The sequence below is a fragment of the Myotis yumanensis genome, unplaced genomic scaffold (assembly GCF_028538775.1).
Source record: "Myotis yumanensis isolate MYYU_CA2020_CCGP unplaced genomic scaffold, mMyoYum1.0.hap1 SCAF_1, whole genome shotgun sequence".
Taxonomy (NCBI): Eukaryota; Metazoa; Chordata; class Mammalia; order Chiroptera; family Vespertilionidae; genus Myotis; species Myotis yumanensis.
In genome coordinates this window covers 114,110,094-114,181,298 of record NW_027223752.1, presented here as the reverse complement: position 1 = coordinate 114,181,298, position 71,205 = coordinate 114,110,094, and the positions used below count along the sequence as shown (strand labels likewise).

Here is a 71,205-nt window from a genome sequence, read left to right as displayed (position 1 = left end):
CAGGCAGTAGCAATTGCCCCATCTTCGCCAGACATGTGGATGATTGCCCGAGGGCAATTCAGGATGGAATTCTATCAGTCTATAGGTGGAGGCAGTCTCTGGAGGATTTGAGTCATTGCCTGATCTAATAATCAGAAACAGCATTTGACAGTGTCCAGCACCAGAGATTGATAGGTGTAGCAGATCTACCAAATACAGAGTCATAAATCCAAATAGGCAGCCAAAATGAGGAGACAACAAAATAACCTCCAAATGAAAGAATAAGAGAATTCTCCAGAAGAAGAGATAAAGAAAATAGATATAAGAAATGTATCTGATATAGAGTTAAGAATAATGATAGTATAGATGCTCAACAGCATGAGAAAAGATATAGTAACTATGAAAACAGAAATAAAGAATGACATAGCACTAATAAAGAACATCTTGGAAGGAATACACAGCAGATTAGGGGAAGCTGAGGATTGAATCAGTGAATTAGAAGACAGGGTTGAAAAATTCATCCAGTCAGAGAACCAAACAGAAAAAACAAGAGGACAGCTTAAGGGAGCTGTGGGACAAGGTGAAATGTAATGATATTCGAATAACAGGTGTGCCAGAAGAGGCAGAAAGGGAGAAAGGGATGCAAAACATGTTTTAAGAAATAATGCAGAAAATTTCCCTAATCTGGAAAAGGAAAAAATCACACAAGTTCAGGAGGCACAGAGAACCCCAAGCAAGAAGAACCCAAACAGACCCACGTCTAGACACATCATAATTAAAATGCCAAAAATTAAAGACAAAGGGATAATATTAAAGGCAGCAAGAAAAAAGAAAACTGTTACCTACAAAGGAACTTCCATAAGGCTGATACCTAATTTCTCATCAGAAACTCTTCAGTCCAGAAGGGAATGGCATGAAGTACTCAAGGTAATGGAAAGCAAGGATCTGAGACCAAGATTATTATATCCCGCAAGGCTATCATTCAAAATAGATGGTCAAATAAGGTGCTTCCCAGACATAAAAGGCTAAAGGAGTACATCGCCACCAAACCAGGATTACAAGAAATGCTAAAGGGACTGCCGTAATGAGAAGTAGAAATAGAGAGAGGAACCTAGGCATACAGAATTCAAATGTCAATAAATAAGTACCTATCTATACTAATAAAAGGGTAATATACTAATTAGACCGGGTTGACCGACATCTTCTGGATGTCCGACTTCCTTCCAGACAAAGCCACAGTGGTGGGGGCCAAGGCAGAGGTGGTTAGGGGCGATCAGGCCATCAGGGGAGCAAGCAGTTAGGGGACAATCAGGCCAGCAGGGGAGGGCAGTTGGGGGCAATCAGGCTGACAGGGGAGGGCAGTTGGCAGTGATCAGGCCAGCAAGGGAACAGTTAGGGGGCAATCAGGCTGGCAGGCAGAGGTGGTTAGGGGCGATCAGGCAGGCAGGCAGAGGTAGTTAGGGGCGATCAGGAAGGCAGGCAGAGGTGGTCAGGGGTGATCAGGCAAGCAAGCTGGCAAGCAGTTAGGAGCCAGCGGTCTCGGATTGTGAGAGGGATGTCCAACTGTCAGACATCCCCCCAGGGGTCCCAGATTAGAGAGGGTGCAGGCCAGTCTGAGGGACACCGCCCCCCCATGCACGAATTTCATTCACCGGGCCTCTAGTAAATAATAACCTTAAATGTAAATGAATTAAATGCTCCTCTCAAAAGGTATAGGGTAGCTGAATGGATACAAAAACATAACCCAACTATATGCTATCTACAAGAGACCCACCTCAGAACAAAAGACACACACAGGATGAGAGTGAAGGGATGGGAAATTTTTTTCCATGCAAATGGAAAATTTTTTAAAAAGCTGGAGTAGCAATACTCATATCCAACAAAATAGACTTCCAAATGAAGGCCATCACAAGAGACAACAAAGATCACTACATAATGCTAAAGGGATTGATCCAACAAGAAGATATAACCCTGGTAAACATATATGCACCCAATATAGGAGCACCTAATATATTTTTTAAAAAAACAAAAAACTTTTAGAGGACTTTAAGGGAGAGATTGACAGCAACACAGTCATAATATGGGACCTTAACACCCTGATTACTTCACTAGACAGATCTCCCACACAAAAACTTCACAAGGGCCCTAACTGGTTTGGCTCAGTGGATAGAGCATCAGCCTGTGGACTGAAGGGTCCCAGGTTCAATTCCGGATAAGGGCATATACCTTGGTTGCAGGCACATCCCCAGTGGGGGGTGTGCAGGAGGCAGCTGATTGAGGTTTCTCTCTCTTTGATGTTTCTAATTCTCTATCCCTCTTCCTTCCACTCTGTAAAAAAAAAATAAAAAAAAAATAAAACTTCACAAGGAAATAGAGACTCTAAAGGACACACTGGATCAGATGGATTGAATTGACATTTATAGAACATTTCACCCCAAAGTTGCAGAATATACATTCTTCTCAAGTGCACATGGATCATTCACAAAGGTGAACCACATGTAAGGACACAAAACAAGTCTCTATGTGGTCAAGAAGATTGAAATCATATCAGGCATCTTCTCAGATCACAATGGAATGAAATTAGAAATCAACTACAGTAAAAACACCCCAAAACATTCAAACACATGGAGGCTAAATAGCATGTTATTAAACAATGAATGGGTTACCAATGAGATTCAGAAAGATATAAAAAACTTCCTGGAAACAAATGAAAATGAACACACGACAATCCAAAATATCTGGGACACAGCAAGAGTAGTCCTGAGAGGGAAGTTCATAGCACTACAGGCCTACCTCAAAACACACACACACACACAAAAATAACAATAAACTATCTAACCCTACAACTTAAAGAACTAAAAAGAGAACAAGAAAAGCCCAGACTAAGTAGAAGGAAGGAATTAATAAAGATTAGAGCAGAAATAAATGACATAGAGACTAAAAAAAATAATACAAAAAAATCAATGAAACCAAGAGCTGGCTCTTTGAAAGGATAAACAAGATTGATGAACCATCAACCAAACTCATCAAGAAACAAAGAGAGAGGACCCAAATAAATAATATCTGAAATGAAAGCAGAGAAGTAACCACTGACACCACAGAAATACAAAGGACTGTAAGAAAATACTATGAGTAACTATATGCCAACAAGCTGAACAATGTGGATGAAGTGGACAAATTCCTAGAAAAATACAATCTCCCCAAACTGAATCAGGAAGAATCAGAAAACTTGAATAGGCCAATAACAATTGATGAAATAGAAGCAATAATACTAAAAACAAAACAAACAAACAAACAAAAACTCCCAGCAAACAAAAATCCTGGTCTGGATGGCTTCACAGGGGAGTTTTACCAAACATTCAAAGAACTATCACCTATACTCCTCAAACTATACCAAAAAAATCCAAGAAGAAGGAACACTTCCAAGCTCTTCTTATGAGGCCAGCATTATCTTCATACCAAATCCAGATAAAGACACTACAAAAAAAGAGAATTACAGGCCAATATCCCTGATGAACATAGATGCTAAAATCCTCAACAAAATATTAGCAAATCAGATTCAGCAATATATTAAAAAGATCATACACCATGACCAAGTGAGATTTATTTCAGGGATGCAAGTCTGGTAAAATATTTGCAAATCAATAAATATGGAGGGAACCAAGATGGTGGCATAAGGTACAGACCTGTGCGTGCTGCCTCCCACATCAACATCGAGACTACCAACTATAAGACAAACAGCTATCATTCAGAACCATGGGAAAGCTGGCCCAGTGGAAGCTCTACAACTGGAAGGAAAGAAAGAAGAGCATTGAGACTGAGTAGGTTGTGCAGAGGCTCCAAGAACGGAGGTACGGAGTCAAGCGCCAGGCGGGCTGCAACTGGATGCGCGGTTTTTTTCAATCGGAAGGGGCTACAGACTCTCAAGTCGACTGAGCTTGTTTGGGGCGGGATTCTAAGGGCCCAGACCCCAACGGGTCGGAAAGCAAGGGTGGCTTGCTCATGTAGCTGCCAGCCGGCGCTCGGGGATACGGGGACGTGGAGTCGCAGAGTGGTGAGGAGTCACGGAGACGCCATTGCCCTTTGCCCCGCCCTAGTGATTCGCCAAGAACAGAAGTGCGGAGTTGTGCACCAGGCGGGCTGTAACTGGATGCACGGTTTTTTTCAATCAGAAGAGGATGCAGACTCTCAAATCCGATGAGCTTGTTTGGGGTGGGATCCTGAGGTCCCAGACCCCTACGGGGAGAGGCGGGACGGCCTTGCAACAGGCCAGAGAGCTGCTCACTGGCACTCGGGGACACAAGACGTGGAGTCTCGGAGAGGCGAGGAGTCTTGGAGACGCCATTGCCCCTTGCTCTGCCCTGGTGATTCCCGGGGATCCCGCCCTACTCAATTTACATCCCCACCCAAGCTGTGCCAGTGGCACAAAGAGAACCACCAGCGCTTTTGCAGCCCAGCCCAGCAGAATGCAGATTTCAACTCCTCGCATACATAAGGGACACACTCAAGAAGCAGAATCAGGTTCGGAGGAAGCCAAAGCCAGACCCAGCTGGACCGACGACGTGGAACCACTGTACCAGCAAACGCACAGGCAGGTCCACCAGATCCAGTCTCACATGAGAAGCTGGGAGACGGCAGACAGGCAGTCTGTGCACTTGGTAGAAAATGAAATCCAAGCAAGCATACCAGATATTCAGCCACCAGGAATGCCTGGAGATTTTGTCCAGCAAGGAGCCGCACAACAAAGGACAGAATGCCAAACTTCGTGTTGCTGAGACGGCCCCCGTGAGGCCAAGACGACCCCCGTGAGGCTGGGACGGCCCCTGTGAGGCTGAAACGGCCCCGGTGAGGCTGAAACGGCCCTGGTGAGGTTGAATCAGCCCCGGTGAGGTTGAGATGACCCTGGTGAGGTTGAGACAGCCCCGGTGAGGTTGCGACGGCCCCGGTGAGGTTGAAACGGCCCCAGTGATGTTGAAATGACCCTGGTGAGGTTGAAACAGCCCCGGTGAGGTTGAAACTGCCCCTGTGAGGCTGAGATGGCCCCGGTGAGGCTGAGACGACCCTGGTGATGCTGGGACAGCCCTGGTGAGGCCGAGACAGCCCTGGTGAGGTTGAATCGGCCACGGTGAGGCTGAAACTGCCCCAGTGAGGCTGAGACGGCCCCTGTGAGGCTGGGACGGCCCCTGTGAGGCTGAGACGGCCTCTGTAAGGCTGGGATGGCCCCTGTGAGGCTGAGATGGCCCCTGTGAGACTGAGACGGCCCCTGGGAAGCCAAGAAAAATACCACATGAACTCACTCATTTATGGATAAGGACCATTATAGACTGATGAACAAAAGTGGATACAGAGGCAGAGCAGCATTGAGCAGACTGTCAAACTACAGTGGGAAGCCTGGGGAGGGTTGGGGGGGGCGGGGTAGGAGATCAACCAAAGGACTTGTATTCATGCATATAAGAATGACCAATGAACACAAGACACTGGGGGGTGGGGGAGGCCAGGGGAATGTCAAGGTGGGGGGGAAGGAGACATGTGTAATACTCTTTGTAATACTTTAAGAAATAAAAAAATAAAAATAAAAAATAAATAAATAAAATGCTAGTAAACATTGTGAAAAAATAAATAAATAAATAAATAAATAAATAAATAAATGTGATACGTCACATAAACAAATTAAAAGACAGAAATCATGTGATTATATCAATAGATGCAGAAAACGCATTAGATAAAATTCAACACCCATTTTTTAAAATATATTTTCATTGCCCTAACTGGTTTGGCTCAGTGGATAGAGCGTCAGCCTGCGGACTGAAGGGTCCCAGGTTCGATTCCGGTCAAGGGCATGTACCTTGGTTGCGAGCACATCCCTAGTAGGGAGTGTGCAGGAGGCAGCTGATCGATGTTTCTCTCTCATCGATGTTTCTAACTCTCTATCCCTCTCCTTTCCTCTCTGTAAAAAATCAATAAAATATATATTTAAAAATATATATATATATATTTTCATTCATATATATTTTAAAAAAAAATATATATATATATATATATATATATATATATATATATATATATTTCATTAATTTCAGAGAGGAAAGGAGAGGGAGAGAGAGATAGAAACATCAATGATGAGAGAGAATCATTGATCAGCTGCCTCCTGCACACCCCCTGCTGGGGATCAAACCCACAACCTGGGCATATGCCCTTAACTGGAATTGAACCCAGGACCCTTTAGTCCGCAGGCTGATGTTCTATCCACTGAGACAAACTGACCAGGGCGCAACATGCATTTTTTTTTTAATAAAAACTCTCAGCTAAGTGGGAATAGAGGGATTATATCTCAACATAATAAAGGCTATATATAACAAACTTAGAGTGAACATCATACTCAATGGGCAAATACTAAAACCATTTCCCCTAAGAACAGGAACAAGACAGGGATGTCTACTTTCACCATTCTTATTCACCATAGTACTGAATGTCCTAGCCACAGTGATCAGAAAAGGAGAAGAAATAAAAGGCATCCAAATTGGAAAGAGAATATAACTCTCATTATTCACAGATGACATAATATTGTACATAGAAAATCCTAAAAACTCCACCAAAAAACTACTAGATTTAATAAATGAATTTAGCAATGTATCAGGATATAAAATTAACATCCAAAAATCCATGGCTTTTTTATAATGAGTTCTCAGAAAGAGAAACTAAACAAACAATCCCATTTACCATTGCAGCTAAAAAATTAAGATACTTAGGAATAAACTTAACCAAGGAGGCAAAAGATCTGTACTCAGAAAACTACAGGACATTGAAAAAAGAGATAGAAGAAGATATCAACAAGTGGAAGAATATATTGTGTTCATGGATTGGTAGAATCAACATCATTAAATGTCTATACTACCCAAGGCAATCTACAGATTCAATGCAATCCCTACAACAGCATATTTCACAGATCTAGAACAAATACTCCAAAAATTTATATGGAACCAAAAAAAGACCCCAAAGAGCCACAGCAATCTTGAGAAAGAAGAACAAAGTTGGAGGAATCACAATACCAGATTTTAAGTTATACTACAAAGCCACCATAATCAAAACAGCCTGGTACTGGCACAAGAACAGGTATATAGATCAATGGAACAGAACAGAGATCCCAGAAATCAACCCAAGCCATTACACTCAATTAATATTTGACAAAGGAGGCAAGAGCATACAATGGAGTCAAGAGAATCTCTTCAGTAAACAATGTTGGAAAAATTGGACAGATATATGCCAAAAAAATGAAACTAGACCATCAACTTACACCATACACAAGAATAAACTAAAAATGGATGAAAGACTTAAGTGTAAGACAGGAAACCACAAAAATCCTATAAGAAACCATAGGCAGAAAAATCTCAGACTATCTCTCGTAGCACTATGTTTACAGATACATCTCCTAGAGCAAAGGAAACTAAAAAGAAAATAAACAAGTGGGACTACATCAAAATAAAAGGCTTCTGCACCGCAAAAGAAACCAGCAACAAAATAAAAAGGGAGCCCACTGTATGGGAGAACATATTTGGCAATGATACATCTAATAAAGGGTTAATATCCAAAACATATAAGGAACTCATACAACTTAACAAAAGAAAGACAAACAATCCAATTTAAAAATGGGCAAAGGACCCAAATAGACATTTCTTCAAAGAGGACATACAGATGGCCAAGAGACATATGAAAAAATCCTCGGTCACTGATCAACAGAGATGCAAATTAAAACAATGAGGTATCACCTCACACCTGCCAGAATGGCTACCATCAACAAATGACAAGTGCTGGTGAGGAAGTGGAGAAAAGGGAACCCTAGTGCACTACTGGTGGGAATGCAGACTGGTGCAACTATTATGGAAAACAGTATGGAGTTTTCTCAAAAAATTACATATGGATCTGCCATTTGACCCAGTGATCCCACTTCTAGGAATATCTCCTAAGAAACCTGAAACACCAATCAGAAAGAATGTATGTACCACTATGCTCATAGCAGTACAATTTACAATAGGTAAGATCTGGAAACAGCCCAAGTGCCCATCAGTAGATGAGTGGATAAAAAAACTGTGGGGTGCCCTGACCAATTTGGCTCAGTGGATAGAGCGTCGGCCTGTGGACTGAAGGGTCCCAGGTTCGATTCCAGTCAAGGGCATGTACCTTGGTTGCGGGCACATCCCCAGTAGGGGGTGTGCAGGAGGCAGTTGATCGATGTTTCTCTTTCATCAATGTTTCTAACTCTCTATCCCTCTCCCTTCCTCTCTGTAAAAAATAAATAAAAATATATATTTTTTAAAAAGCTGTGGGACATTTATACCATGGAATACTATGCAGCAGTTAAAAAGAAGAAGAATATCTTGCCCTTTAAGACAGCATGGAGGAACCTGGAGAGTATCATGCTAAGTGAAATAAGCCAGTCAGAAAAAGACTAGTATCACTTGATCTCACTCATATGTTTAATCTAAGTAACAAAATAAACTGATAAATGGAGTGGATCCAAGACATGGAAGCATGGAACAGAGTGCAGAATCTCGGAGGGAAGGTGGGGATGGATGGGTGGGTGGGAAGTAATCAACCAAAACCTTGTATGCATATATGCATAACCCATGGACACAGACTGTGGGGTGGTGAGGGCCAAGGGAGGGACGGGGGGGAGGGGGCTGGAGGAAGTCAATGGGTGGGGGGAAGGGGACATATGTAATACTTTCAACAATAAAGAATTATTAAAATAGCCGGTTTGGCTCAGTGGATAGAGCATCCGCTTGTGGACTGAAGGGTTCTGGGTTCAATTCCGATCAAGGGCATATGCCTGGGTTGCGGGCTCAATCCCCAATAGGGGGCATGCAGGAGGCAGCCAATCAATGATTCCCTCTCATCATTGATGTTCCTATCTCTCTCTCCCTCTCCCTTCCTCTCTGAAATTAATACAAAATATATTTTTTAAATAAAATGGTTCATGATAGGGGGGGGAATTAATTTCATTTGTTTCTTCTTACCTTTGTATGTCTACTAGAAAATTAAAACAACATACATGTTGCTTGGTATTTTATTTCTATTGGCTAGAACTACTACATGTCAGGTGACCTTGTATCTTTGGCTTTGCTTCTACCAGGCAACGTCAACACAGCTTTAATAACTGAATACTCTGTGCCAGGTCCTGTGCAGCTTGGGCAGTCGGGGGTAGAGAAGGAGGAGGCACTGTGCCAGCCCTTGGGAAAATGCCAAGCCCTTCTTGGCTGCCTGGCTGAGTCCTCCTGCAGCCCTGTTTCCCTTCCTCCACAGGATACTTAGGCCAGTAGAAGGCTGGCAAAGTGTTCTGGAGCCTGCCAAGCCTCTGGGAACTCAGGGAAGGAGCTCTATGCAGGCCAAGTAATCAGAAGACAGTGTGAACTATGGCTGGCCCTTGAGAGCTGTTTCCATGGCCAGGCCTACAGAAGGGCCTTTCAGTTTCCCAGTCCTAGGCCTCACTGCCCAGCACCTTCTGGCCAGCTCTGAGTAGCAGCAGGGCCATCTACCAGCCCCACCAGCAGCACCTGGCTGTGATGGAACAGGCTCTCCAGCTCGCTCATCCTCTCTGCCACCTCCCATTCCCCAGGATCTGCTTGATTAAAAGATGTTGCTGATAGGCACGCTCTCCCTCCAGGGAGCATGCCCAGCCTTTCCCTTCCCCTTCTTTCCCCCACAGGCCTGCATCTCCTAAACCCCAAGGGACTTCATGAGACTTGCAACCAGGGAGCAATGGGCAGCAGCAGCTCAGCCCGGGCTAACCCCCTGAACCTGTCTCCAAGGCCCCCTTTTCTCTGACTCAGTGAGCCAAAGCAGCCCAGCCTAGGCTCATTACTTTCCTAGAGCATTTTTAGAGAATCAAAGCAGCCCCATCTGGGCTCTCTCCTGTTGCTTCTTCTATCCTAAGCCCTTCCTTGTTTCACTGTCCCCAGCTTTAATGAACATACTCAATAAATAAAAATAAATAAATAAATTCTATAATAATAAAAGCATAATATGCTAATTAGACTGGACATCATTCCGGATGAAGCCGGGGCTGCAGCTGTGGTATGGAGGAAGCCTCCATGGCTGCGAGGGAGGGATCCAGGCCGCCACTGGGGCTGTGAAGGCCTATTCTTTCACAAATTTCGTGCATCAGGCCTCTAGTAAATAAATAATGTTCCTGATAATCATTCAAGGATACAGGCTGAAGTCTGTAGATATCCCAGACTCAAAATTAGACTAAAAACAAAATTTTAAAAAGTTCTGCAGCTGGTATTCCTGTTTAACAGCCCACACCTGGCAATTTGGAAGGACTGTCCTGGTTGATATGACACAGGTTTAACCCTCACAACTGATATTTATGTGACATAGTTAAACCACCTTATCTAATGTTCCTTTTTTTCTCTTATAAAACTTGTTCATAATAATATCTAACACTCTTATCATGCTTACTCTATGCCAGACACTGTACTAGTAGTAGCTTACATCTATTAATTCATTTCATTTAAATTCAATTAGATTTCAGGCACAACAACAACCCTATGAGGTAAGTACTATAAATATCTATCTATCATTCAGCCCTAGCCGGTTTGGCTCAGTGGATAGAGTGTCAGCCTGCCGATTAAAGGGTCCTAGGTTCCATTCCTGTCACAGGTACATGCCCGGGTTGCAGGCTCAGTCCCCAGTAGGGGGTGTGCAGGAGGCAGCTGATCAATGATTCTCTCTCATCATTGATGTTTCTATCTCTCTCACCTTCTCCCTTCCTCTCTGAAATCAATATATATATATATACTAGAGGCCCGGTGCACAAAAATTTGTGCACTCGGGGGGGAGGAGGGGTCCCTCAGCCCCGTCTGTGCCCTCTCGCATTCTGGGACCCCTCAGGAGATAACAACCTGCTGGCTTAGGCCTGCTCCCGGGTGGCAGAGGGCAGGCCCAATCCCTAGGTACAGCCCCTGGTCGGGCTCAGAGCAGGGCCAATTGGGGAGTTGGGGCACCGCACCCTGTCATGCACAGAGCAGGGCGGATTGGGAGGTTGCGATGCCACCCCTAGTCATGCTCAGGGTAGGGCCGATTGGGGGGTTGGGGCACCACCCCCTGTCACATTCAAGGCAGGGTCGATGGGGAGGTTGTGGCGCCACCCCCTATCACGCACAGAGCAGGGCCAATCAGGGGGTTGGGGCGCTGCCCTCTGTCACTCACAGAGTAGGGCCGATAGGGGAGTTGGGGCACCGCCCCCTGTCATGCACAGAGCAGGGCGGATCAGGGGGTTGGGGCGCCGCACCCTGTCACACTCAGGGCAGGGCTGATGGGGAGGTTATGGCTCTACCCCGTCACACACAGAGCAGGGCCCGTGGGGAGGGGGGGTGCGGTTGGGGCGCCGCACCCTGTCACACACAGAGCCACAGGGCGATCAGGGTGTTTGGTCACTGCCCCCTGTCACGCTGATCCCAGTGCCGGGAGGCCTCGCAGCTCCACTGATCCCGGTGCTGGGAGGCATATTACCCTTTTACTATATAGGATAGAGGCCTGGTGCACTGGTGGGGGCCAGCTGGTTTGCCCTGAAGGCTGTCCTGGATCAGGGTGGGAGTCCCCACTGGGGTGCCTGGCCAGTCTGGGTGAGGGACTGAGGGCTGTTTTCAGGCTGGCGGGTGACTGAAGCTCCCAACTGCTCCTTTTTTTCTTTTTTTTTTTTTATTCTGGGCCAGCTTTAGTTCTGAGGCTTGGCTCCAGCTCTTAGGCCTCGGCTACTGAAAGCAGGTATCTGGTTTTTTTGGGTTCTATAATTGAAACAATGTTGCAGTCCTGCTGGTTGAAGCCGGGCTAGCTGAAAGCAGGTTTCTGGGGTTTTGTTTAGCTTCTATATTTGTAACAATGTTTCAAACTGCAAGCTCAGAGGCTGGCAGCGGCAGGCGGGGAATGTTGGAGTCCTCCGTCACTGAAGCAAGCAAGCCTCATGTTCGCTTCAAGCTGCCTGGCTGCTGGCCGCCATCTTGGCTGGCAGTTAATTTGCATATCGCCCTGATTAGCCAATGGGAAGGGTAGCGGAGGTATGGCTAATTACCATGTTTCTCTATTATTAGATAGGATGTGTGTGTGTGTGTGTGTGCGTGTGTATTAATCTTTTTTTAAAAGATATCTATTGTTCATGGGTGAGAACATGAAGGCATAGAGAGGCTAAGTAAGTTTATTTAAGGTCACACAGCTAGAAAGAAGCAAAACTGGGATTAAAACCAGGTAGTCTGGCTTTAGTGTTTATGCTCCAAATCACTTCATTACACAGTTTCACCCAGAATTCTGAAGGACACTATTATGTTTTGTTCTCCTTGACTGGTTCATTTGGTAACCAGTTTATGATAAACCTGTGACTGGTGCTCACAATCTAAAATGTGTCTGAGCCCTAGCCAATTTGGCTCAGTGGATAGAGCGTCAGGAAGGGTCCTGGATTCAATTCCAGTCAAGGGCACATGCCTGGGTTGTGGGCTTAATCCCTAGTAGGGGGCATGCAGATGGCAGCCAATCAATGACTCTCTCTCATCATTAATTTCCTATCTCTCCCTCTCCCTTCCTCTCTGAAATCTAAATAAATAAGTAAGTAAGTAAGTAAGTAAATAAATAAATAAATAAATAAATAAAATGTGTCTGAGATTGGCTTTAACAGATTAAAAATGATGAGGTGCGAATGTGACCAAACTCATGGGGGGAAAAAAAATCCCAGAAGAATAAATCTTTCTATCCTCCTTTGTCCATTTTTCTGTGTGGGTGGGCAAGGGAGCACTGTCTAAGAGTAGGTGCAGCTTGTTAGAAGATAAACTGTAACTGAAGGTTGCCATGGCGTGGGTTGATAGGTACCTGGGAAGGTTCAGAAATCTGGTTTGCAGGAATGGGGTGAAGGGCTAAATTGCTACAAATGAGAATGGGAAAATAAGCATTTCAGGGTCGGGGGTGGAACCCAAGAAGATGTCAGCAAGCTGTGGCCTGAGTGGGGTATGGCAGGACAGGAAAGAGCTGGTGGGTTTTAAAACAAGATGGCCAGCATTTAACTGTGTGTGTTGCTTCTGCTGAGCTGGGATGAGCTTCATCCTGACCTTAGGCCAAAGCCTAACACCAACACTGCTTTGTGCCAGTGAGCTGAGGGGCTAAAGAGCTGGGGATTAGGGAGGTGGTAGGGTGAGGGAGGTGGTGGGGTGGGAGGGTAGTGTTCCAGCTTGGGAAGGAGTGGGCCTGAAGGCCATTGGCACATGGTGAACTACTGGGTGGGAAGTCTGCCTGGAGAAACTCAGCCATCCTCAGTGTTATTGGGGGCAGGTTAGGCAATGCACAAGGTGTCTAACCAAAATGGCATCTAGTTCCTGAAACCCAGCACATGCTCTGCTCAAAAGCCAGGCTCCCTGTGGTGCCTCTTCCCAGTCTCTGTAGGCTGGTAGCAGTCCTGCATGGAGCCTCTGCTGAAAGCTGGAGACTTGAGGCCCCTGGGGCATCAGCCACTTGGGTCCCACCCACAGTGTGGGCCTGGGCTGCTGCTCTAGATCCTTCTGAGTCAGAGAAAGCCCCACTGGACCTCTCCAGGACTCATCCTGACTCTTTTGCAGATGTGTCCAGTATGTGGGTCTTCAAAGACACAGAGATGAGGCCTGTAATGGAGCTCCCAAGTGACACAATATGAGCAGTAGAGCCTCTGAGTTTGCTAATTATAATTTACTAGAGGCCCGGTGCATGAGATTCATGCACGGGTAAGGTCCCTAGGCCTGGCCGGCAATCAGGGCTGATCTGTGGGCAACCAGTGGGGCAATCAGGGGGGAGGGGCTCTCTGGCACCCGCCTTGGCTGGCCTGGGGCCAGCAGGCTGGGGGCAGCTCCTGCATTGACCATCTGCCGCCTGGTGGTCAGTGCACATCATAGCAACTGGTTGTTCCACCGTTCGGTCAATTTGCATATTAGGCTTTTCTTATATAGGATTTTAAGAGAAGTTAGATCTCTGGCCTGTGTGACTGAGTTGGGTAGGGACATGCAGAAGGAAGCCTATCAATGTTTCCTTCTCACATCAATGTTTCTCTCCCTCTCCCTTCCTCTCTCTCTAAAAATCAATTTAAAGTAGCCCAGCCAGCATGGCTCAGTGGTTGAGAATTGACCTATGAATAAGAAGGTCACCGTTCGTTTCAATTCCCAGTCAGGACACATGCCCAAGTTGTGGGCTTCATCCCCAGTATAGGGCATGCAGGAGGCAGCTGATCAATGAATGATCACCTCTCATCATTGATGTTTCTATATCTCCCTCTCCCTTCCTCTCTGAAATTAATAAAAATAAATATTTTCTTAAAGAAAAAATTTAAAGTAAAAGAGCAGCCTCAAGGGTTTGTACAGTTATTTACTCATTCATTCCTGTTGTTTATATTAACCTGTACACCTGATATATTGGTTTTCTAATTTAGTCTCACAACTACTTTCAACCTAAGAATGTCCAAACCTGTAGAGAATTTTTATGAGAGTTTATTTAAGTCAAGCTGATGACATGCTGGGAAGCAAAAATCTAAGATGCTCAGGTGGCCCAACCAGCATGGCTCAGTGGTTGAACCGGGTCACGGTTTGATTACTGGTCAAAACACATGCCCAGGGTTGCAGGCTGGATCCCCAGTGTGGTACGTGCAGAAGACAGCTGATCAATGATTCTCTCTCATCATTGATGTTTCTATCTCTCTCCCTCTCCCTTTTTCTCTAAAATCAATAAAAATATATTTTAAAAATAATAAAATAAAATGCTCAAGTGAATTACAGCTTTTCAGTTCTTTTTATACATTTAGAATTAAGGAAGAGATGTTAAAAAAATTACATAAATGTGGGAATAAGCAAGGCCAAGGTGGAAGGAATCTACGATTGGGTTACAGGGTAGTTAACAAGAACATGTACTTTCTTGAGGGTAGTCACACCTCCATGGGATCTGAAAAGGATTACTCCTGGCATTTCAAAGGCAAGTTAACCTAGACCAGTGGTCAGCAAACTCATTAGTCAGCAGAGCCAAATATCAACAGTACAACAATTGAAATTTCTTTTGAGAGCCAAATTTTTTTAACTTAAACTATATAGGTAGGTACATTGTTATTAACTTAATTAGGGTACTCCTAAGCTGGCCTTTGCTAAAAACGTGGTATTTTGTGGAAGAGCTACACTCAAGGGGCCAAAGAGCCGCATGTGGCTCGGGAGCCCCAGTTTGCCGACCACTGACCTAGACACACAGGAACAATGGACAGGGCTTGCTTAAGGCAAAGATAAACCTTTTGTTTTACTTTATTTTTATTTATTTATTTATTTATTTATTTATTTTAGAGAGGAAGGGAGAGGGACAGAGAGATAGAAACATCTATGAAAGAGGAACATCAGAAGAGAAAACAAGATGGCGGCAAAGGTAAACACCAGAAATTGCTGCCTCGCACAACCACTTCAAAAATACAACTAAAAGACAAAATGGACATCATCCAGAACTACAGGAAGGCTGGCTAAGAGGAAATTCTACAACTAGAAGGAAAGAGAAAAGCACACTGAGACTCAGAGGAGGTGCAGAAGTAAAGTGCAGAGGTAGAGGTACAGAGGTGCACGCTGAAAGGGCTGGCAGCTGAGGACTCGGCGCACGTGGAGAGGGCTGGAAACTGAGGACACGGTTGTCTTTTTCAATCGGGAGGGAGTCTCAAGCTCCCGACTGCTCTGAACTCCAGTTCTGGGTGAGTCTCTGGGGACTCAGACTCATACGGGGAGAAACTGGACTGTCTGGCATCGGGCAGAACTTGAGGGTGGCTTTCTCTCAGAGGTACTTGCAGCGATTACCGGGACACTGAGATGTGGGGCCTCTTAGGGTAGGACTGGGGAGCAACCATAGCTGCTTGCTCCACCCTGTTGATCCCCTGAGACCCCGCCCCAACCAAGCTGTGCACAGAGGCTTTTGCATATGAAAGGCCTGGCCCTTGGCAATCTGAAAATTACCTAACCAACTGCAGCTGAATCAGAAAGATCCAGAACTTCCAAAAGAAGGTCCAAGGCCCCACAGCAGCTTGCATTGCTTCACAGCTGGGCCTCATCTGGGCACCTCCAAACCCCAAACAAAGAAGAGGAATCTCTCCATAGCTCCTGCTGGGTAGCCTCAGGCAGAGGCTAAATTAGCACCTCCTTAGAGATCCAAGAGCCAGTGTACCCAGTGGTCAGAGTGGGACCATCCAATTACAACTCCTCATATCCATAAGGGACACACTCAGGGGGAAGACTCAGTGAGCACCAAAGCCCCACTGAAGCAAGTCTTGCCCCAGAAGGGTGTCTCCAGCACAGAAGTTCTCTCACTGCAGACACAGCTGATTCTCACAGCCAATTGGCCTGGAGGTCAATTCCTCCCAGTGATACCTACAACAATCAAGGCTTAACTACAACAAGACTGTGCACAAAGCCCACAAAGGGGTGCACCAAGAGTGTCCACCTCAGGTATTTGGGGAGACTGAGCCACTGGGCCCTATAGGACACCTAGCAAAGAAAGCCACTCTATCAACACAGGGAAGAATAAGAAATGCGGAGACAAAGAAACAGGTCACAAATGACAGAAATGGAGGAAAGCAAACTACTGGATATAGAGTTCAAAACCACACTTCTAAGGTTTTTCAAGAATTTTCTAGAAACCGCCGATAAACTTAATGAGATCCTCAAGAAATCTAGTGAGACCCTCGATGTTGTGATAAAGGACCAACTAGAAATTAAGCATACACTGACTGAAATAAAGAATATTATACAGACTCCCAACAGCAGACCAGAGGATTGCAAGAATCAAGTCAAAGATTTGAAATATGAAGAAGCAAAAAACACCCAACCGGAAAAGCAAAATGAAAAAAGAATCCAAAAATACGAAGATATTGTAAGGAGCCTCTGGGACAGCTTCAAGCTTACCAACATCCGAATTATAGGGGTGCCAGAAGAAGAGAGAGAGCAAGATATTGAAAACCTATTTGAAGAAATAATGACAGAAAACTTCCCCTACCTGGTGAAAGAAATAGACTTACAAGTCCTGGAAGCACAGAGAACCCCAAACAAAAGGAATCCAAAGAGGACCACACCAAGACACATCATAATTAAAATGCCAAGAGCAAAAGACAAAGAATCTTAAAAGCAGCAAGAGAAAAACAATCAGTTACCTGCCAGAAGCCGGTCCATCCTTGCTGCTTGACACAGTCGCTGCAGGAAAGAAACATCTGCACAGCATGTTTCAAGGGACCTGGCATATATAGCATATTGTTCTTAATATGTTTGCTCTCCTTAGCACCATGTGTTTTAACCAAGGTCACCTCTCTGAGAAAGGTTGTTTCCCCAGGTGGGGATCTTTCCCTGAGGTTAGGGAGGGGATACAGCCCCTTAATTAAGTGCCAGGCGGGTAGTTAAGCTACATAATCTTTACTCTCTGGAATGGAGATAAGAAACGCCCTAACCTTTGTAATAGAAATTGACAGGATTAAAATCCGCTGGTATAAATATAGATGTAACAAGACAATAATCATCAGATCCTCTCAGATCTTAACCAGAACCTAGCCAGAGAACATGGCAAAAGATCCTGGACAGAACCTGGCTACAGAACTTCACTGGAGAACCTAGACAGAACATGGCAAAAGAATCTGGATAGAACCTGGCTAAAGAACCTGGTGACTGAACCTGGCTGGAGAACCTGGAGAACCTGGCTGGAGAACCTAGCGAGAGAACATGGCACCAGAACTTGGTTGGAGATCCTGACCAGAACTTGGTTGGAGTTCCTAACCAGAACTTCGCTGGAGATCCTGACCAGAACTTCGCTGGAGATCCTGGAGGGAGAACCTCACTATGCTGATGAACTGAAACCAGTTTCCATGTCATTCATTCTTCGCCGACTCCGTCCACACCTTTGGGGATCCCTGGACCCGCTGGGATTGGACCCCAACAGTTACCTACAAGGGAGTACCCATAGGACTGTCAGCTGATTTCTCAACAGAAACTATGCAGGCCAGAAGGGAGTGGCAAGAAATATTCAAAGTGATGAATAGCAAGAACCTACAACCAAGAATACTTTACCCAGGAGGGGAGACCAAGATGGCGGCGTAGGTAAACACCGGAGACCACTGCCGCAAACAACCATTTCAAAAATACAACTAAAAGACTGAACGGACATCACCCAGAACCACAGGAAGGCTGGCTGAAGAGAGACTCTACAACTAGAAGGAAAGAGAACAGCAAATCGAGGCTCAGAGGCAGCGCAGTGTGGAAAATACAAAGGTACCGAGGTGCGCGCGCAAAGCGGGCTGGTGGCTGAGGGCGCGGTTGTCGTTTTCGGTCGGGAGTGAGTCTCAGACTCTGGGCTCCAGATCCGGGCGAGTCTCTAGGGACCCAGACTCAAACGGGAGAAGCGGGATTATCCGGCATCAGTTGGAACCTGAGGGCAGCTTTCTCTCCGAGGTTTGCAGCGGCTGCCGGGGTTCTGAGAAGCAGAGCCTCTGGGAACGGGACTGAGCGTGGCCATAACTGCTCCCTCCGCCCGCCCTGTTGATCCCGCCCCGCCCAAACTCTGCGCACAGCCATTTGCCGATCACCTCAGGCAAAGGCTGGATTAGCGCCTCCCCAGAAGGCAGACGTTTTCCACACAGCTGATTTCCACAGCCAGTCGACCTGGGGGTCAAATCCCTCTAGTGTTAACTACAACAATTAAGGCTTGGCTAGAACAAGACTGCGCACAGAGACCACAAGGGGGTGCACCAAGAAAGCATAAAAGATGCGGAGACAAAAAAACATGACAGAAATGGAGGATATGGAGCTAAGAATCGCAATTTTGAGGGCTTGCCATAAATTTGTGCAGAGCCTCATGAAAACTAATGAGACCCTCGATGCTACGATAAAGAAATTAGAAAGTAAGCATACACGGACTGAAATAAAGAATATTATACCCAATAGCAGACCAGAGGAGTACAATAATCAAACCAAAGATTCGACAAAAAACACCCAACTGGAAAAGCAAAATGAAAAAAGAATCCGAAAGTGTGAAGATAGTGTAAGGAGCCTCAGGGACAGTTTTAAGCGGTCTAATATCAGAGTCATTGGAGTCCCAGAAGATGAGAGACAGCAAGATATTGAAAACCTATTTCAAGAAATAATGGCAGAAAACTTCCCCCACCTGGTGAAAGAAATGGACTTACAGGTCCAAGAAGCGCAGAGAACCCCAAACAAAAGGAATCCAAAGAGGACCACACCAAGACACATCATCATTAAAATGCCAAGAGCAAAAGACAAAGAGAAAATCTTAAAAGCAGCAAGAGAAAGAGGCTCAATTACCTACAAGGGAATACCCATACGACTGTCAGCTGATTTCTCAACAGAAACTTTGCAGGCCAGAAGGGAATGGCAAGAAATATTCAAAGTGCTGAATACCAAGAACCTACAACCAAGATTACTTTATCCAGCAAAGCTATCATTCAGAATTGAAGGTCAGATAAAGAGCTTCACAGATAAGGAAAAGCTAAAGGAGTTCATCACCACCAAACCAGTATTATATGAAATGCTGAAAGGTATCCTTTAAGAAGAGGAAGAAGAAGAAAAAGGTAAAGATACAAATTATGAACAACAAACATGCATCTATCAACAAATGAATCTAAGAATCAAGTGAATAAATAACCTGATGTACAGAATGAACTGGTGATTATAATAGAATCAGGGACATAGAAAGGGAATAGACTGACTATTCTTGGGGGAAAAAGGGGTGTGGGAGATGCGGGAAGTGACTGGACAAAAATCATGCACCTATGGATGAACACAGTGGGTGGGGAGTGAGGGTGGAGGGTGGGGTGGGAGCTGGAAGGAGGGGAGTTATGGGGCGAAAAAAGAGGAACAAATGTAATAATCTGAACAATAAAGATTTAATTTAAAAAAAAAAAAAAAAAAAAAAAGAATACTTTACCCAGGAAAGCTATCATTCAGAAGTGAAGGTCAGATAAAGAGCTTCACAGATAAGAAAAAGCTAAAGGATTCATCACCACCAAACCAGTATTATATGAAATGCTGAAAGGTATCCTTTACGAAGAGGAAGAAGAAGAAAAAGGTAAAGATACAAATTATGAACAACAAATACACATATCAACAAGTGAATCTAAAAATCAAGTGAATAAATAATCTGATGAACAGAATAAACTGGTGAATATAATAGAATCAGAGGCATAGAAAGGAAGTGGACTGACTACTCTTGCTGGGGAAAGGGGTGTGTGGGGTGTGGGAAGAGACTGGACAAAAATTGTACACCTATGGATTAGAACTGTGGGTGACGGGGGTAAGGGCAGAAGGTGGGGTGGAAACCGGGTGGAGGGGAGCTATGGGGGGAAAAAGAGGAACAACTGTAATAATCTGAACAATAAAGATTTAATTTTAAAAAAAGAAAGAAAGAAAGAGGAACATCATCGATCGGCTGCCTCCTGCACGCATTCCTACTGGGTATTGAGCCCACAATCCGGCCATGTGCCGTGACGGAATCCAACTGGTGATTTCTTGGTTCCTGGGTCAATGCTCAACTGTTGAGCCACAGTGGCCTGACAAAGATTAACCATTTATAGGCCTGGGTTGTGACAATCCACCATGACCTGCTCAGTTAGGAATTTATGATCAGATCACCTGTGAGGTTTCTTTACGTAGAACTCCTTTTTCATTCATACTGGAAAGTGCAAACAGTCCACTCTTTGCTGAGAAATACGGAGGTGTTGTTCATGAATGGGAGACACCAGCTATGGTCTAGTGGGCCCCAGGGAGCTGGGCAGGTCTTTTATGTCCAAGCCCAGATACACTTCTTGAGTTCGCCAGCATTCCCTACCACCTCCCACAGCCCCATATATGACTGAGACTGGGCACAGTCTCCCCAGTTGCCCTAAAATGCTTTTTTAAACCCTTTGTCCTCACGGGCTTCATGCTGCTACTTGGAACAAACAGGGTCTATGGCCATAGGTGGGGCTCAGGCTGTGGTCAGCACTCAGCACCCTCAGTGTGGGTCACAGGAAGCCCCTTTGGACTTCTGGAGAGTTCCACTCAGGAGATCATCGTGGGCAAGGAAGACCATGCCAGGGGAGTGGGGGGCCCTCTGATTGCCCACTGGAGACAAGGAGCCATGGGGTTTCGGCATCTCTTCCCCTTAATTAAACAAACCCATATCAAGGCCTTTGTCCCTAATATTAGGATTGTCCTGGGGCATTTCCTGGTTGTGTCTTATAATTAGTACTAGAGGCCCGGTGCACAAAAATTTGTGCACTCGGGGGGGGGGGGGGGCCGAGAGGGGGTCCTTCAGCCTGGCCTGTGTCCTCTCGCAGTCTGGGACCCCTCAGGAGATAATGACCTGCTGGCTTAGGCCTGCTCCCGGGTGGCAGAGGGCAGGCCCAATCCCTAGGTGCAGCGCCTGGTCGGGCTCAGAGCAGGGCCGATTGGGGAGTTGGGGCGCCGCCCCCTGTCATGCACAGAGCAGGGCGGATTGGGAGGTTGCGATGCCACCCCTAGTCACGTTCAGGGTAGGGCCGATTGGGGGGTTGGGGCACCGCCCCCTGTTACACTCAAGGCAGGGTTGATGGGGAGGTTGTGGCGCCACACCCTGCCACGCACAGAGCAGGGCCGATCAGGGGGTTGGGGCGCTGCCTCCTGTCACTCACAGAGCAGGGACCATCAGGGGGGGTTGGGGCTCCGTACCCTGTCACACACAGAGCAGGGCCCATCAGGGGTTTGGGGAGCTCCCCCCTGTCATGCACAGAGCAGGGCCGATCAGGGGGTTGAGGAGCTCCCCCCTGTCATGCACAGAGCAGGGCCAATAGGGGAGTTGGGGCACCACCCCCTGTCACACACAGAGCAGGGTCCGTGGGGGGGGGGGGGGGGGGGGGAGTTGGGGCGCCACACCCTGTCACACACAGAGCAGGGCCGATCAGGAGGTTGGGGCGCCGCCACTGTCACACTCAGGGCAGGGCCGATGGGGAGGTATGGCTCTACCCTGTCTCACATAGAGCAGGGCCCGTGGGGGGGGGGAGGGGGGTTGGGGTGCTGCCCCCTGTCACACACACAGCCGCAGGGCAATCAGGGGGTTGGGGCACCGCCCTCTATCACCCACAGAGCAGGGCAACCAGGGCGTTTGGGCGCTGCCCCCTGTCATGCTGATCCCGGTGCCGGGAGGCCTCGCGGCTCCGCTGATCCCGCCCGGCAGGGTCACAGATCTGGGTCCCAGACCACAGACAGCCTTGCCTGCTGCCGCCTGCCTTCAGTATGCAAATTAGCCGCCATCTTGTTGCTTCAGGGTGGGGGTCCCCACTGGGGTGCCTGGCCAGTCTGGGTGAGGGGCTGAGGGCCGTTTTCAGGCTGGCGGGCGACTAAAGCTCCAAACCTCTCCTTTTTTTCTTTTTTTTTATTCTGGCATTTATTTACCTTCTATGGCTGTCACTGGAGCTGAGAGCCGGCTTTCTCTCTGAGGCTCGGCTGAAAGCAGGTTTCTGGCCTTTGTTTTCTGTATTCGAAACAATGTTGCGACTCCAGCTCTGAGATCCCGGCTGACTGACAGGAGGTTTCTGGAGTTTTGTTTATCTTCTGTAAATGTTACTATGTTTCCAACTGAAGCTCAGGGGCCTCTGTCACTGAAGGAAGCAAGCCTCCTGTTAGCTTCCAGCTGCCTGGCTGCCGGCCGCCATCTTGGCTGACAGTTAATTTGCATATACTCACTGATTAGCCAATGAAAAGGGTAGCGGTTGTACGCTAATTACCATGTTTCTCTTTTATTAGTGTAGATAGGAATGGGGAAAGAAAGGGCCTGGGAGGTGGGCTGGGCTAGGAGCAGCTAAGGGAGGGCTGGAAGACAGAAGAGGCTTAAAAGCAGATTTTGTTGGAAGGATTTGCTTGCCTCTGCCCTCCAGCATTGAGCCTTTGGAAGGAGGAGAGACTGACCGAGGTAGTTGTGGCTTTCTGGCATTCCCACCTTGACTCACAAAACTTCTCTTCCAAAGTAGAAAAAGCAGACTTCAGACCCACACTTTCTCAGGGTCCCAAGAGCTTCTGAGGAAAGAGGAGGAACACAGGCTCCGTGAGTGCTCACTGCCTGTCAGGCCCATTTAAGTGCTTGAGAACAATGGGCACTTGATGTTCACCATGAACTTGGACCAGGATCATCACCTCACAGTCAAGGACCCCGGAGCTCAGAGGGGTGAAGGGCCTTGCCTAAGCTCCCGCAGCCATGAGTGGAAAATTGGGGTTTGAACCTGGATTAAGTGGCTGGTGCCTTTTTCACCAGAAATTCCCTAAAAAGGCAGTGTTTAGCTGGCTGGCATAGCTCAGTGGTTGAGAGTGAACCAGGAGGTCACAGTTCAATTCCTGGTCAAAGCACATGGCTGGGTTGTGAAAGGGCGAGGGCTAGGCCCTCCACCTTGCCCCAGGATAAAGGCTACACCCTCCATCTTGCCCCAGGGTAAGGCTATGTCCTCCATCTTACCTTGGCCACGTGCTTGGCAAGAAGGTTCTTCCCGGAAGTCTAAGACTCTGCTAGCCACACCCAGGAACAAGACATCGACTTGCGCCTGGCCAATCGGCAGAGCACAGTCCTTTCTCCTCCCCTTACTCCAACCCCCCCTTTAAAACCCGTCTCTAGGTGGGGTTCTGTCTCTCAGCCACTTGGTTTGCCGTTGTGTCGGTGAGTCTGGTGGATGGGGAGCTCAAGCTAGCTTGAAATACAGATTCTTATGCTTTTGCATCGGATTGGCTGGCTCCCTGATGTGGTTTCTTGGGGATCTTGAAATCTGGGCATAACAGGTTGCAGGCCCCATCCCGGATGTGGGACATGCAGGAGTAGCCAATCAATGATTCTCTCTCATCATTAATGTTTCTATCTCTCCCTCTCCCTTCCTCTATAAAATCACTAAAAAATATTTTTCTAAAAAAAAAAAAGAAAGAAAAGAGAAGGCAGTGTTTATCTCAAGAAAGGAGGCACTGACAGGGGGGTTTGGTGTCAGGACAGTGAGGCAGCAGCAGTGGGGCTATTCTGCACTGAACTGGAGACTCACCCAGCAAGCCTCTCCCAGCTGCAGGCTATTTGCTTCTCCTGAAGCAGAGGCATGAGTCTCATTGAAACCAAAATGTGGGGTGTTGAATCCAAGTTTGTTGTCTCATGAAATCAAAGAAGTCGCAGACAAAAACAGTTAGTGGAACACAAGTTTATTGGGAGAAGCCAGTCTGGAAAAGGTGCAGCTGGGGTTCCAGGAGCAGGCCAGTGTCCAGAGCTTCCTTTCCATGTCACAGTGGGGTGTTCAAGTCTATTAATCCATGTGGAGAATCCCATATGACCATAAGCCACGTGGGCACAGGGGCTGTGCTCCCCCACAACAGGAACATCAGAGTGTCCATTGTGCCCTGCACTGGGGGAGAGAGAAGAGGAAGCACGAGTGCTTTTTTTTGTATACCTACTTGTTAGTTCCTGATTGGTCCTTTCAAAGAATTTTGTCTTAGCAACATCCTTGGGATTGGTTTGTATGCCGTACTACCTTGTGATTGGGTATCTGCCAGCTGCCTGTCTTGGCAATATCCATACATTTTGAAGTCCACGCCTCTTGAAACACCCTCGTTCCCCACCCAGTTGGGGTGTCTTAGTGACTCTGCCTAGTGGAGAGGGGCAAGACTTCCTGTCTGTCTGTGTCCCCTGCGCCTTCGCACTGGTTTACCCAGGCCTGACGTGCTCTCTTCCCCAAGCCTGAGCAGGCTTTGGTGGGACCTCCACTCCCATCAAGACCTCTCTCCCTGGGTCAATGCAGCTCTGAGTTGAGGGTGGGGGAGTTGACAAAAGGTGGCTTCCCTTGGTGCTCACTTCCAGCTACATGACCTGGGTGCCACTGGCGCCTGTCTCCCACCCTGCAGCACTATTGCTCACGCCACAACCCACATCCTGTAATCCTCTCTGGAACCTGGGGCTGTTACTATAATTATCCTGATGTTAAAGGTGGGGAAACTGCCTGGCTGGAGTGGCTCAGTTGGTTGAACATCATCCTGTACACCAAAAGGTTGCCAGTTTGATTACCAGGGTTAACATAAGAAACATTCAAACCGGTAAAGAATTTTTGTGAGTTTATTTGAGCCAAACTGTCAACAATTGCCAGGAAGCAGAATCTCAACGTATTGAGATTTGTTTTGTTTTGTTTTAATCTTTATTATTGAAACTATTACATATGTCCCCTTTCCCCACCATTGATCTCTTCTAGTCTGCCCCCACCTGCCCCTCCCTTCCCCCCAGACATTCACCACCTTATTGTCTGTGTCCATGGGTTATGCATATATGCATACAAGTCCTTTGGTTGATCTCTTCCCACCCACCCCACCATCCTATCTTCCTTCTGATAAAATGCTCCAGAGAATGACAATTTTTCACCTTGTTTTATAAATTTCAATCAAAGGAGGAGACATAAGTGGGTTATACAAAATCCATTGGTGATAGATTAGGGAGATGGGAGAAAACAAAGTGGGGGGAGGGGGAGAACTAGGATTAGATAAAAAGTAAAATGATAGACACATGCTTCTTTTACATAGGTGAGTACAGGATAGTCAACAATTAACATGATAATAATAACAATGAGGGAATTTGTGCCAGGAGGAGTCCGGAAAAAGGGAAGTTACCCTGACATTCCAAAGGTATGTTATCATAGATGCAAAAAGACAATAGGCTCAGATAACATCAAAATTGATCTTTGTCAGGGAAGATACTGGCCTAGGACATGACTACCCACCGTAGACTGCTTTATATATATTTTTTTTAATAGACTGCTTTTTAATTAAAAAGGTTTAGCCCTAGCCAGTTTGGCTCAGTGGATAGAGCATTGGCCTGGGGTTCAATTCTGGTCAAGGGGACATACACTGAGCGGCCAGATTATTATGACCACCCTATCAGTACTTTGTTGGGCCACCTTTTGCCTTCAATACTGCAGTGATTCTTCTTGGCATTGACTCCACGAGATGTTGAAAGGTGATGCGAGGAATCTGACACCATGCCTGATGAATAGCACTGTCCAGTTCTGTGAGATGTGATGGTTGTGGAACCAGCTGCCTGATGGCTCTTTTAACTTCGTCCCACAAATGCTCAATTGGATTGAGATCTGGTGATTGTGGGAGCCACCTAAGCAAGGTAAAGTCTTCCTCATGTTCTTGAAAGCACTCCTGCACAATATGAGCACCGTGGCATGGCGCATTGTCTTGTTGGAAGAAGTCATCTCCATTGGGATATGCCATCAACATGATAGGATGAACTTGATCAGCAACGATACTTAGGTATGCTGTGCTATTGTGATGTTTATGATAATCTGGCCCTCTAGCAACTTCAGCGCCAAATTATAGCTAATTTGACTACAAACGTCAGGTGGTCATAATAATCTGGCCACTCAGTGTACCTTGGTTGTAGGCTCCTCCCTGGCCCAGGCCTGGTCAGGGAAGCATGCAGGAGGCAACCAATCGATGTGTTTCTCTCACACCAATATTTCTCTCTGTTTTTCCCTCTCTCTTCTACTCTTCCTAAAAAAAAATCAATAGAAAAATATCCTCGGGTGAGGTTTAACAAAAATTTATACTAATAAAAGAGTAATATGCTAATCAGACTTGGAGACCTTCCGGACATCCTTCCGGACAAAGCCAGGGGCTTGGCTGGCCTGCAAACCACACCCAAACGGCCCTCAGCCCCTCACCCAAGCTGGCCATGCCCCCCAGTGGGGACCCTCACCCCAGTGGGGGCATGGCCGGCCTGCGAACCGCTCCAGCCCCTCACCCAGGCCAGCACCATCCCCAGTGGGGACCCCCATCCCGATGGGGGTGTGGCCAGCCTGCAAACCACCTCAGGCCCCTAGCCCACGCCGGCCCTGTACCCCAGCAGGGACCCCCACCTTGAAGGGGGCGTGGCAGCCTGCAAATGGCCATCAGCCCCTTGCCCAGGCCCACCCTGCCCCCAGCAGGGACCCCGACCCCAATGGGGGTGTGGCCGGCCTACAAACCACTCCAGCCCCTCGCCCAGGCCGGCACTGTCAGCAGTGGGGACCCTCATCCCGATGGGGGCATGGCCAGCCTGCAAACCACCTCAGGTCCCTTGCCCAGGCCAGCCCCGCCCCTCAATAGCACCCACAGCCCCTTCAGGGCAGACCAGCCAGCCCCCACCTGTGCACCAGGCCTCTATCTATACTAATAAAAGGGTAATATGCTAATTAGACCTGGAGACCTTCTGGACGTCCTTCCAGACAAAGCCATGGTGGCAGGGCCAAGGCAGAGGTGGTTAGGCCAGGAGGGGAGGGCAGTTGGGGGTGATCAAGCTGGCGGGGGGGGGGGGGGCAGTTGGGGGCGAGCAGGCCAGCAGGGGGGCCAATTGAGGGTGGGCAGCCTGGCAGGGGGGGCAGTCGGGGGTGTGCAGGCTGGCAGGAGGGGCAGTTGGGTTGGGGGTGATCAGGCTGGCAGGGAGTGCAGTTGGGAGTGAGCAGGCTGGTCGGGGGGGTAGTTGGGGGCAAGCAGGCCGGCAAGCAGAGTGGTTAAGGGCAATCAGGCAGGCAGGCAGGTGAGTGGTTAGGAGCCAATGGTCCCAGATTGCCAGAGGGATGTCCCACAGGGATCGTGCCTAAACCGGCAGTCAGACATCCCCCCAGGGGGGGGATGCAGGCCAAGCTGAGGGACACCTCCCCCCGTGCACAAATTTCGTGCACCAGGCCACTAATCCTATATAATAAAAACCTAATATGCAAATCAACCAAACAGGAGAATGACCGGTGGAATGACCGGTTGCTATGACATGCACTGACCACCAGGGGGCAGATGCTCAACGCAGGAGCTGCCTGCAGGCCCCAGGCCAGCCAAGGCAGGTGCCAGTAGGGCTTCCCCTCCCTCAATCGCCCTGCCTGTTGCCTCCCGCAGAGGGAGGCTACCAGCAGAGCAGGGCACGGGGCCCACTAGCAGGCAGCACCAGGCCGGCAAAGGCGGGTGCCAGTGGAGGCCCCTGATCATCCTGCCAGTCACCCCACAGATCAGCCCTGATTGCCAGCCAGGCCTAGGGACCCTACCCATACACAAATTTTGTGCACCAGGTCTCTAGTAAGTAAATAAAATAAAAAATTGTAATTTCAGACTATCCTTGGTTACTTTAGGTCTCTGAGTTTGAAAGGCCTTCCCTGAGTTAGTCAGGTTAGCATGTGGCCCCTTTTTATCCATACTGTCCTCCTATCCTTCCCCCTTCCCTGCCCATGTCCCTGATATCCCAGCCAGCCAGAGGGCCTCAAATAAACAGAGCTGCTAAGGAGATGTGTGTGGGTGCTGATACAGGGTCCTAGGGATTGCTGGGAGAAGCCCTGTCCTGAGTGGGGCTCCTTTGCCTCCCAGTCCTTGAGGGGTTCTTCACTTGACACCACTGCCCTATGCTGAGAGATCCATATCAGTGAATGCTAGGGGGCATCTGTGGGTACAGGGGCCTTGCAGCCTGACCTTGGCCTTCCTGCACTTGCCCCAGCCCTAGGCCATGAGGTCATGGAGACCTCCTGAAATCTCTTCCCAGGGGAGCTGAAAGGCAGATAGGTTTGATGAGGTACTAATTATTGAGCTAACTGGAGCCAAATAAGCTACAGGGAGCCTGGTTTACAGGAGGTAGGGAATGCATGAGGGGAGGGGGCTGCTGGCAGAGGGTAAGAAGGGAGGTCCAGCACAGGCAGTGTTTGTTCATGAATGGTTGATTTACTAGGGCTGACTATCTGCCTTAAAATGCAAAGGAGAGGTGAGCAGTGTGTGACATGCGAAGTCTTGTTTGGGCCCTGAGATGCTCGCCAGCCTCCTGCCCCCAGTAGGCTTGGAGCCAGAGTGCCTCCTCGCTCAGTGGCTGGGTCCTGCTGCTGTAAGGAGGCAGGCCAGCCAACTCCCTCCCCCAGGTCCTTGCCACCCCCACAACAAAGATGGCCTCAGGAGTGTAAGTTGCTAATGAAATATGTCTCATTTTTTATGACATTTAAGTTAGGAAGTGTTCCACACAAGAAGAAATCAAGAAAAGAAAAGACTGTCGTTTTTTGTCTCAGTGCACCATTGTAGAAGAAAGCAAAGAGATTTTGGCTGGAGATGTTGGTATAACCATAAGCAATCCTTGTAAGCTTTTGTGGGAATGCTTCCTAAGAAAGACTGTCACTATCTTTGTATGATGCAAGCTTTGAAACTAAGGAATCCAGAAAAGAGAAGTTGATGTTTTCTTTGTGGGCACCAGAGCTAGCACCTCTGAAAAGTAAAATGAACTGTGTGTGGACGAAAAAGGGGTCACAGGCTAACCTGACAAGCTCAGGGAAGGCCTGCATGGCAGTCTTACAAACTCAAAAAGACCCAAAGTAACCACAAAGGATGGTCTGAAATTAAAACTTTTTTAACTGAAAGCAGTTTATGGCAGGTAGTCATATCCTAGGCTAGATTCTGCCCTGACAAAAGTCAATCTTGCCCTGACTGGTTTGGCTCAGTGGATAGAGCATCGGCCTGTGGACTCAAGGGTCCCGGGTTCGATTCCGGGCAAGGGCATGTGCCTTGGTTGCGGGCACATCCCCAGTGTGCAGGAGGCAGCTGATAGATGTTTCTCTCTCATCAATGTTTCTAACTTCTCTATCCCTCTCCCTTCCTCTCTGTAAAAAATCAATAAAATATATATTTTTTAAAAGTCAATCTTAAAAAAAAAAAAAAGTCAATCTTTACCTTCATTAAGCCTGTCTGTTGTCTTTTGCATCTATGATAACATATCATTGGAATGTCGGGGTAACTTGTAACTTCCATTTTTCTGGACCCCTCAGGGCACAACCAATGTGCCAGGGTGCCAGGACAGGAGACCACAAATTCCTTCATTGTTATTGTTATAACTAGTGGCCCGATGCACGAAATTCATGCACATTAAAAGGGGATTAATTAGAGGAAATATTTTAATATTGCTATTTGTCCTTTCTCTATAATAGAAGTGTCAGAGATGAAAAAAATTAGTAAAATGTATATGAAAATCTCCCTCCTGTCAGAGTCTGGGCTGCACCATGGGACCCAGAGTCAAGTCCCTGCCCGCCCACGTGGGCCTCAAAATCGCGTGAGACCCAGACCTGGCCAGCACCCCCCCCATTGGGCTAGATCCAGACCTGGCAGGTCCCACCTTTGTCAAGGCCCACTGGGCGGGGGACACAGCCTCAGGTTCCTTGGCCCGGTGCCGGGGTGGGGGTGGGGGGGTGCCTTGAGGTCCCCCGTCAAGCCCCACTCGGTGGGGGATGTGGCCTGAGATGCCCTGTCAAGCCTTGCCATGTGGGGGGCGTGGCCTGAGGTCCCCTATCAAGCCCCACCAGGTGGGGGGCATAGCCTCAGGTCCCCTGGCCCAGCACCGGGAGAGGGGGGCAGCCTCAGGTCCCCCATCAAGCCCCACTGGGAGGGGGGTGCAGCCTCAGGTCCCCCGCCAAGCCCTGCTGGGTGGGGGGCACAGCCTGAGGTTCCCCAGCCCGGGGCAAGAGGAGAAGCCTGAGGTCCCCCAGCCCAGCACTGGGGCAGGGGGGTGCACCTTGAGGTCCCCGTCAAGCCCCGCCATGTGGGGGGCATGGCCTGAGGTCCCCCGTCAAGCCCCACCAGGCAGGGGGCGCGGCCTGAGGTCCCTCGGCCTGGCGCCAGGGTGGGGGAAGCAGTCTGAGGTCCCCCGGCCCAGCACCAGGGTGGGAGGCACACCTTGAGGTTTCCCATCAAGCCCCACTGGGCGGGGGGCAAGGCCTCAGGTCCCCTGGCCTGGTGCCGGGGCAGGGGGTGCACCCGCTGGGTGGGGGGCATGGCCTGAGGTCCCCCGGCCTGATCCTCGGCCAGGGGTGTGGCCTGAGGTCCCCCAGCATGGCATCGGGGCATGGCCTGAGGTCCCCTGTGAAGCCCTTCCAGGTGGGGGGCATGGCCTGAGGTCCCCGGCCTGATGCCAGGGTGTGGGGTGTGGCCTGAGGTCCCCTGTCAAGCCCTGCTGGGTGGGGGCTGCAGCCTGAGGTCCCCCAACCTGGCGCCAGGGTGGGGGGCATGGCTTGAGATGCCCTGTCAAGCCCCAAGGGGGGGGGGGGCGCAACCTCAGGACCCTGCTGATTGCTCGTTAAGGCTTGTTACGGGAACTTGGCCTCTGCTGCAGGTGCAGCCATCTTGTGTTATGAAAACCTCGCCTCCACTGTGGGCACCACCATCTTTGTGGCAGAGTGACGGTCAATTTGCATATTACCTCTTTCTTATATAGGATGTTAATTGTTGACTGTTAACTATCTTGAACCCACCTGTGTAAAAGAAGTATGTGTCTATCATTTTACTTTTTATCCAATCCCAGAGGTTTCCCTGATTTGCTTTCTCCCAACTCCTTAATCTATCACCAATGGATTTCATGTAACCCACTTACATCTCCTCCTTTGATTGTAATGTATAAAACAAGGTGAAAAACTGCCATTCTCATAGCATTATCTCAATACATTGAGATTCTGCTTCCCAGCAATTGTTGACAGTTTGACTCAAATAAGCTCACAAGAATTCTTTACATATTTGAGGTCCAAGGATGTAATCAAAAAGAAATTTCAGCCCTGGCCAGTATGACCCAGTTGGTTGGGTGTGTCACGTGCACTGAAAGGTTGCCAGTTGGATTCTGGGGCTTGATCCCTGGTAGGAGGTGTGTGGGAGGCAGCCAATGGATGTTTGGATCTCACATTAATGTTTCTCTTTCTCCCTCTCCTCCTCTCTCTAAAAATCTTTTTTAAAAAAGGAAAGAAAAGAAATTCCAAGCATAAAACATGCACATCATGCAAATGGGCCAGAACACCTCAATCAGGCTTGTATTGCAGAAAAGTTAGGTGGATCCTTGACTGTAGCTTTATAAGGATGCCCTGAGTAGATCTGAAAGGAATTTTAGAGACAGGACAGGCAGTTTTAGGGAAAAGGGAGTTCATGGGAGATGAATGCACATATGTGATGGGCTCCAATGCTTACCTTACTTTCACAGAGGATAGAGAAAAGTCACAAAATACTGGGAAGGGGGAAACATACGTTCACATACGATAGAGGAATGTCACAAGATAAGGGGAGAGAAAGAAGGGGATACCACGTGGGCTTTGGACTTTGAAACTGATACTCTGTAGCAGAGTGACCAATGAGGAAAGCACAGGGGCCCTAAATTAAGGAAGGTGTTGGGGTCCAGCCCCAGTGGGTCCAGGGGTTCCCAAAGGTGTGGACGGAGTCGACAAAGAAGGAATGACACGGAGACAGCGTTCAGTTGATCAGCATAGCCAGGTTCTCTCTTCATTGTCCTGTTACATCTGTATTTATACCATTTGATCCTATAAGCATGCCTCTATAATCACATCATGGTATGTTTTGGGTAACCTTCTACAGTTCCTTGTTTTATTTCCATAGTTTCTTATCTGACCTTTGCGAAAAATCTTGTCTCTATCTAGTTCTGTTGATTTTAATCTTGTCTAGGTTAATCTCTGTGTTCCATTATAAGGGCTATTCCAAGGTCACTGCTCTACTGATAAGCTACAAGGAAGTGACTGAGGGAGATTATCCTACCCAGTAAAGGTTATGTCCTCCCAGCCTCTGCTGCTTGCCTTCCCTGGGACTGCCTTGTGTCGGTGGGTCTCCAGGGGTATAGGCTTTGGTGCTTTCCCTGGTGGGCAGACCCCTGGGGATGTGGGCCCAGCAAGTCCCAAATTTATTGCCAACAGTCTTAGTCCAAGTTCTTCATAAGTAGTACATGGTATTTCTGTAACACTAGGGGGGTTTACTGATTTATTCCCTTCCTTAGTCCTGTTAATTCCTAACTCCAGGGAAAAATCCCCACCTGGGGAAACAACCTTTCTCGGGGAGGTGGCCCTCATAGCGCTAAGAAGGGGAGCAAACATATTAAGAACAGTATGCCAGGTCCCTTGAAACATATGCTGTGCAGATGTTTCTTCCCTGTAGCAACTGTGTCAAGCAACAAGGATGGACCGGCCTCCAGCAGGAAGGGTCCAATTAGAAAGGATCATGTTCAGACAAAGATCTACAGCCTTTATAAACCTGGAGACAAAGAGACTCAGATTGATTTTTCCCATCAGAGAGAGAGAGCGCGCTCAAAGACTTTTCCCATTTAGGGACCCCTCCCCTGGGGGTTCCCTTTGGGACCCCTGCCCAGGAAGGAGTTTGTATATGCTTCCACATTTTTATTTAAAATCTTTTAGTCTGAGAGTTTATTCTTCAAACTTTGTCTGGCAAGGACCCACAAGGACCTCCATGCTGCACCTCAACTCCACGTAACAGATCATTGTTCAGTACCACAAATCAAAAGCTTCCATGTTTAATGTTATCCTCTTGCTATATAAGTAAAGCAAATATGTTTAGAGTCTCACTGAAGGGGAGCTATCTTGTCATCTATTAGAGTAAACTAAATATTTTATACACATGTGCAAATAGCCCTAAATAAATAGAAAATCTAAAGTTTTATTGGTGTGAAATTAAATTCTTATTGACCAAATGCCTGTTTTGATAAGTTGGTTTATAAAGGTTTTTGCTAAGCTCATGATTTTTTAAAATATATTTTTAATTGATTTCAGAGAGGGAGAGAGAGATAGAAACATCAATGATAGAAACATCAATGACGACAGAGAATCATTGTTTTGCTGCCTCCTACACACACACACACCCCCCCCCCCCCCCCCCCGGGGATTGAGCCCATAACTCGATGTGTCCTTGACTGGAATCAAACCCAGGACCATTTAGTCTGCAGACCAATGCTCTATCCACTGAGCCAGACTAGCCAGGGCAAAGCTCATGATTTTTAATAATGCAGTTCACAAAACAAGGTCTTATGAAGAGAATTATTGTATCTTTGTTAACCTCAGCAATTACTCTGTTTCTTTAGCTTAGAGAATTGGTCATAATCTGGTTATAAAATTCTTTATTCTCTTGAGCTAAACTAAACAATGAAAAATAATTCTCAAAACATGTAATAACATTAATAAACTAACTACAGTAAGATTAAGTCAGGCAGTCTTTTAATTCTACCAGAAGTGTAATAAAGACTGTCTCAGCCGAAACCGGTTTGGCTCAGTGGATAGAGCGTCGGCCTGCGGACTGAAAGGTCCCAGGTTCGATTCCGGTCAAGGGCATGTACCTGGGTTGCGGGCACATCCCCAGTAGGAGATGTGCAAGAGGCAGCTGATCGATGTTTCTCTCTCATCGATGTTTCTAACTCTCTATCCCTCTCCCTTCCTCTCTGTAAGAAAATCAATAAAATATAAAAAAAAAAAAAAAAAAAAAAGACTGTCTCAGAATTGTGTACGTTTATAATCAGCTCTGATCTTGCAAAGCACTATTTCAAGCATGTAGTTGGGAGTACAGGAAGCAACTCCTTGAACCTGTGGTGAGCTCTCCACTAACTAGATGGGAGGCTGTTCAGAGAGTGACCTTGCATCTTGAGAATTCATATGTGTCCTCAGGAAAATGTGCAATATCTTGTAACAACCAATTATTAATGCAAATTAGGGCTCCATTGTAATACACTTTGTTAATGAAAATGATAAAAAGTATATTAATAAGCTGGGACATCTGTGATATATTGAATTGTTCCTCATTCAGAACTTTGTTACTTCTGGTACAATCAGGTGTTGAAGAACGTTAGGTGTATGTTTATTCTGGGGCTTGGGAGAAATTCTTAATTTCCTAGAGCTGTTTGCCAACTATATGTGAAATGGGGAGCATATATGACAAATGATGACATCCACAGAAAACTACTACCTGATGACACTTGGAAATGATTGTCTTTAACCTCAGAGGCATAATACTATGAACAATATAGAGATTGTCGAACTTAGAAGTAGCTGTATTGGTTTTATGTAAATAAGGAAGCATTCTTAACTTAAAAAAAAAAAAAGGCATCCTGGTCTCCTCCACACCTTGATCTTTGTCCTGGCCCTAAAGGACTTGTGTTCTGAGGCCACACTTGTTGGAAGTGCTCATTGAGTGCTAGGGAGGCAGAGTGCTCTGCTCTGAAAGAGTATCAAGGAGGAAGGAGGCCCACTGACCTGTCCTGGGGCCTCCAGGCCTGCTGCAGCCCAGACAAACATGGGTTGGGTGCCACTGGAGGCAGCCTGTGATAACAGAGGTGATATCACTAAGCTGGGTGATCTTGGAGGGGCCTGGGGCTCACCCCATTCCAGCCATAGTCAGGACCTTGTCCTAGACCCTGTGCCTCTGGGAACAGGCCTGTGTGACCTCCCAAAGGAGCTGGAGATAGGCTTGTGCTCTGTGATGATAGAGGGAGATGAGACTAACCCCCAGACAGAGGGCAGGAGAGTTAGTGAGTTCCACTTTGCTGCAACCAGAAATAGGTAGCACCCTCTTCCCTTATCCTATTCCCCTCTTCACAGCCCACTCTGTAGCTAAGGAGGGACTTCAGCCACCTAAGTCCAGACCCCAGACCTCAGCAATGTAGAGGGTGGCCGTCATTTACATTGGCCCACTCCAACTCTAGCCCTATTGGTTGCCTGTGGCTTCTGAATGTACTCTGCACTCTCTCTGTCTCCAGGACTTTACTTAGGCTCTTTCCCCCACCAAGCATCTGCTCCTTTCTCTTTTTTGTATTTTTTCCCCCTGCCCCTTTCTGACTAGCTAGGTCTCCTCTACCCTGCAGACTCTGGTTCTATCTGCATCCCGGACTGCTCTGTGACCTCTGCCTGACGACTTCCTATAGCACCCACAGCCCCTATTTCTGCTCCTTCACAAGGCTCATGGGGCCCAGGACCCAGACCCAGGTCATCAGGAAAGAAACCTGGGAGGCTAAACACTTCCCTCAACTGAATGCTTGTCCCCACTCTCCTCCCTCCTAAGACACTCTCAGAACTACATGAGCTTATGGCATGAAAAACCTTTGGTAGTAACACTGGCTTAAAAACATGATAATAATTGCTCCAGTTTAATGAATCCCTACTTCTTTTTTAAATATGTTTTTATTTATTTCAGAGAGGGAGAGATATAAACATCAATGATGAGAGAGAATAATTGATCAGCTGCCTCCTGCATGTTCCCTACTGGGGATCCAGCCCACAACACAGGCAAGTGCCCTGACCAGGAATCAAATTATGACCTCTTGGTTCCTGGGTCAATGCTCAACCACTGAGCCACACTAGCCAGGCATGAATCCCTACTTCTGAGCCAAGCATTGTGCTAGGTACTTTTTGTGCATACTTAAAAATATATTTTTTTTTATTGATTTTTATTTTTTTAAAATATATTTTATTGATTTTTTTACAGAGAGGAAGGGAAAGAGATAGAGAGTTAGAAACATCGATGAGAGAGAAACATCGATCAGCCGCCTCCTGCACATCTCCCACTGGGGATGTGTCCGCAACCCAGGTACATGCCCTTGACCTTGGAATCAAACCTGGGACCTTTCAGTCCGCAGGCCGATGCTCTATCCACTGAGCCAAACCGGTTTTCGGCATTATTGATTTTTAGAGAGAGAGAAAAGGAGAGGGAGAGAGAGATAGAAAGATCAGTGATGAGAGAGAATCACTGATCAGCTGCCTCCTGCATGCCCCTTACTGGGGATCGAGCCTGCAACCTGGGCATGTGCCCTTGACCAGGAATCAAACCATGACCTCTTGGTTCCTGGGTCGACACTCAACCACTAAGCACACTATCCAGGCTCATGCATACCTTTTCACAGCAACCCTCCAGGGCTGGAGTTTTTATTATCTCCACTTTTCAATGAGGAAATGGAGGCTCAGAGAAGCCAAGGAACTAATCCAAAGTTACACAGCAATTAAGTGACAATCTAGGGACTCCCAAGTCACTACCCTCACAATGGGAGGGGAGTTATTATTTTTTTTGCCGACCTGTTTCCTTCCCCCTTTTCCCTCCCTCCTTGCCTCTGTTATCCTCTGCTTGGTGAGCTTGCATCATTACTACGGCCCAAAGGTCCAATTAGGGGCTCTCCCCAAGAGAACTGACTGAAGCAATCCCCGGCCCAAGAGGGACTCCTGAGTTGAAGTTTTAATTAGCCAAACTCTGACCGGCCAGGCGACACCAGCCCAGGCTAGCTTTGTGGCAGGAGGCAGGACTGGCCTCCAACACAGGCACAGCTGAAGCCATGCCAGCACGGGAGAGAGGTGTGCCTGGGCCGTCCCACCACAGCTCCCTGGGTCCGCCTTAGCATTACCTTATTTAACCCATTAAATGGATTAATAAAATAACTAGATTAAGTGACTTAATGCAGTAAATGGATTGAATAAATTAAACACATTAATATTCATAAAGTATTGAAAACAGTGCCTGGTACATGGTAAAGACTATGAGTGTTAAATTTTTTTTAAAAACTTCAAGTCAGCAGGGATGGGGAACAAGGTGCAGGGTGGGGGCACAAGGCTTTCTTGGATATGAAGATGGCAGGTTCCTGGGTCACCTGGCAATGCTGGGTGGCTCATGTGTGGGGTGTCAGCACTGTAATAAAGTATGCAGTCAGGACCCTTGCAATGTGAGAAGCTTGGGGTTGAGTAAACAGCAGGACATGGAGGAAGTGAATGACAGGTATGGAGAGGAGACCTGTGCCAGGTGCTGCACCAAGCACTTTCCTTTCCTTCCTTCCTCCCTTTCTTCCTCTCTCTCTCTCTCTCATTTTGTAATTTCTACATTTTTATTTTTCTTGTAATTTGCTTTTCTATTTACCAAGCCTTCTGTATATTGTGCACTCCTTTATAGGACAGGGATCGCATCCCATTCCACAGGTGAAGCAGCCCAGGCTCAGACGGCCAGCGAGCACGTCCAGGCCACACAGCCATTAAGGGGCAGAGCAGGATTTAGACCCAAAGCCTAAGCCCTGCCCACTGGGAATCTGACTCCTCATGGTCTGCATCTCAGGCCATAGGGTGGTGGTCAGTAAGGCATCAGAGCCACAGCCCCAACCCCTAAAGAGGAAAAAGTGTCCCTCTCTGCTTCCACTCAGCCTCCCAGAAACCTGAGGGCTCTGAGTGTGGGTGTTTGTGTGGAGGATCCTGGAGACCCCTTTCCTAGGGCAGGGCTGTAAGTCTAAGCTGAGATAATGACAAGGAATATCTAAAGCCGCAGAGCTGAGGCAGCCCCCCCCCCCCCCATTCCTCCTGGGAGCATGACGCCTTGCTACCATGGCCCTGGCCTCAGCTGGCCTGGCTGCATGCCTCCCCCCTCATCAGCAGCTGCTGTGTCAGCCCCAAGCCGGAGCTGAGCCCTCTAATACTATTGCCTGGTAATCAGCCCTAAGTGTGGAGACCCAAGTGGGCTGCTAACAGGGGCCAGCACCAACCACCTGGCCCAGACACCACTGCCCAACAGGCCTTAGGAAGCTCCTATGGACAGTCCACCTCATCTACCCATGATAGGAGGAGAGGGTGCTCTAGTATTGGGGGAAGAGGCTTGGACAGGAAGAGCTGGATTAGCAGCCCCCCTCCCCCAAGACCTTTAAACTGGGGATCTAGGGGAAGGTAATTCCTAATAGAGACCAAAAGCCAACTGAAGCAAGGTGGGCACTGAGCAGGAGTCAGGGTTGTGGGTACAGGCTGCCCAGGCCTAAACCACCATCCTGAGAACAGCTGTGCTGCTGGCCCAGGGCACAGAGGCTGGCGGAGGAGATCCCCAGAGAGAGGCCCTGGATGGGAAAAGGAAAGGAGGTGATTAGGGAGGCTGGCAGAAGTTCAGGCCCGGAGTAGGGGCGAGCAGCCTGCTGGGGACCCCCAAGGATGGGTTTGCAGGCAGTATGAGGCATGCAGGTAGAGCTCAGCCAGGTGTTTTTCCATCCTAGGTCTGGGGGTTGGGGTGGGGAGGGAGAGGCAGTTTCAGAACAAGAAGAAAGCTGGCCCTGGCCAGGTAGCTCAATCTGTTAGAGCAGTGGTCAGCAAACCGAGGCTCGCGAGCCACATGCGGCTCTTTGGCCCCTTGAGTGTGGCTTTTCCACAAAATACCACGTGCGGGTGCGCACATACAGTGCGATTGAAACTTCATGACCCATGGCAGAAGTCAGTTTTCGCAGAAGAAGTGGGGTGTTAGTTTGAGTTTGGGTGCTGTAGGTCCTGAGCGGCTGAGAGGGCACATGTGGGAGGCAACCAATCCAATCGATGTGTCAGTTGGTAGGCGATGGGAGACGGACACACGGCGCAGGCGAGCCCAGGGATACGCAGCGCGGGGGAGGTACATTGTTTTGAGGTTCGTTCACTGAGGTTGACCCCTTCCAACTCACCCATCCACACGCGTCTATCTGAAACAAGTATACAAGACGAGTGTGAATGGGAGAGTTGGAAGGGGTCGACCTCAGCGAACGTACCTCAATCAGATTGAGGACGTTTTTAGCAAAGGCCAGTTTAGGAGTACCCTAATTAAGTTAATAACAATGTACCTACCTATATAGTTTAAGTTTAAAAAATTTGGCTCTCAAAAGAAATTTCCATCGTTGTACTGTTGATATTTGGCTCTGTTGACTAATGAGTTTGCCAACCACTGGGTTATAGTGTTGTACTGATACGTCAAGGTTGTGGGTTTAAAAAAAAAAAAAAAGGTTGTGGGTTTGCCGAAACCGGTTTGGCTCAGTGGATAGAGCGTCGGCCTGCGGACTGAAAGGTCCCAGGTTCGATTCCGGTCAAGGGCATGTACCTGGGTTGCGGGCACATCTCCAGTGGGAGATGTGCAGGAGGCAGCTGGTCGATGTTTCTCTCTCATCGATGTTTCTAACTCTCTATCTCTCTCCCTTCCTCTCTGTAAAAAATCAATAAAATATATTTAAAAAAAAAAAAAAAAAAAGGTTGTGGGTTTGATCCCCAGTCAGGGCACACACAAGAAGCAACCAATGATTGTATAAATAAGTAAAACAACAAATTGATCTTTTTCTCTGTAAAAAAAAAATTTTTAAAGGAAGCTGGACCCTAGTCAGTTTGGCTCGATGGATAGAGTATCGGCCTGCAGACTGAAGGGTCCCAGGTTCAATTCTGGTCAAGGGCACATACCTCGGTTTCAGGCTCCTCACCTGGTTGGGGCTGGCGGGGGTGGGGGCGTGGAGTGGCACATGCGGGAGGCAACCAATCCAATCGATGTGTCTCTCTCACAGCGATATTTCTCTGTCTCTCCCTCTCCCTTCCACTTTCTCTAAAAATCAATGGAAAAAATATCCTCAGCTGAGGATTAAAAAAAAAAAAAAAAAAGGAAGCCGGTATACAGGCTGGACAGGCCTTGAGGAGACCTGGATTATAGGTCAGCCTGGCCCCGACCCTGGGCACATGGTGAAGTATGGTTGCAATCATCTCAGGTAGAAACTATAGTTAACTTTAACCCTACTGTTTGGTTTCTGTACTTATTTGTTTGCTAAAATAATAGAAAAGTTATTTTGATATTCTGAATTATATAAATTATCCCATTTGATTAAATACCCTATTTATTGTAATGTGAATATCCCATGGGTTGTGGTCATACTGGTCTTAGAAAGCACATTTTCCTTTACCTGGGAAGGACAGCACAATTATCCCAAGGTCAGAGGGCTCCAGTTAACGTATCCCTGTTGACTCAGTGTTCCGGAGACCCAAAAACTGTAATTTAGATAACATGCTTAAGTCAGACCAGGTTCCTCATTCCAGACCCGAGGGCTCTAGATAATGTGTTTCTGTCAATTCAGTGATCCAAAGACCCAAAACTGTAATTTAGATAACATGCTGATTCTGTAAACTGTTTTTTTGCAAATCAGGTTCCTCATTCCAAACCTTGGGATGTAATCAATACCTTTGTGATCTGACCTAGCCTATATAAACCTGGTCTTGCGGCCATCTTATCACTATGAGATTTGGAAAAGCAAGATGCCCCCTCATAGTCCCAGATTGCAAAATGTGACTCTTTAATTCGACTTCTTGAGGCGTCCTTCTGTAATTCGCGGGGTACATTACAACAATGGCTGTTCCTGTCTAGGCCTCAGTTTTTCCATGTTGAAATGGGGACTGGCAGCAGGCTGTTAGTTTGAGTTTGGGTGCTGTAGGTCCTGAGAGGCTGAGAAGGGTGAGTGCAGGGGCTACAGGGGAGCTTTAGGAAACAGAGGCTCCTTTCAGGTCCTCATCACTGGGTCTAGGGAGGGTTTTCTGCCTTTCTTTCCTTTCAGAAGTACAGAGTGCTCCTTCACATGTACCCTGCACTCCATAACCATGGCCTGACTCAGCCTTGTACCAGGCCCTGCGCTGGAGGAGGTCCCTCCACAGTCTAGCAGGGAGCAGGCTTGTAATTAGGCAATTTTAGCAAGGAGATGAGTTCAGAATGCCTTGAGGCCTCAGAAGAGATGACTAAACACAGCCTGGAGCTCTGGAAGGCTTTCTGGAGGAAGGGATCTAACCGAGTCTTGAAGGCCAACAGAGATTAGCAAAGAGTAGGACAAGCAGCCAAGGCTGAAGGAGAGCATATTCCAAAGCATGGAGCTGTGACCCAGGAAGGAAGTTTGGCTGGCTCTGGGGATTGCAACAGGGAGGCTAGCAGAAGCCAGAGTGCGGCACTGGGGAGCCAACAGAGTCAGATATGGGCATTGGAAAGACCTCTCTGGAGGTAGGGAGGGAATGTTTCCCACTGCTCTGATAGGGGAAGGGCACGCTATAAGAACAGAATTACGGTTGATTAATAGCTATTCACTATACTAACTATAGATAAGAGATTTTCTTACAGATCCTGGGAAACTGTGGAGGACATGCTGTAAGAAGAAAAACAGAGTTGTAAAGATAAATTGACCTTGAAGTCCAGGTGGCTCCATCACTCAGAAAGAAGATACATTTTTTTTAAAAATTTATTTTATTGATTTTTTACAGAGAGAAAGGGAGAAGGATAGAGAGTTAGGAGCATCGATGAGAGAGGAACATCAATCAGCTGCCTCCTGCACACCCCGCACCGGGGATGCGCCCGCAGCCAAGGTACATGCCCTTGATCGGAATCGAACCCAGGACCCTTCAGTCCGCAGGCCGACGCTCTATCCACTGCGCCAAACAGGTCAGGGCAGAAAATACATTTTGAGAGCTGATCAAGGACAGGACACACCTGAAAGGAGACAAAAGTCTGGGGGCTAATCATTAAGAGCACAATGATAGAAAACAGACCCTGGGAACTCACATAGTTTTAGATTCTCTCCCACCCTCTAACCCTATAAAATGGCTGGCTTGAGACAAGATGTTGGAGCAGTGTTTCAGGGTACTATACCTACCACCTCTTGGATCGCCAAGCACAAAGATTCATCTTTGTCTCTACTTATCGACTCTGGTAGTGACGGGCCACATGGACATTTTTGGTTTCAGTTTCACTTTCAGTCCCAAGCTAGATACCCCAGTGGCTGGGCTCTGGCACAGCCAGAGTGAGAGACACTCTCCTGACATAAGGCCCAGCCCCTATTCCTCAGGCTTCTCCAGCAGCCCCATTCCCACACAAGCACACATCAGAGTGCAGTGCCTGGGCTGTTTTTCATCTGCCTCTCTCACTGCACTGGGAAACAACACCTGGGTCCCTCTCATTGCCAGCACAAAGCCTGGGGGTCCTCAATATTTGGTGGGGGGAAAGATGGAAAGGACAGTCAACCCTCACTGGTTGTTAATTGTGTGGGCCTTTTTTGGTCAGTAGACTGGTAGTCACAGCACATACTGTGAGGCCTTCAGAGAGGCCTATCCCCCTTTCTCTGTCTTTGGGGTCCCCCTTTAAGAGACTGATTTCTTCTGGAGGTGGGTTGGGACTCCTTCAGAGTTTGGGGGGCTACCCACTCCTTGCTTACCATGGCAAGGCAACAGGTTACTGTGTCCCCAGAAGGAAGATCTGTTTTGCCAGCACAATTTTGGAAGTAGCTCACCTTACTCTGATCAGATCCCATGACTCTGTCCCACCCCCAGATCCTGTTCAACCCAGGTGCTCTGAGGCCAGGCTACTGACTACTGCTACAGCTCAACACTCAGGTTCTGCAAGCTTGGATAGCAGAGGGTTCCTAACCACCAGGTGTGCCTGAAACTTTTCTTAGAAAGGTTTGGGGAAAATCCAAGCTCCTCTATTTCTTGGTTATGAGGCTAGCTGCTTCACTCCTGCTCCTCAAGAGGGCTTACTATTAAGAAAGTTATGAACTCCTTGGATCCATGCAAGTCCTGGGACATGTTCTAATCATGCCCGTTTGAGCAGCAAACTGAGAGGTGAGGTCAAGGGGCTTGCCTAAGGTTACACAGATCAGTAGGTCACACTTCAGTCTGCATGTTTTCAAACTTCTGCCTCATATGGTTGCTGTAAGAATTAATTGAACCCAATGTTTATCAAGTGACTGGCACAGGACCATGTTTCAAGTAGGAGCTCTTTGCCTGGCCCACCCACCAACACTGAAGTAGTCCTCTGTTGGGTGGAGTAGAGGAAGGATTCAGAAGTAGAGGGCAGAGAGTGCTGTAATAGCAGTCCAGGAGGCCTTCATGGAGGAGGCAATGTCTGCAGCCAGGCCTGAAAGGCCTGGGGAGAGCATTGCTGTGTGTCTTGGGGAAAGGTGCCACACCTCTCTGTTTCTCTGCCCAGAGGGTGCTTGCCAGTGACATATCTTCTTCCTCTGGGGTGAGAAGGAGCTCCTCCAAGGAAGGAAAGGGTTTTATAAATAGCAGATGTGGCCACATTAACAAGCTGAGGTTTGGGGAACTGACCTGTTACCTTGCCTTCCCAGGGAGCCAACAGTAATCTGTGCCTGGGCTGGGGTGGTCGAGGAGTGTGTGCCTGTGGAGACTACGCATGCCTGGTTGGTGTGCTGTGTGTGTGTGTGCATGTGTGTGTAGGAGGGTGAGTGTGAAACCTCCTTTCCAGACTCTTCTATGGTACTTTTCTTTGTTAACTCTGCCCAGGAAGCCCACATAAGGACAGACTGTTCCTTCCAACCCCAATACCATTTCTCCTCTCCAAGATCACAGCCTAATAAACATGTAGGGGCTCCCAGGACAGCCACATTGTATTGATTACTTCCCTTCATCCAACAAAGGCTTCATAGCCACCTCTCTCCATAGGTTCTATACATGACCCTTGGTGGAGAGAAGAAAAGGGCAAGGTCACGGTCTTCAGGATCTGACAGCCAGCTGACACTCTACAGAGCTTTTTACAGTTTATGAGCAATTTCCCACACTGATTTAGTTTGACGCTCACCTTGCTCTAGGAGGCAGATATCATGGTTCCCATTTTGCAGATTAGAAAGTTGAGGCTTACAGTTATAAAGTGGCTGCTGCCCGGCTAGCATGGCTCAGTGGTTGAGCATTGACCTATGAATCAGGAGGTCATGGTTCAATTCCTGGTCAAGGCACATGACGGGGTTGTGGGCCCGATCCCCAGTGTGGGGCATACAGGAGGCAGCTGATCAATGATTCTCTCTCATCATTGATGTTTCTATCTCTCTCCCTCTCCCTTCACAGTGGCTGCCAAGTCCCCTACCCTGTATCCTTTCTTTTATATTCCAACATGTTTAAGCAATGCTGGAAAGGAATGGAATGGACAAGGCCCTGATTAAGTGAGCTGTCTTTGTGAGTATTCCTGAATTAAGACAAGACTCAGTGGGGTGAGTCTTATCAGGCTTATCTTGGCCTTTATGGGTCTCACTCAGGTTCAGAGAGATTGGAGAGAACACAGGCCACTGAGCACAAAACCTGAGAGTCCTAGACCTAAGAGTTGAGAACACTACCCTCTCCCCATGCCCCAAATAGCAAGGCAAAGTGGGGCAAGGAGTGGTATGCTGGAGGAGGTGGAGGAGGCAGAATTGGTGAGGAGCAAGAGTAGGGAAGAACAAACAGCCTGTGACCTGAGGCTTGGCCATGACCCCTGGTTGTCAGCACACAGATTTGCTTTCCTGATGCTAAGGTGTGACAGCAGAAAGATCCTTAGTCTGTTGCGTGACCTTAGTAAAGCCCCAACTATCTCTGAGTCTCTGCTCCCCAGATCCCTCCAGACTATTTCTAAGGACCCTCTAGCTCTCAACTAAGTGATACACTTTCCCTTCCTTCCAGATGACCTCCACTTCCTCTTCCTATTCCTACCTGTGGTGTCCAGTGCCTCCACCTTAGCTCCAGCTGCTCCAGCAGTTTCTGGACTCTTGGAACCTGGGGGCCGCAGGCCTGCACTGCCTTCTGACTCAGGCAGTTGTGACCTTTGGGATCTGAGCAGGTGGCCTGGATGGTTTTACCCCACGAACTTGCTTTGACCTTTGGCATGTCCACTGGTACCCAACCTCCTCCACTTCACAAGCCTGTGCCCAGTTCTTGGGCAGCCCAGGAACTAACCAGATTTCTTCAGAGAAGGTAGCAGCACCATGGGGCTTCTCATCCCAAATCAGGTGGCTCAGAGAGTTGGGCAAATGGGAACAGCCCTTCCACCCCTCTAGCCCCTCTCTCAGCAACATACCATTCCTGGCTGGGAATGCTCACCCCATCCTACCTCCCAGGCTATACATGCTCAGCTTAGGCCAGTCTTATTGAGGGAGATTTGCCAAAAATGTTCAGAGGTACCCATTCAGGCCACTAAGAAACACACCCCCCCCTCCCCCCCCCCTGCCCAGTACCCTCATTGCTGGCTCCCTACAGGGATAGGGAAATCACCCATTCCTCAAACAGGTGTGGTGCCCTAACAGGAGCTGAGATACATCTGTCTGGGATTTGTCCTCACTGGCTGCACTGAGACTCAGGAGCCCTTCTCCAGCTCCTTAATGTCACTGGTACTGGTCAAAGGAGCCAGAGGACCTACTGTGTGCCAGATAGTTTAATACAAACTCTTCTAAGCCTTACAACAACACCACCATGATATAATTTCAGTTGTACTAAAATAAGGAAACTGAAGCTCAACAAGGTCAAGTGGCATGCACAAGGCCACTTAGCTAGAAAGTGACAATGAATGAATGATCTAATGGAGTGGCTGAATGGAGGCGTGTGATCGGCGCGACCGGCACTGGTTGACGTAGTGCGGTGGGTACAGACTCTGCACAGCGCTTGCGGCCGGGACCTAGGAGGGCTGTACCACGCAGGTCCTCCACACCCTGGGCCCAGGGGAGCGCAGGCTCCTAGAAGCTCTGCCCTAACTCCGCTAGCCGTCCCGCCCCCGCTCCGCCTCCAGCCCGCCCCGCCTGGGACCGCAGACGGCGCCCGGCAGCGACGCAAGCGGCCGCGGGGAAGTTGGCTCCGGCTCGGTGCTCACGGCGAGTTCCCGCGCTGGGCGCAGCCGGACAAGAACCCACGGCCTCGGCGGCGCTGGAGGATGTGGCCGCGGCCCGGGACGGCAGCAGCGGGCCGCCTGACGCCCTGCAGGTAGGAGCTCACCCGCTCGGCCGGCGCGGAAACTTGGGCCGAATTTGCGGGAAGCGCGTGGAGAAGTGGTGGGCGGCGCTGCCCCAGGGCGCCCCTACCGGCCCGCCCGGGGAACGGAGCGCGCGGGCCGGAGCAAAGGTGCTATGGCTCCCGGCTGCCGCCGGCCCCCAGCGGACGGGCTGGCCGCGCCGCTGCTCCGACTCTCCCCGGACTTGGTAGCGCCTGGAGCTCTGGCGGGGCCACGGCGCGGGGCTGGCGAGAAGGAGCGCGGGCCGAGCCCTCGGGCCTCCCGCGGGGCCTGGCTCGTGAACTGACCGAGAGGAGCTGGGGGGGAAGGAGGGCTTGGGCCTGGTGGGCGTCGGGCGCTGAGGCGCCGCGGGGCCAAGGACGCACCCTGCTGGGACAGGATGGCCCTGTGGTTTCCTCGCTAGGATTGACTCACCCACTGGCCGCAGCCCAGGCTGGCGGGTTCATCCCGAGGCGGTGGCTGCCCGGATTCTGTGGCCGGGCCGCCCCTGCTTCGGATCTCCCGCTGGTCTTTGGGTGTCTGTCTGTGGGGCTGGATGCGCGGGCCTGCCTGCGTGCACACGTGTGCTAGGACCTGAGCAAGAGAGAAGGCAGTTCTGTAGAGGCGAGTGTGCAGATGTGGGCCATGCACGTACTTGCAGGCACGGGTTTGCATGTGTGACGGCAGCCTGCTGGAGTACACGTGCGCCCCAGTGCCTCCGGAAGCCGCAAAGCCAGGTCGGCTGAGGGCCCCGGGCACCAGAGTTCTGGGCAGGGCAGGTAGAAGAAAGCGGGTGGAGGCCAATCCCGTGACCCTTCTTCCTCCACTGTAGCCTGGGCTGCCCAGGTTCGCTTCTAGAGATAGCAGGGTCCCAGAGCCTCAGGTGGGGAAAGTATGAGAACAGGGGATGAGGCCCTATTCAGTCCTGTGAGAATGTCCAGACATTGGCCACACCTGGGCAGGATCACTCTTTCTTTCCTGATCTTTTCCAACGTCCATCCAGGGAACCCCTGGAGATGGAAGAGGGAATTGGGCAACAGAGCTGTTAGCCTCCCCCGCTGGGTAGGGCCGAAATGGCCTTGGTGGGCTCTTCTAGACTCTTCCCTGAGCCTTTGCAGAGGTTGGTCCTCCCAGCCCAGCTTCAACTTGACCCACCAAACAGTGTGGTGGCCCAAAGGGTGATGTGACCCTGCTCCCTGGGGTCCCCACCTTCCTCCAAGCAATTGCTTCCTTCCTCAGTATGTGTGCGTCAGGGAAGGAGACGACTGTCTTGAGTGGAGAGTGATTTCGCTATACTGGGCTCTCCATCTCCTGCTGGCAGGAGGTAAGGTCACCTCCACACCCTTCATAACCCGCTGATGGCTCCCTGGAGACCCCTCTTTCCTAAACAGGGGTGAGGACATCTCTTGGATGGGTCCCTAGGGGGTCTCTCAGGAAGTCTCCAGGCAAAGGGCACACAGTGGGCAGAGCCCAGGAAAGAAGGACTCCTGGGAGTGGGTATGGAGGAGGCCCCAAGGAGCATGTGGGGAAGGTGAGACGGAGCCAGCACTTAATTAACTCCAGAGCTCCCGAGGGCAGAGGCAAGGCTCAGTACCCACAACCATACAACTCTTTCTTGCAAGGCTGCATTCCCCTAGGACCGTGGTCGGCAAACTGCGGCTCGAGAGCCACACGCGGCTCTTTGGCCCCTTGAGTGTGGCCCTTCCACAAAATACCACGTGCAGGCGCGCACGTACAGTGCAATTGAAACTTCGTGGCCCATGCGCAGAAGTCGGTATTTTGTGGAAGAGCCACACTCAAGGGGCCAAAGAGCCGCGTGTGGCTCACGAGCCGCAGTTTGCCGACCACTGCCCTAGGATGCAGGTCCCTAGTATAGGGCACTGCTATTGGTACTGTGGTCCTGCTGCCCCATCCTGTCTTCTCTGGAGCATCCCTTCTCTAGGCTGGCTGAGGTGTCAGTTTCTGGCCAAGAGATGAACCAACTTTCTGAGAGTCCCATCTGGCTTCTTTGGTGCAGTTACTCTGGGATGGGAGTGGGCACTTGTCCCCATAGTACTTTTGACTTTTCCTGCCCCCAAAATATGCTGGTCTAACTCAGCCTGTGGCTGCCGTTGGCTACCAGTCAGAAAGGAGGAGAGGGTTCTGTTATTTGCTTGTTGGTGATAAAAACCTGTGATGCCCGATGCATGGCCTAAATCAGTGATGGCGAACCTATGACGCACGTGTCAGAGGTGACACGCGAACTCATTTTTTGGTTGATTTTTCTTTGTTAAATGGCATTTAAATATATAAAATAAATATCAAAAATATACATCTTTGTTTTACTATGGTTGCAAATATCAAAAAATTTCTATATGTGACACAGCGCCAGAGTTAAGTTAGGGTTTTTCAAAATGCTGACACACCGAGCTCAAAAGGTTCACCATCACTGGCCTAAATCATAGCAAGATTGAGCTGATTCATTTTTTCTAAGCCACCTGAGGGTTTTGGAGAACAAAGTGCGGGGGGGGGGGGGGGGGCGCGCGGAGCGGGCGGGGGTAAAGACAGGTCAAGGTGGCCCTTGCAGACTGACCTCATGACTTCTCATGGGTTACTGGTACCTACTGCCTTCGAGAAACCCATGCTTGACCTCTCTGAGTCTGGATCCCAGCCTTTACTTGGCTTTACTTCAGGGCCTTAGTCTTTCTCTGGCACACTGTTTGTTTGTATGTTTGTTTGTTTGTTTGCTTTTAAAATATATTTTTATTTCAGAGAGGAAGGGAGAGAGAGATAGAAACATCAGCGATGAGAGAAAATCATTAATTGGCAACCCAGACACGTGCCTGACTGGAATCGAGCCATGACCTCCACAGGTCACAGGTCAACATTCAAAAGTGGCACACAGTTTTAGTATCAGTACAATGCTGGTAGTTGCCAACTAGCACTGTGTGGCCTCTGGAGGCTCCCTGCCTGGACATTCATATCCTCCCACCTCCCCACCTTCTTGTCCTGGTGCTGTGCTGCCATCATGTAGCTTAAAGACTGGGATGAACACTGGCTCTCCTCCCCTACAATTTTGGGGCCTTCCTGCTGGAGCCACAGCACCATCTGCAGGACAGCCTTGTGGGGCTAGTGTGAGAGGGCGTGGCTTGTAGTAATGCACCTGGTCACCTCCTCGGGGACCACCCTCCAGAACAAAGCGCAGTATGTGTTGCTGTGGGCCTAGGGACCTGGGTTCCAGGCCTGGCTTTGCTATTTTTTTATAAGATCGGCAGATCAGATCTTGTGTGGAACTCCATCTTAAAGGTAATCTGCCATCATGACATCTGGGTGAACCTGGACCCTTGACCCCCTCCACTTTCCCCGGGTTAGCTCTGGAATATGTATGCACAGCTCTGGGCTGATCACAGGATCTTTAGTAGTTCTCTCTCTCAATATTATCTCGGCACCTGATCCTGTTGATTACCCACACATTCTCACTGCTGAGGAGATATAAGCACATGGTCTGGGGTGGGTGGAAGGTGTGGGGATCTGTTTTCTTGATGCCATACAGGACTGTGTTTCTGTACATAAGCTCCCTGTTAAATTCATTAACTGACAAACTGGACTCGTCTGCCTCGTTTTTTGTTCCTGGCTGCTTCGGTGTATGCGGGCTGCTTGCATATATAGCCCTCTCCTGAAACAGATCTAAAGAGTGTCACAGGAAATCTGAATTTGTAGACAGTGCCCAATTCCATATCTTGGCTGCAGCGGGCATCTTGAGGTCACTGTGGGATCTTGGCATAAAAGCTTGTCATGAGAGGTCAGAAGCCTGCCTCTCACCAGTTAGGTGGGGTTGAATGGGTCTCCTTATCTGTATATGAGGGAGGGGGTTAGCCAACAAAGTGATCCTTAGACTGCCCTGTAAAGTCTGAAAGCCTAAGGAAGGGGTCTTGGAGATCATGTGGAGGAAAGTGAAACAGAGGGCCTCCTGGAGTGGAGGTGGGAGTTGCTGCACAAGAATTCATTAACAAAAGGTTCTGCAGCTTAAAATTCAAAGTTGCGAACCTCTGCATTAGATGGCTCATGCATTCATTCAATGCAGAGTCTTTACTGCACATCTACTAAGTGCCAAGTTCTTAGGTGTGGCAGTGAGCCAGTGAGAGCAACTGCCCTCTTTTACTTGCCTGTAGCCTGTTCTTCTGATAATCCATGCCTCTCTCCCTCTTTCTCCCAGGTCAGAAGTTGAGTAGCTGGGGCCCAGGAGGGCTTGAAGCCTTTTCACAGTGATGGCGGAGAAGCGTCCACGGGGCACCCTGGGGCCTATGATGTACAGCAAGTTGCCCCGTCTAGAGGTCGACTCAGGACCCAGGCACAGCTTGGGCCCCTCTGCTGCTAACCAGGACCCCTGCAATTACAAGGGTGCCTACTTCTCCTGCTCCATGGGGGGTGTTCCCCAAACAGGGTCTGGACAGTTGGCCTCCTGGACCCCGTACCCAACCTTGTATCCTACCAGCATAGCAGGACCCCCACTTCGGGAAGACAACCTGTTGACCAGTTGCCTGCTCTATCGCCCACCAGCAGGAAGCTCTGAGAAGGTGCAGGACTCTGGCCCTGTTGAGCTCCTGCCCTTTAGTCCCCAGACTCATTCCTACTCAGGCCCACCACTGGCGGCACCCAAACCTGTCTATCGCAGCCCTCTGTGTTATGGACTCTCAACTTGCCTGGGGGAAGGAGCAGCAAAGAGGTCACTGGATGTTGATTGGACACTGGTGACTGGGGCCCTATTACCCCCAGCCAACCCCCATTGTTCTCTGACTCTGGCTCCTGGCAAGGGCCAGTCCCTGGATGGTACCTTCTTACATGGGGTGCCAGTTGGGGGATCTGGCAAAGACTCCTCAGGGAGTTTTTCCCCTCGCCAGGCATTCCTGGACAAGTATCAGACTAGTCACAGCACAGGCTTCCTAGCCTCCAAGTATGCAGGTTCTTACTCTGGAGACCCCAAGCAGGGATTGTCCGAGGGACTCCCCAATCCTTGGACCCAGTTGGCTCAACCCCTCGGCCCAGCCTATCAGGATACAGTGCCCTCCCCCTACCCACTGCCCCACCCTCCACAGGCTCTGTCTTGCCCTCCAGCCTGTCACTATCCAGAGAAGCAGAGCAGCTACAGCTCAGTGCCCCCACCGCAGCCTCTGGGAGCGCACAAGGGAGTTGGGTACCTAACTGGTAGGCTGAATAGCCCCTACCTGAGGCAGCAGACAGCCCAGACACCCTGTATGCCTCCAGTGGGGCCGGACATTTATTCCTACCCCTCTGTCCCCCTCCCAGTTCCCTCACCAGGCCTCAAGCTGGAGCCACCTCTCACACCACGGTGCCCACTAGACTTTGCCTCCCAGACACCGGGCTTTCCTTATGCACGGGATGACCACTCTTTCTATGGAGCATCCACGGGACTCAGAGGGACATTGCCTTCCCAGAACAGTGTTCAGGCTATGCCACAGCCCAGTGCCTTCCAGCGAATATGCCAGCCTTTGCCTGCCAGTCAGCCGTGCCCAGAGCCTGTGAGGCCTGTAGAGAAGCCAGTGCAGGAAGCTGAGGAGACCATATGGCTGCCCAGCTGCAGGAAAGAACAGCTCAATGAGCACCCTGGGGCACCCATTGTTATCGGAGATAGTCCAGATCCCCGCACCCCACCAGCACTCCCCCCCTGTGGCCAAGAGCACCCATCTCTTCCACAGAACCAGGACACACTGCCCCCTGGCTCTCCACCCATGCCCATTATTGACAATGTCTTCAGCCTGGCCCCCTACCGTGACTATCTGGATGTGCAGACACCTGAGGCTACACCTGAGCCTGACCCAGCCCCCAAGGACAGCCATGACAAAGATTCCAGGGGAACCTTGTCTACCCAGGAGGCCCCTTTGGAGGTGCATTGCCCACTTAGGGAAGAAGTAGCACTGGACTTGAGTGTGAAGAAGCCCATGACAGAGCCTCTTCCTATCAAGGTCCCTAGTCCTAGGGTGCACTCCAAGCTCCCTGTAGCTGTGGGTGTGTCAGGTGTGGGGAACACAGTCTCCAAGCCCCCTGGGGTATCAACGACCACAGAGACCACCCCAAAAACCAACTTCCACAGTTCCGTGGCCTTCATGTTCCGAAAATTCAAGATCCTCCGGCCGGCACCCTTGTCTGCAACCATGGTCCCATCTGTGCCCACCTCGGTCCCTGCCTCTGACCAGCCTGTACCCACCTCTACATCTGTGCCCACTGGACTACAGATTCTCAAACAGCCCTTGCCCGTGGCCTGCTTTGACCTGGCACTGTCCAGCCTTCCAGGTATATCTGTGGTCGGCCCAGCACCTACTCTGTCTCCATCACCTGCTCCAGCTCGGGCCCCGACTCCAGCTACTTCCCCTGTCACAGTGGATTCCCCAGAGCAACACTTTGCAGGACTGCATGAGTCTCTGTGTGATGCCATCTCAGGCTCAGTGGCTCACTCCCCACCCGAGAAGCTGCGTGAATGGCTTGAGATGGCTGGGCCTTGGGGCCGGGCAGCATGGCAGGATGGGCAGGCTGTGCAGGGGCTGTTGGGCAAGCTGCTCTCCCAGTTGCAGCGCTTTGTGTGCACGCAGCAGTGCCCCTTCCCCCACGTGGTGCGGGCCGGCGCCATCTTCGTGCCCATCCACCTGGTGAAGGAGCGGCTCTTCCCGGGGCTGCCGCCCGCCTCTGTGGACCACGTGCTACAGGAGCACCGCGTGGAGCTCCGGCCCACCACACTGTCGGAGGAGAGGGCGCTGCGGGAGCGAGCCCTGCGCGGCTGCACCTCACGCATGCTGAAGTTGCTGGCACTGCGCCAGCTGCCTGAAATATACCCTGACCTGCTGGGTCTGCAGTGGCACAACTGTGTACGCCGCCGGTTGGGTGAGCATGGGGCAGCCCCAATTGCCACCGGAGCTGTGTGCGCGAGTGACAGGTGTGTGGGCGCTCACAGCCAGGGGTTTAGGGGTTCCTGGGCCTCTGGAAAGGCTGGGGAGGCCCTAGAACCTGGGCCAGAGGGGAGTGGCTAGTCTTCCAGGGTGGGCTCTATGACCCCCGCCTCCATTCTTCATCCCCAGCATCAATGAGAGCCTTCATAGGCTCCTCTATAAGCCTCTGGACACACCAGTTACTCTGCATGGAAATGCTTTCTTGGCCATCCTGGTACTGTGCCCCTCTGGATCCACCCTCCTCTGCTGTGCCTTCTCTGCCTTTGCTGCAGGCTTCTCTGGAGCTCTGCCCAGGCCCTGTTTGTTATCTGAAGTCATTTCCCTATGTCTGTCCTGCGCAGCCTCCACTCTTCTGAGCTCCTTCCCTAAATAACCCGCTGCATGCTGGACTTCTGTACTTGGTGACTCTCTGACCCTTAACTCCTCCCCAGCCACACTCATGAGCTTTCTCCTAAGCTCATTTCACACAGGGACAGCACTTTTACTCATCCAGTGCCTCATTCCTGAAACCCAGCAGGGACTCACCTCCCCCCCAATACTGTGGTCTTCTGAATGTACAGTTTTCAGTCTTTCCAGGTGTGTGCATTCATGGAAGTGTCCCAATAAGTTGGAACCTTGTTTTGCAGTTTGCTTTTCCCAACTAACTTATGCACACTGCCCACCAGCGTGCTCTCTTCATTCTGGAGCGTTATCTGATCAGTTCAGGTAGCTAGACCTCACCCTTGGGGACTTCTGCATGTCGCATGGTGTGTACCTACTCACTTCTGCCACGACTTTGGTGATGGTGCCCAGTGATGTCTGTGGCTGCCTCTCCTACCCCAGGAGTTCTGGCATCGAGGCCTGCTCTGTCCTTGCTCCCCTGCCTTCTCACTGCCAAGCCGCTATGTGAGCTGTGTCTCCTTAGAACTGTTTCTTGCCCCCTCCCTGGCCTGGCAGCCTTGCTCTGGGCTCCTACCTGGTACAGGCTCCAGGTCGGGTGGAGAAGGGGCTGAGGCCATAAGGGGCAGATGTGGAGCTTGGCGCCTGGGTGATAAGCATTGTTGGCCCCTCAGCACTTAAGAAACTGGGGCATTGGACCTAATGGAGCACAAAGAATGTTAGTGGGAGCTTTCTATTCAGAGAGAGTGTGGGAGGGTGTCAGCATCATGTGAGGCTACCCCAATACCACCTTCTCCCTGTGCAGCTGGGCTATCTGGGGCCCAGAGACAGGTTTATTTTTCCTGGGCTGTCTGCTGGAGGGTTGGGCTCAGCCACTTCACAGTCTCCTCCTGCTCTGACTGGCGTGCAAGAGTCTGGAACCTCGTGAGAGAATTACTGCGGCCCAGTTTCCTGTGGTTAGCTAGCTTTTAGTATCCCTGTCCCCATGCCTTCCTTCCCTGAACTTTGGGTCCTTCCCCCCTATCTTTGGGGTGCCAGTCTTCTGTGGTGTCCTTAAGACAATGCTCCCCTAGCAGCCTCTCTTCAAGCAGGTGTGCTGTTAGTCAGGAGCCCCTTCCCATGCCCTCCTCTGCTCCCTTCACCCCCTTCCCTCTGGGCATTGCTTTCAGGGCAGTCCCTGCCTGAGCTTGGGCTCCTGCTCTGGTGGCAGAAAAATGATGGCATTCTGTGCAGCCCAGCCCTGTCAGGCCCCTTTCCTCTTGTCCTTGCACCCAAACAGCTTCTTCTGAGTAGTGCTCTCATCAGGTAGAGCTCTGGCGTTACCTAGGGAGAAGCACGCCCTTGGCTTAATGGTCTGGCCAGCAGGCACATGCAGGAGAGAAGGGTCATGATTTCTTTGGCCCTGCTGGGGCTGTTCTAGCCTGGAACACAGTGGGATCACTAGTCTAGATGGCTTTGGAGGACAGAAGATAGGACATGAGGGTGTTGGTGTCTGTAGCATGACTCTGTGTTTATTTTCCAGGTGACTTTGATACTGAGGCTGGATTTGTGCCCTCCTCAGAAGCCATCATGGCCAGAGATGAGCCAGAGAGCCTATGCCTGGCTCAGAAATCACCCATCCCCAAGGCCAGGAAGCCGGGAAGGAAGCTACCGACTCCTGGCCAGGAGAAAGCAGAGGCAACTGCTGGGGGAGAGTCGTGCGCCTCACCTGCCCCCTATGCCAGCACCAGCCCCACAGTGAGGGCTCACTGCCGAAGCCTGCTGGAAACTGCCTGGCTTACTGGCCTGGCCCTTCCCACTTGGGGCCACAAGGCCTCAGGAGCAGCCCGGCCCTCGCCCTGCCCACAGCTGTTGGGTGGCCAGAGCCATCACCTGTAGCTCTGGTGGCTGGTGCTGTTTGGATAGCTACTGTCTGGTAATCACCAGGAGTGGACATGCCCTTGGAGCTTCTCTAGTTCTTACCCTGCCCTCCTCCCTAAGCTGAGCTGAGAGTGTCTGAGCTTTTGGCTTGAGGTCCTTTATTAGAAAGGACATGTGGGCTTGGGAGCTCCACCAGCTTGGGCTCGGATCTGGCTCCTCTGTTTCTTGCTGTGTAACTGAGGAAGTCACTTCCTCTCAGAAGCCCTTATTTACCCATCTGTAAAACAGGACAGTGCAGCCTACCTCACAGGTGTGGGGGATGCCTGACACACCAGTTATGGTTTGCTCTGCTCCCTCCACAGGACAGGGGCCCAGATCCCAGCCAGTGCCTGGAGTTTGAGGCTGAGGCAAACAGAACCTTCCTCCAGAAAGTCTTACTGTGTCATAGAACTTGGTTATCTTGGAGTGAAACAGTGTACATGACGCCCAGAGTTTCTAGAGTCATCCCCCAGGAACACTTGGGGGTAGCCCCAGTGTTTGGGGTGTGGCCCTAAAACACAGCCTGTAACTCCCTGAGGGAGCCTGGGGCTGGCATCTTTGTTCTGGGCCTGCTGCTCTTACCCCTGGGAGTTCCCAGGCCTGTCCTAAATTGACACCAGTGGCTTCCCTGAGCTACCAGCCTCTCCCAGCGTATTATCCCAAGGAAATTGTGTGTTTGCTAGAAGCCAAGCAGCTGCAGGGACTAGAAAGGGCAGGCTGGGTGACAGCTCAGTCCTGGAAGATCTCTGAAGATGTGGACCAACGACCTGGAGCCCCATCAGCCAGGCCTACTGTGGGTTACTGCCTTGAGCCCAGAGGCTGGCAAGCTGGACCCTTGGCCTAGTTAGGGTTCGTAATAAGGCTGTGGTCCCTGGAGGCAGGCCATAAACATTAAAGCATTGGGGTTGTTTTGGATCTGGGACCTGGCTGGCTGTGTGTTCGGGGGTTGTAGGTTTAGTATGTCATCACCAGGTGCTTAGCCCTTCACTGAAGGGCTGCAGCTGTCCCTGCTCCCAGCCCAGAAGGCTCTCCAGTAACCTTGTCCCAGCTAGCTTTGGCCGTGTGGGCCCTTGTCACAAACTCACTGGGCAGCCACTTCCCTGCTCAGGAAAGGCCCCTGAGACCCTTCTGGGTTCTGGTGGTTGCTGGTCTATAGTCCACTGTCCTGTGAGAAATGCTGGTCACCAGACCCCAGCACACATCCCTCAGGACCAAAGATGTTCCCACCAAGGTCTAAGAACAGAACTGTTCTCCACTCTCCATGCTGGTGATTTAGCCTGTTGAGGGACAGCCCCTCCCACGCTTTTTTTTCCTCGCAGAGGATATTTTTTCTATTGATTTTTTAGAGTGGAAGGAGAAGAGAACATCCATGTGAGAGGCACGTCCATTGGTTGCTTCCCGCATGGGCCTGATGGGCGGGGGGCGGGGGGATCGGACCTGCAACCCAGCCATGTGGCCTTGACTGGTAATTGAACCCTCTACCCTCCAGTGTGCAGGTTGATGGTCTAACCACTGAGCACACCTGCCAGGGCCCCTCTCACCCTAGCGGGCTCTATTTCCACAGAGGTTCTCAGAGTTGCTGAGGTGGCTCCCTGGGTGTGGTTTCCACTCCAGCTGCTCCAGGACCAGGCCACTAGGGCAGGTCAGACCTGCCCAGGATTGACCCTCACTTTGTGGGTTTCACTGAGCTGTTATACCATCCTTCCTGTACACAAACTATATTGTGGCTCCTACAGCTAGAGCCTGGTCTTGTACTGGACGAGGTTTGGAGTGGCAGCACTCACCGGCAGTAATGGACGGGCTAGAAGATAGGCAACTCCAACACTGGTCACCACAGTGACAACCTGGGGGAAGGATGCTGTGGAAGCGTAGGAGGGGCATGTGCTAGTCTGGGGATGAGAAGTTATCATGGGCCCCAGAAGAGTTGCTGCCTAAATTGGGCCTTGAAGACCAGTAGGACAAGGTGGGTAAAAGGTGTGAAGTGCAGTGTGAGTTGAACAGCATGTACAGAAGCTTAGAGGAGTGTTTGGGAAAGGAAAATATTGTGAGTCGGGTACAGGAAACTCAACAGGAGGGTTGGGGGCAGAAAACATGGTTCCAGCTTGTTGCACATCAACTCATTCATTCCTGGAACGTGGAGAGTGGGGTGGGGGCGGAGGAGACCATGTCTACAGAAAACTCAAGTGTAGAGAGAATTGTGGCTACTTACATAGGAGGAAAAGGATTGTGACACGTGGAATTGCTCTGAATGCCCAGGCTAAGGACAGCCTCACCCACCTCATTGCCAGGGCCTTGCTGGATTTGGCTATTCCCTAGCTCTTTTCCTTTTTCCTCCCTTCCTCCCTCACACTTCTTTGCACACCTATTGTGCCCCTGCTCCATGACAGGCATACTTCTTGCTAATATTGCCATGGTTACAGGCAGGGTCTGAGGCCTCTGCATAGCAGGGCTGCTCAGCACCCACACCCATCTGTTCACTGTGCCCTAGAGAACCATAATGGTGCAGAACCTGGGTGAGTCGTGTAGAGCTGCATATGGTGGGGAGAGGTGACTGCTCCCCATGGCAAACTGTCCTGGGAACCCCATTCTGCAGGAGAGATGACTGTCCGAGGAGCCCCAGCCCGAGGTGGGGCAGGAACAGAGCTGCCCAAGATTTCTGTGAGGGAGGCGGTGCTACCAGCCCTCACAGTTTTCACAAAGCCTGTTCCATTCTTCGGTAAGAGTGTTGATGGCAAGGAAGGTGTGTGTGTAGGGAGTGAGGTGTGCTGGTAACCCCACCCCTCAAATAAAGGAATAGGGCCCACTCAGCCTTGGTTGACTGTGGCTTTCTGGCCCCACAGTTCCCCCTGTAATCATCCAAGGCTTCTGGGCAGGGTTGCACCCAAGCAGAATTTCTCAAACAAAATAACCTGGGAAATGGTTTCCAGGGCCCCATCGAGAACTAGCTTAGGCAGAGCCCAGGAATCTGGGTTGTAATCAAACTGCTAAAGTGATCCTGAGATGTTTAGGGACCATATTTTGAGCAACACAGACCATCCCCACTAGGTTACAGATGGGGAAGCAGAGGCCCAGGAACTTGCTGACGGTCACATCAAGTAAGAGGCTGCGTCAGGACCTGAGCCATTCCTGAGGGCCCTGTGCCAGTGGGAGGCCAGGACCTGAAATGTCTGCACCTGGCTCAGCTCTACCTCTGTTGCCTCACCCAGACCTGCCCTGGCTGGGCTTGCTCTCTGCCTCAGGTGATCTTGCTAAGCAACTCATGGGTCTCTTGCCCTGATTTAATCAGGAGGGTGGTGCTCAAGGCTCCAGCTTGAGTGAGGCTCTGCCTCCTGGCTGCCCCACTTGTCACCATGGCTCAGTAAAAAGGTTGAGGGGCCCAACCAGCTAGCTTTGTGCCAGGAGTTAGGCCTGAAAGGTGAGTGAGAAGACAGCTCTAGAAGGAAGAGGAGAGCAGGGCTATGTCTGCGGGTGATTATCAGCACCTTTGATAACCTCCAGGTGCTTCCTGTCCTGCCTTGTTCTCATTGAGGGGTTGAGGTGAATGGGCTGGGTGTCCCTCAATTCCCTCGGGAATCGGGAATCAAGCAGGGCCCAACTCTGACCTCACTGACTGTGCCTCTCCCGACCCCACAGCCCCCTGATAAGACAAGTAGTGCCTCTAGCCCAGGGGTCCTCAAACTACGGCCCGCGGGCCACATGCAAATACAAATATTGTATTTGTTCCCGTTTTTACTTCAAAATAAGATATGTGCAGCGTGCATAGGAATTTGTTCATAGTTTTTTTTTTTAAACTATAGTCCTGCCCTCCAGCGGTCTGAGGGACCATGAACTGGCCCCCTGTTTAAAAAGTTTGAGGACCCCTGCTCTAGCCTATGGGGCAGCCTTCCAGCCCAGTCTAATGCCCCTGAGGCCTGGGCTCCCTCAACTGTGTACTTCTTCAGTAAGTGTGGGTATGAGGGAAGCTGTGGGCACACTACAGCCTGTGGCCTGGGCCCTGCTTCTGCCCCTATTCTCCAGGCCATGTCTGTAGCAGTTCCCTCAGTCCCCACCCTAAAGGGGAGCATCCAACCCAACCTCGGGCCCCAGAGCAGAGAAAGTCGGCAGAGCTTCTGTTTTCTCCTTGTCTGGAAGCAGTCCTGGACTGGACTAGGGAGGCAGGCAGATGGGGAGCTCAACGGGTACACTGCCATCTCTGTAGGGACACCAGCCCTGAGTATTCTGGCCACTGTTCCCTCGAAGGCTCCTGCCTCAGTGGAGGTATCCACCCCATCTGACACCCCAGCGTTAGCCTAGTCTGGTCACTGTGCCTCCAGGGCCCCTGCCTCTATCCTAGAGGGACCCAGTTCTCAAGCTCCAAAATCTCCAGGCAGTGAGACGGGGGTAGGTAGGCTCCTGGGAAGGGCGTGTTGAGCCCTTGATGCCCTTGGAAAGACCTTAAGCAGCCACTCTTATGATTACCAGGCCTCCCTCAGGGGCCAGGGCACAGCGAAGCTTGCTTCAAGGGCTCCATCCTCTGCCTCATCAGCTGTTCTCCAGAGGCTGCCCGTGTCCTTTCCACTGCGTCTTTGTCATCGGAGCTGCAAGCTCAAGTTGGGCCTCGAGAAAGACCACATCATGTGACTTCCCTGGCAGGACACCTTTCCCCATCTTGGGAACAGCTCATTCCAAGATGCAGAAGTGGTGGTCTCACTAGACTTATTGAGGGTCTTACTAAATTTATCGGCAGTTTCTAGAAAATTCTTGAAAAACCTTAAAAGTGTGGTTTTGAACTCTATATCCAGTATTTTGCTTTCCTCCATTTCTGTCATTTGTGACCTGTTTCTTTGTCTCCGCATTTTTTATGCTTCCCTGTGTTGATAGAGTGGCTTTCTGTGTTAGGTGTCCTATAGGGCCCAGTGGTTCAGCCTCCCCAATTACCTGAGGTGGACACTCTTGGTGCACCCCTTTGTGGGCTTTGTGCACAGTCTTGTTGTAGTTAAGCCTTGATTGTTGTAGGTATCACTTGGAGGATTTGACCTCCAGGCCAATTGGCTGTGAGAATCAGCTGTGTCTACGGTGGGAGAACTTCTGTGCTGAAGACACCCTTATGAGGCAAGACTTGCTTCAGTGGGTCTTTGGTGCTCACTGAGTCTGCCCCCTGAGTGTGTCCCTTATGGATCTGAGGAGTTGTAATTGGATGGTCCCACTCTGACCACTGGGTACACTGGCTCTTGAATCTCTAAGGAGGTGCTAATTTAGCCTCTGCCTGAGGCTACCCAGCAGGAGCTATGGAGAGATTCCTCTTCTTTGGGGTTTGGAGGTGCCCAGATGAGGCCCAGCTGTGAAGCAGTGCAAGCTGCTTTGGGGCCTTAGACCTTCTTTTGGAAGTTCTGGGTCTCTCTGATCCAGCTGCAGTTTGTTAGGTATTCTTCAGATTGCCAAGGGCCAGGCCTTTCATATGCAAAAGCCTCTGCGCACAGCTTGGGTGGGGCGGGGTCTCAGGGGATCAACAGGGCGGACCAAGCAGCTATGGCTGCTCCTCAGTCCTGCCCTAAGAGGCCCCGCTTCTCAGTGTCCCGGTAATCGCTGCAAGTACCTCTGAGAGAAAGCCACCCTCAAGTTCCAACCGATGCCAGACAGTTTCTCCCATATGAGTCTGGGTCCTCAGAGACTCACCCAGAACTGGAGTTCAGAGCAGTCTGGAGCTTGAGACTCCCTCCCGATTGAAAAAGACAACCGTGTCCTCAGTTTCCAGCCCTTTCCATGTGCGTCGCGTCCTCAGCTGCCAGCCCTTTCGGCGTGCGCCTCCGTACCTCTACCTCTGCACTTTACTTCTGCACCTCCTCTGAGTCTGTGTGCTTTTCTTTTTCCTTCTAGTTGTAGAATTTCCACTCAGCCAGCCTTCCTGTGTTTCTGGATGATATTCGTTTTTGTCTTTTAGTTGTATTTTTGAAGTGGTTGTGCGAGGCAGCAATTTCCAGTGTTTACCTATGCCGCCATCTTGGTTTCTCCATATTTTTTTTATTTTAGAGAGCAAGGAAGAGAGAGGGATAGAGAGATAGAAACATCGATTGACTGCCTCCTGCACACCCTCAACTGAGGATCTCGCCCCCAACCCAGGCATGTGCCCAGACTAGGAATGAACCAATGACATATTGGTTCTTAGTTCGACGCTCAACCACTGAGCCACACAGCCAGGCTCAAGAGGTTGGTTTTCATGAAAAAATTTTTTAATCAAAAGCAAAGTTTAGTAGTGAGGGGACCCAAGTGGGTTTCCCATGAAATATTTAAATACAAATATGTTTTGTAAAAGTACATATAGCCCAGCCAGCATGGCTCAGTGGTGGAGTGTTGACCTATGAACCAAGAGGTCATGGTTCAATTCCTGGTCAGGACAGATGCCCAGGTTGCGAGCTCGATCCCCAGTGTGGAGCATGCAGAAGGCAGCTGATTAATGATTCTCATCATTAATGTTTCTATCTCTTCCTCTCCCTCTCCCTTCTTCTCTGAAATCAATTAATTAAATTGATTAAATCAATCAATGAATTAATTAATTAATTAAAAATATTATTTAATTTCCCCCCATAATTTGTTGCTTAACTGTTAAGTTCAGTAATTACAAAACTGATGATTTCTGTAATACATTAAAAAAGGAAGATTTTTTTTTAAATAGTAGCAGTTTGGAATGCCATACTTCTTTCTGCATGTTCCCCATTTGCTTTCACTCCTGTCTTATCATAATTTTCTCTTTTTAAAATGTACTTCATTGGCATCTGTCATTTCAGACTTTTCCCACCCCTCTATGCAAGTTATTTTAAGCTGAAATGAATGTGGTCCTTTCATCTGTCCTACAGTGTTCAGTATATCCAGTATTAGGTCATGGCAGCCCAGAATCTTCAAGGAAGTGTTACCAGTAGGGGGTCCTCCATGTACCCACTGATTACCTGTGGAAGTGTGCTTCTTGGGATGCCGCTGGAATAAGAATTTCCAGATGCCCCCACGGGAGGATAAGGTATTGTGGGAAGTTTTATTTCTATTGAATTAAACCCCTAAGTTTCCAAGGTACCATTTCCATCCCACCAAGGAAAAAGTCCCATTTCTTCTCCAGTAGATCTAGGATTAAAGCCACTGTCCAGAGCCTCCATTCCACATGAAAGCACAGTCCAGTCCAGCTAGCTTACCTTGTGTTCCCAGCTGCAGTCCATTGCGTGTGGGGTGTGGCTTCTAGACCACACAGCTATGGAGAGAGCACAAACAAGTGCAAGGAAGCAGGAGCGAAACAAGAGGAACAAGAGAGAGGATCCTCTGTCTGGGGATTATGTATTCCCATATTTTCAGGGGCTTGCATGGGGACCACCCTCCTAGCAAGTGATCTTTGTTTCCAGGTTAGACTGGCAGGCAAGCACCTTCCCTAGATCATTCCGACTTCACTGCACATGCGTCCATTTCTCCTTTGTTGGAACCCTTCCCCAGTGATTTGCAGGGAATGGACCAGTGGGGAGCGTGAAACTGCAGCTTCCTGGTGAAGCTGCCCAGATGACCATGCTTATAATGCCTGGCCTTCCCTTTGCTTTTTCCCTATTTTAATATTAACTAGTTAAGACAGTAACAGAAGTATCTAAATATAGAAATGGTGTTGATAGAGTTTACTTGAAAAGCAAATGTTTCAAGATCTGATTCAGACCTTTGACCTGGAAGAAGCCAATATTGCAGGAGGAGGTGGTATGGAAGAAAAATTCATCTAGGGCCCTGAATTTTATTTTTGGTTCAGTATTTTCCCTTTTAATGTACTATAGGTATGCTAAACAAATTTCTGTAAAAATTGGGTAACCCATTTATATGTACCTAGCCTTTCTCTGGGAGTATAATTGTAAGTAAATATAGATTATTGGACATATTGTATCTTTCCCTTGAACATACAAATTTTTCTTCTCAATTATAGGCCACAAGTTTTGTCTGGAAAACACATTTCCCTGTGTTTCAAGGTGAGCTAAAAAAATCCATTTAACTAAAAAGATTTTTTTGTTTTTAAAAATATCTTAATACTTATGAGAAATTATTGCAAACAAATATCTTGACTATTCCCATTAGTAGATTTTTTTTCAGATGAGCTTTAGAATTGTTTTCCAAGTTCCAATATAACTTATTGATGTCCGATTGGCATGGCTCAGTGGTTGAGCATCGACGCATAAACCAGAAGGTCATGGTTCAATTCCCGGTCAAGGCACATGCCATGGTTGAGGGCTAGAGCATGCAGAAGGCAGCCGATCAATGATTCTCTCTCATTATTGATGTTTCTATCTCTCCCTCTCCCTTCCTGTCTGAAATCAATAAAAACATATTTAAAAAAATTGAGATTTTGATTGGAACTTGTTAAATCTATAAATGATTTTGTAAAGCATTGACATTTTTACAGTGTTGAGGTGTTTCGTTCAGGAGCATGGTCTTTTTCTACATCTTTTTTTTAGATCATTTATATCTCTTGATAAAATTTTGTGATTTTCTTCATATAAAGCCTTCACTTTCTTTGTAACTGTTATACTTTTTAAAAAATATATTTTATTGATTTCAGAGAGGAAGGGAGAGGGAGAGAGAGATAGAAATTATGAGAATCATTGATCAGCTGCCTCCTGCACGCCCCCTACTGGGGATCGAGCCCATAACCTGGGCATGTGCCCTTGACCGGAATTGAACCTGGGACCCTTCAGTCTGCAGGCCGACGCTCTATCCACTGAGCAAAACTGGCTACGGCCCTCCTAGACATTATTGTCTATGTCCATGGGCTATGCATATATGCATATATATTCTTTGGTTGATCTCTTCCCATCCTCCCAAGTTGAACCAATACCTTTTCAATGGGAAAAATCCAACTCTGTTGCAATACTACTGAATAAAATATTTAAGACAAATTAAATTATTTACTCAAAAATAATTAATATTGAAGATCTTGAATGTTATTGCTTGATTTTTAAAAGACCAAATAGAAACCCATCTCTCATTTGAAGCTTCTTAGATAACTCTTTGATTAAATTCATCTCTCTCTCTATAGAGCTCTGCTTAAACCTTGTTGGAAGTTTTTTAGCACTCACACAATCAGCCTTGTAATGGAGCTGTTTAGGTATGTGTTGTGCATTTAATCATGAGTTCCAGAAGATGAAAATTATGTCTTAATTTTTGTGTCCCCAACAGTGCTTTCTACATAATAGGTATTCTGTAAATCTTTGGTGAATTATTTAACTTAAAACCTATCTATCATTTTTAACTTGTGAACCAGGAAGTATGGACTCTAAACAAACATTTTGGTTGATAGATGTTATGGAGGTATGGAGGAAGTGAAACAGAGAAGTATAATTATACTATGACTGCTCCTCTCTAAAAATAGTTGTATTATCTCAGCAGTGTGTGTTTCTTTCTACACTATTGTTTTCAATGGTAAGGTGATTGAGTGTATGATCAGTAGATACCTATAATAATGTGAAACCGTGGAAAGCAATTTTATATTCTGAGCCAAGGAAGTTTTATAACTATTCATGTACACTTAAGAGGTGGAAGGCACATTGATTAATGTTAGGGCAAAAATCACTTTTTAATCTATCTTTATGAAAAATAATGAAGGTGACTTTTTGTTGTTGTTAATCCTCACCCGAGGATATTTTTCCATTGATTTTTTTTTTTTTAGAGAGAGTGGAAGGGAAGGGAAGAGACAGAAAAATATTTATTTTTTATTTTTTTAAAAAATATATTTCTTTATTGATTTAAGAGAGGAAGGGAGAAGGAGGAAGAGATAGAAACATCAATGATGAGAGAGTCATTGATTGGCTGCCTTCTGCACAGCCCCCACTGGGGACCAAGCCCGCAGCCTGGGCATGTGCCCTTGGCCGAAATCGAACCCAGGACCTTTTAGTCCGCAGGCCGACGCTCTATCCACTGCGCCAAACTGGCTAGGGCAAGACAGAAAAATATTTAATTGGTTGCCTCGCACACATGCCTGGACCGGGGATGGGGTCTGCAACTGAGGTACGTGCCCTTGACCGGAATTGAACCCAGGACCCTTCAGTCCATGGGCTGATGCTCTATCCACTGAGCAAAACCAGCTAGGGTAGGAAGGTGACTTTTAAAAAAGATATTCTCATTGCAGTAATTTTTCTCCATAAGAAAGTGAAGGAAACATCCTGTATGATTTTATGGACCATGCTATTATTTTATGTATATATTCTATTATAAATTCAACATGTATTTAATACTTACTGAGATTTCGGCTTTCAGCCTGGAGGAGGCTCAGGTGCAACTTGCTTTGGTCCTCCCAAATGTGGGTTCATCTGACACCAGGTGCACTCGTGGGGAAGTGAGTGCCACGTTTGCCTTGGCCCCCAAGATCGGCCCCCTGGGCCTGTCTCCAGAAAGGGCTGGTGATGGCATGGCCAAAGCAACCAGCGATTGGAAGGGTCTGAGAATTACAGTGAAACTGACATCAGAACAGACAGGTCCAGATTGAGTTAGTGCCTCCTGCTTCTGCCCTGCTCATCAAAGCTCTCAAAGAACTATGGAGAGTTAGAAAGAAGCAAAAAAACATTAAGCACAGTGGAAATATCACTTTTGATGAGATAATCAACATTGCCCAACAGATGCAGCACTGATCTTTAGCTAGAGAACTCTCTGGAACCATTAAAGAGATCCTGGGGACTGCCCAGTCTGTGGACTTCAATGTTGATGGCCACCACCCTCATGACATCATAGATGACATCAACATCTTGTACTTGAGGTAGCAAGTTCAAGGTTTGACTCAACTTCTTAGCTCTGTTTAACTAGTGGAATGCCTGACTAGTTAAGAACTACAAAGGAAAATGTTTCAATTAAAGATCATTTGACAACCAGTGAGGGAAGAAAATACTTATTGAATGTCAGCCATGTGCAATGCACTGTGGCAAGACAAAGATGAATAAGACAGTCATATTTCAAGTTGTTTATAATCTTAACAAGAAGGATATGACATTTATAGGTAACAATAGTACAAATAAAGTATCAGTGATATAAAAATAGCCTTTGCATATATTTTTTTAAAAAATATATTTTATTGATTTATTACAGACAGGAAGGGAGAGGGATAGAGAGTTAGAAACATCGATGAGAAAGAGACATCCCACTGAGGATCTGCCTGCAACCAAGGTACATGCCCTTGACCGGAATCGAACCTGGGACCTTTCAGTCTGAAGGTCGATGCTCTATCCACTGAGCCAAAACAGATAGGGCATAAAATCCCTGGTTTTGTGCCTTTTTATTTACTAGTATTAGTCTTTGTGAATTTGTAATTTCTCTAGTTATATGTATGCCTCTAATTTTGTTCTTTTAAAAAATATATCTATTTTTATTGATTTTAAAGAGGAAGGGAGAGGAAGAGACAGAAACATCAATGATGAGAGAGAATCTTTGATTGGCTGCCTCCTGCACACCCTCTACTGAGAATTGAGCCCACAACCCAGGCATGTGCCCTGACTGGAAATTGAACCTGTGACCTCTTGGTTCATGGGTCGGTGCTTAACCACTGAGCCACCCAGCCAGCAAGAATTACCTAAATTTTGAATACCCACTTATGAACATCGTGAGGATGGGAAAAGGAAAATCCATTCCTTTGGGAACTCCATGTTAATTTTAGATAAACAAATGTTTGGATAACTAAAAGGAAAAATTAATTTAAAATATTTTCCTAAACACTTAACTTAGCAAATAACTTTCTTATGGAGAGTAAAGCAATAATAAATGAAGATATCAGAATAGTGTTTAAACTCTACTTTGGTCCTATGATTCTTTGAAAGTAAAGTTTGAAATATACTCAGTGTCATTGATGTCTTAAATATGTTATTATCCCTATATGACTCATTTTTCTTTAGTATTCAAAGGGTAATATGTACTTGAGGTAGCAAGTTCAAGGTTTGACTCAACTTCTTAGCTCTGTTTAAATAGATGGCCTGAAAAACCATTACCCATGCTGATCAATATTTGGTGCTGGATTCAAATTGCAGGCTAATGTAATTCTCTCACTGCATCTATTTATATAACTTTTGTTGCTAAAAGCATTCTAGGAGTTAAAACTGAGAATTAGGATAATGGTAAGTGGAAGTAGTTAAACTGAGCTGATAGCAATGGTTGGCTGTACTTATAAACTCCAAAGTCCTTCTGACATTTTGTTCACAAAATAAATTTTTTCCATATATGCTCAGTTTCTGATCTCTTCTCTAAAGACTGCTTTTGCTCAATTTTGTCTGTGTTTTTTATATCAACTATTTATATATACTATTTATATACTATTTATATATACTATTTATATACTACTAGTGGCCTGGTGCACAAACTCGTGCACATTGAAAGGAAATTAATTAGAAGAAATATTTTAACATCACTATTCGCCCTTTCTCTATAATAGAAGTGTCAACCAAATTCATGATCGACAATGACAGATCAAAACACACGCGTGCAATTGGTGCCAGCAAGAGCTTTATATGTATTGTACATGCACGAGTCAACTTAGCCATATATATATATATATATACACATATATATATCTTGCTTAATTAGACCTGCTTTCTGATGTAGCTAAACTGTTTCCAGCTCAGTGAAGTACCCCAACTTCTCTTTCAGGTACTTGTCAGCAACACAGCAGTAAATATCAACACGAAGCAGATTATCATTGTAGATCACACAGGGAGAACAAAGGGTGAAATATTTAACTGCAGCAATGTTTGACTATATTCTACGCAGTGAGAAAACCTGAAGTCATTTTCAAGGTCCACCATTTCTTACTTCTTTTCAGTCGGGTCAATTTCTAAGCTTTCTAAATCTCTGTTTTCCAACTAATGAAAAGGAAATGCAATTCCACTGAGTCTCCTATCTACCTACTCCAGGACTTCTGTGAGGATCAAATGAGATGAGGCACGAGAAAACACTTCACAGACATTTGGTTAAAGTACAAAATGTTTGCACCTGGCTATAAAGCAAGTTGTGTTCCTGGGCTGAAGAAACTGCAAGGATGCTAATCGCTAGGGAGAGGAATGTTTCTATCATTCCACTCCTTTCCCCTAACTTCAAATATCATAGCAGGATATTTGTGGCAAACTTCCAGATCTCTAGTCGCTAGGGAGAGGAAGCTGGGTGCCCGCAACGACTATTTCTGGGCTGGGCTTGGCTGGGCTGTGGGCTGCATTTTGCACCATGGGGTCTCAGCAGTATTGGCTCCGATTTGGTGGGCTGTTGCTCCAGGGTGTTGGCAGGGCCTGTGTCCCACTTGGGGGAAGCCGAATGTTGCTTTGTGGGTGCCAGGTCCATGGTGCCATTTCTCTATAAATGGCCAGTGCGCGTCACAGCAGCTCCTGCATTGAGTGTCTGTCCCCTGGTGGTCAGTGCACGTCATAGCGACAGGTTGGAGGGACACTTAGTATATTAGCCTTTTATATATATAGATCGTTGCCTAAATATGTATGGGCTATATCTTTGTATCTAGTAGATTGTTAGACATCTCTACATGCATAGTAATTCAATCTCATTGAGCTCACAGATGAATTTATTGTGTCATTTTTAATAATTATAATCAGAAGTGTGCTGGTTAATATTTAACTGAAAGGGCTTCTTCAGAAAGCTCAGATTTGTGGTGGTTGTTGATTTCCTGTGAATGCATAGTTGGGAAGAGCATGCCATTATATAGAATATCACTATATAGAATATTTTATAGACAGATATGAGTACAGCCTAATATATAAAAACCCAGGGTCCATAACGACTGACCAAAGGCTTGACCGAACACCAGAAGTCAGTCCTGCAGTCAATGCTGGGTTGCCGTGGCGACCCAGCACTGACTGCCGCTGGTGCAGGCTCAGCAACCCAGCACTGACTGCCGAGGGGGCTGTGGATCAGGCCCGGAGAGAAGCCCGAAAAGAGAAGCAGGGTCTGATCTGCAGCCTCTGTGGCAGCTGTTGATCAGCCATTGCCTCTCTCTTTCTCTCTGGGCTTCACCAGCAGCCCCGCCTCTGTTTCTCTCCAGGCCTCTGCGGGGGCTGCTGATCAGCCTCGCCTCTCTGATCAGGCCCGGAGATAGTCCCGGAGATGCTGACTGGCATAGAAACTGACCAATCAGAACCAAATCTGGGTGAACTGTGAGGAGCCAATGGCTGTCTAGGAGGCAGAGCTTTTTTTAAAAAAACATGTTTTATTTATTTTTTACAGAGGAAGGGAGAGGGATAGAGAGTTAGAAACGTCGATGAGAGAGAAACATCAATCAGCTGCCTCCTGCACACTCCCTACTGGGTATGTGCCGCAACCCAGGTACATGCCCTTGACCGGAATCGAACCCGGAACCCGAGTCTGCAGGCCAACGCTTTATCCACTGAGCCAAACTGGTTAGGGCAGAGGAGGCGGAGCTTTTGACGTTGACTGGCATAGAAACCAACCAATCAGAACCAAATCTGGGTGAACTGTGAGGAGCCAATGGCTGCCTAGGAGGCGGAGCTTTTGACACTGACTAGCATAGAAACTGACCAATCAGAACCAAATTGGCCAGCAGGGAAGGGCAGTTTGAGGCAAGATTAGGTTGGCAGGGGAGAGCAGTGGGGGGCGAGATCAGGCCAGCAGGGAGGGCAGTTGGGGGCAACCAAGCCGGCAGGGGAGGGCACTTTGGGGTGAGATCAGGCCAGCAGGGGAGGGCAGTTGGGAGCGAGATCAAGCCGGCAAGGGAGAGTCATTGGGGGCAAGATCAGGCCGGCAGGGGAGGGCAGTTGGGGGCAACCAGGCCAGCAGGGGAGGGCAGCTACGGGTGATCAGGCAGGCAGAGGCAGTTGGGGGCGATCAGGCAGGCAGGCAGGTGAGTGGTTAGGAGCCAGTGGTCCCAGATTGCAAGAGGGATATCTGACATCCCCCAAGGGGTCCCCAATTGGAGAGGGTGCAGGCTGGGCTGAGGGAAACCCCATTCCGTGCATGAATTTTGTGCACTGGGCCACTAGTATAATAGTAAAATGTAAACAGTGATGCGTTTGGGGGTAATACTGAACAAAACGTATGAAGTAACTGTCTTTAGGCACTGAGCAATATACAGTGCAAGGTTACAGGCTCTGAGAGAAGGGACTCACATGAAATTCTTTTTTTCTGCAAAACCAACTTTTTTTTTCTTTTAATCTTTATTGTTGAGAGTATTACAGATGTTCCCCCATTGCCCCCTCCATCTGGTTCCCACCCTACCCTAGGCCTTCACCACCTTATTGTCTGTGTCCATAGGTAATACATATATGCATATAAGATCTTTGTTTAATCTCTTTCTGCCCCTAACCCCCCTCCCTCTGAGAATCATCAATCTGTTCCATGATTCTGATTCTATTTTATTCAACAGTTTATTCTGTTCATTAGATTTCTCTTTTTTTAAAATATATTTTATTGATTTTTTACAGAGAGAAAGGGAGAGGGACAGAGAGTTAGAAACGTCAATGAGAGAGAGAGAGAGACATCGATCAGCTGCCTCCTGCACACTCCCCACTGAGGAAATGCCTGCAACCAAGGTACATGCCGTTGACCGGAATCGAACCTGGGACCCCTGAGTCTGCAGGCTGGTGCTCTATCCACTGAGCCAAACCGGTTAGGGCAATTAGATTTCTTATTCATTTATTTTTATTTTTAGACTCAATTGTTGATAGATATTATTTATTGCCGTTTTATTATTCATATTTGTGATCTTTTTCTTT

The 71,205-nt window shown here is 48.6% G+C and overlaps 1 protein-coding gene and 2 pseudogenes across 3 annotated transcripts; all 3 read left to right on the top strand.

The window, feature by feature from the left end:
* The first annotated feature begins 28,921 nt into the window (after positions 1 to 28,921).
* Positions 28,922 to 46,501, top strand: LOC139012246 (destrin-like; annotated as a pseudogene).
* On the top strand, positions 46,146 to 56,450 carry CUNH15orf39 (chromosome unknown C15orf39 homolog). 3 transcript variants are annotated; one of them, XM_070407498.1, is made up of 3 exons: positions 46,146 to 46,282; positions 50,485 to 52,580; positions 55,131 to 56,450. In XM_070407498.1, the coding sequence occupies exons 2-3, from the start codon at positions 50,537 to 50,539 to the stop codon at positions 55,484 to 55,486; spliced, it is 2,400 nt and encodes a 799-aa protein (XP_070263599.1). In that variant the 5' UTR covers positions 46,146 to 46,282; positions 50,485 to 50,536; the 3' UTR covers positions 55,487 to 56,450. The 3 variants fall into 3 exon arrangements, with proteins under 3 accessions (XP_070263599.1, XP_070263588.1, XP_070263593.1); XM_070407487.1 differs by having other exon boundaries at positions 50,485 to 53,165; XM_070407492.1 differs by having other exon boundaries at positions 50,485 to 53,217; positions 55,131 to 55,205.
* Positions 56,451 to 61,004: 4,554 nt separating this feature from the next.
* Positions 61,005 to 67,202, top strand: LOC139005098 (large ribosomal subunit protein uL11-like; annotated as a pseudogene).
* The last annotated feature ends 4,003 nt before the right edge of the window (positions 67,203 to 71,205 follow it).

What these genes read in the sequence shown, in the direction of transcription:
- CUNH15orf39 (XM_070407487.1), top strand. Translation starts at nt 50,537, where the DNA reads ATGGCGGAGAAGCGTCCACGGGGCACCCTGGGGCCTATGATGTACAGC. An exon ending in CTGTGTACGCCGCCGGTTGG is followed by an intron (nt 53,166 to 55,130) that starts GTGAGCATGGGG and finishes TTTATTTTCCAG; the next exon opens with GTGACTTTGATACTGAGGCT.